The sequence below is a fragment of the Monodelphis domestica genome, chromosome 4, assembly GCF_027887165.1.
Source record: "Monodelphis domestica isolate mMonDom1 chromosome 4, mMonDom1.pri, whole genome shotgun sequence".
Taxonomy (NCBI): domain Eukaryota; kingdom Metazoa; phylum Chordata; class Mammalia; order Didelphimorphia; family Didelphidae; genus Monodelphis; species Monodelphis domestica.
Genome location: NC_077230.1, coordinates 321468533 through 321540621, shown reverse-complemented (window position 1 = coordinate 321540621; position 72089 = coordinate 321468533).

Genomic DNA, 72089 nt, shown 5'->3' with positions numbered 1-72089 from the left:
CTACAATAGGAGTTAGAGGGAGGTGGAAATGAGAGAAGATAGATTTTTGTTCATTGAAAAATAAAATAAAATTAAGATATGGGGCCAGAGAAAAGAAGATGCAATGGTACCAACCAACCTCTTCTGGAGTCTTATGTTCAAATCTACTAAGAAATGGGCATGAGAAAGATGACTAAGGAAAGATACCCCTTACTTGATATTAGTCTGGCAATAGCCTTCTCCCTTTATCCCCACCTCCCACCTCCCACTCAAATTGAGTTGTCAATAAATTTTCCAGAAACTCTCTAAAGAAGATAAGGGAAATGTGGCACTTTGGGGCATGTCACCCTAAAACACAGATGCCAGTGCTTTTAACAGCTTTTTAAAAGATCTACTTTAGCATGGTTTATAATTACTCTAATAATAATAATAGCATTGACATAGTACTTCACAATCATTATCTCATTTTATTATCCTCACAATAATTCTGTGAGGTCGGGACTATTATTACCCCCTTTTTACAGTTGAGGAAGATAATTCTCTTTGGGTCACAAAGCCAGTGTCTGAGGTCAGATTTGAAATCATATCTTCCTGAGTCCACACCCAACACTCTATCCATTGTATTATCTAGAAAAAGGTCAGGAAAAGAAGATTCACAAGAATAATGATAAATATAAAGCAAACATATCTTTGCTCTAAAACTCATTTTTCTTACCAGCTTTTCCTATATAGAAGAGAGGAGAGGAGAGAGAAAGGGGAGAAGGAAGAGGGAGAAGGAGGAAGAGACAGAGAGGAAGGGAGTACTTTCAAAAGTCATTGATAAATACCAGAAATTAAATCAGTTGCAAATTTTAAGGAAAAAAATTATTACTCCTGCCTACCTGACAGGAGTCCTGTCAAACCATCATCTCTATTTTTGCCTAAAAGAAATACAGTCCTATACAGTCATTATATATTTAGAGTAAAACACCTGCATCCAGAAAATGTTTGAACTAACTTATCTTGCATTTTCTGTCACTTTAGTTCTAAAACCAAAAGGAACTTTTAAGAACATCTAAGCCAACTCCATCCTTTTACAGGTGAACAAACTGAAGAGAGATTATATGGCTTGACTGTAATCCATACTAAGTAGTAGAAGATTTGGAATTTAAACTCAAATCATCTGTCTCAAACCCTAGGGCAGGGGCAGCTAGGTAGCACAATGGTTAGAGAGCCAGGTCTAGGGCTGGAAGACTCTGGGTTCAAATATGGCCTCAAATGCTTACTTCCTAGCTGTGTGATCCTGAGCAAATCACTTAATCCCCATTGCCTAGCTCTTACTACTCTTCTGTCTTGGAAACAATATTTAGGATTGATTCTAAGACAGAAAGAAGGGATTTTTTTTTAATAATAACTAGTGCTATTTCCACTACAGCATGCTGGTAGCCACACACAAGTCAAGTCAACAAGCATTTGTTAAATACCCATGGTGGACCAGGCACTATGCTCATTGCTAGGAATAAGAAAGGTTCACCTACCTTTGAGGATCTCACACTCTAATGCTGGAGGCAACATGGAAACAACTATGTGCAAACAAGATATATGCAGGATAGATTGTTTCATCTCAATGGAAAGACAGCCACAGACCAGGAGTGACTTCTTGCAGGTGAAATCTTAACTGAGACTTAAAGGATGCCAGACGCAGAGATGTACACATGTGCTCTCCTGTCTCATAAAACAATTTTCTACTATTCTCTCTCCAACTTTGCATAGTGCTTAGCACTGCTACTTCCTATCTTGAGAAGAAATGGGAAGGATGAAATTTGTTTTAGCTCATTTGGGGGAGTTTGGTCAACATCTACTCCAAAAGTTTAAACAATTCTGTCACCAGTTTGGTGATTTTATCAGTTCTGGGCTATTCATTTGTTCCCTGAGTGAATTGCTAAAAACAAACAGATTGACACAGATTGAAAATCTGGCCCAATGTGGTTATGGTCTTGTTTCCAAGATGTTTTTCATTTAATTGTTCAGAAATAACTACCGTATGGTTCTCCTTAAACAGAAAAAAAAAATATTCCCAGCTGAAACTTCTACATCTATTTTTTTAACAAGATTTTAGTTCTACTATAGTTAATTTAGACAATGTTTTGGCAAGAATACAAGCTTGGGTGAGCTCAAGATATAAAGTTCAAGCTAGATAAGACACAGGGACAGGGAGGGACAAAAAGGGGACAATAAATAAGGAAGGGAGTGATCACAAAAAAAAAACTTTTCTCTTTTGGAGGCTTCTCTTAATTCTTTATATCAACCTAAAAAAAAAATCAGAGAGCTACCAGAATAGTTATAATAACAGATCTGTAATTGGGGCAAGGGAACAAAGTCACTGGCCTGGGAGAATTATAGTCTCAGGAAAGACACAGCAATGTAATACTGGGGATATCTGCTGATCTACAAGAGTAGGGAGCTTTTATAATTTTTAGGGAGAAAAGGGGAAGGGCAAAAGACTGATTACATAAATTTACAAACTGAGGAAATAAAAGGTAGCCAAAGGCAAGGGTGACTGGGAGTTGCCTAGATGTAATAGCCAGAAGCTAAGATGGCTGGAGGGGTACTTTAGGTTTTATTGTCTTTAGCTAATCCTGGCTAAGGTAATTGGAGTTTATTTTTTAAGTGTTTATTGTCTTCTTTAAATTCTGTCCTTGGAAGTAGGCAAACACAATTCATAGTCAATTCAATCTTTGTCTATCTTTTGTTTTAATTTTCTAGGAATAATCTGGAAAATGAATCAATCTGAAGAATCCTTGGAACAATGTTGTCATTTACATGACAGTTCCTCAAGTCCTCAAGGTGGGACTGTAAACTGAAAATAACATTTTGCCTAGCCTAGAGACAGTTATTGACCAAGCATCCCCTATCATGGTTTGAGACCAAAGGGGCTCATGGAATAAAAGGTTAAAAGGCAGCTAGTTATTATTAATTACTATTATTAATTATTATTAGAAATAAGTTAAAATTTACATAATTCCTTAGGTTTGCAAAGCACTCTACAACAATTCTGTGAGGCAAGTGCTTTTTATTATTATGACCATTTTATAGTTGAAGATGCTAAGGCTAAGGGAGATAGTTATTTACCCAGGTTCACACAACTAGTGTATAAGGCAAGATTCAAACTCTTATCTTTCTGACTTCAAGACTAGTATTTTAAAATCACTCTAGGATATTTGCTTGTAATAAGATAGCATGTACTATTTAAGCTGTTTTTATTTCCTCTTTTTTAAAGCACATATGATTAAATTCAGTAAATTGAATGAGAGCATGCAGAAACTTAATTGCATTATACTCCAGGCTGTTGAGATATTTTTCCAAGTCTAACTGCTGTTGAGCCTCTTGTCCATCCCACCAGTCTCATAAAACTCAGATATTGGTAAAGCATACCATTTATGCCATCAGACTCCTCCTAAGATGCAATCTGTCAAGAATCACCATTCTTCTATATTATGCTATTAAAAACTAAGTTTTAAATAAAACTAAGTCCCATTCTCTTATACTGCTTCCCAATCTTTAAGGAAGGACCATGCAAAGGAGAAAGGGAAGGATCTATCCAACTGCAGAATTCCAGAAAATAGCTAGAAGAGACAAAAATGTTTTCTTCAATGAGCAATACAAATAAATAGAAGAAAATATTAGAATAGGAAAAATAAGAGATTTCTTCAAGAAAATTAGAAACATCAAAGGAATATTTCATGAAAAATGGGCATGCTAAAAGGCAAAATCAATAGAGACTCAATAGAAGATATCAAGAAGAGGAGGTAATAACATACAGAAGAATTACCTTTACAAGAAAGATCTTAATATCACCTATAAACATGGTAGTGTGGTTACTAATCTAGAGCCAGACATCCTGGAGAATGAAATCAAGTGGACCTTAGGAAGCATTGTTAATAATAAGGCTAGAAGAGGTGACAAAATCCCAGCTGAGCTAATTTAATGATGAGATGGATAGATACTGTCATGGAACGTGAACTTGGATAAACTTTGGAAGACAGTGGAGGATAGATGGGCCTGGTTTGTTATATTTCATGGATTACAAAGAGTCAAACACAACTGAACAACAATAAAATGTCTACCTTATCACATCTGAACTTCTAATGATGCATTAGATATAACTTAGATTTGTTGTAAAAGTAGCATGAAATAAGAAAATATCATGGAATGACCAATTTAAGACATGATAGAATCCAATCCAAACCAATAGACATCTACTAAGCACTTACCATGTGCCCAACACTATGTTAAGTCATAAAAGGAAAGACAGTGCCTGTCCTCAAGGAGTTTGTGATCAAATGGGAGAAAACAGCATACCAACGGATGCAAGAAAAGGGAGAAGACCAGAGCTGGAGGAGGGGGTCAGGGACACCAGGGAATGTCTTAATCAGTGGAATTGAGACCAGGCAGAGGAGCAGGTCCAAAGCTGAATGAGCAAAAAATGCAATTTCTGCCCTCTATAAAGGAAGGAATTGAGAAGAGTTTAGTGCTGTACCTTCCAAAGGGGAAGAAGAGACTGAGGGAGGTATGTCAATCAAAACTTAATCCAGCAGCACAGTGAATAGATTAGAGGTAATGAGGTTGTCCTGGTAGGGAAATCTTTGAAACCAGGCAGAGCAGGAGATGCAGAATGAAGCAAGTTTGTAGAATATAAATGCCTTGAGGGCAAGTACTATTTTGCTTTTTCTCTGAGTCCTATATGCCTATAAAGTGTCTTGCACTTGGTAAGAATGGAAACTGGGCTGTTATTTTACTGATATAAAGAACCTGCGGATTATGAAATACCTTCTACCGATGCAAGCTGGAGTCTTCTCTATAACTGATATGCTTAGCAAATTACTGAAAGCGGCATACCCACTTAAATAACTTGCCCAAGCTACCCACCATTATATATCAGAGGTAGGACTGGAACCCAAGTTTTCCTGGATATAAATCCAGTTCTCTATCAATTAGGATACAGGGTCTCTCAGCTCATAGTCAATGTTTAATAAATGCTTTTTGATCGATATGGGGCAGTTAGTTGGCAAAATGAATCAAGTGCTGGGCTTAAAGTCAAGAAAGTTGTTTAGTTACTTTTCAGTCATTCCCAACTCTTCATTGGGTTTTCTTATCAAAGAAGCTAGAGAAGTTTGCCATTTCTTTCTCCAGATCATTTTACAGATGAAGAACTAAGGCAAAAAAGGTTAAGTGACTTGCCCATGATCTCAAAGCTGGTAAGTGTTTGAAGCCAGATTTGAACTCAAGAAAATAAGTCTTCCTGACTCCACCATGCCACCTGGCCACCCCTAATTACTTATTGCCTCCTATTAAATTAGCTATTATACACCCATAGGTGGGGTCTCTACTGGAATAAGAAGTGAAGAATTGAGGTAATTATTCTAATAATACAGACCAAAATCCCTTTTGCTTTAATTGCTTGGTTAAGTGATAACAGGAATCTTGGCCTCTAGTCTGCTTTTCTTTAATGATCAGCAGCAGGTTTCCCTCAAGGACTCTTCTTCAATTAATCAACTACTTTAACCATCACATTTCTCTGAGCTACCCCTAGAAGTCATCTGTCCTTACTTCTTATGCTGAAGGTATAAGAGTTGCCAGACTCATTCTCCCTGTCTGAATTGGTCTCTGCTGGGCTCTAATTGAACAACACCAACTCCTTCATTAGGTCCAGAGTAAATGCTCTAGTCTTCTTAGGAAGAGAAAATTTTACCATCTCAGTGAAAGCACCAGTAATCCACAAACTCAAAAAGAAATATAAAGGTTACAGGGTCACTTCCAGACTCCATCTTTTTATCTCCATCACTTTTCAACCTATGAAACTCTTTTGAAAAACATTCAACTGGGGCAGATAAGTGACTCAGTGGAGAGAAAAGAGATCAAAGGTCCTGAATTCAAATATAGCCTCAGATACGGTCTAGCTGTATGACCCTGGGCAAGTCATTTACTCCTAATCGTCTCACCCTTACTGCTGCTCTTCTGCCTTGGAACTGATATTTAGCATGGATTCAAAGATAAAAGACAAGGGTTTAGGGGGGGAAATGAGTTTGAATCCTGCCTCTGCTATATACAAGATATGTTGCCTTGAGAAGTACTCTAAGTCTCAGTTGACTCATCTATAAAATAAGGAGATTAGACTAGATGACCTGAAAGTGTCTCCACACATTACTATAGCACTGAACTTCCAATCAAGAAGACCCTAGTTTAAATCCCAACTCAAACACCTACTTGTGGCATGATCCCAGAAAGGTCACCAAACTTCTTCAGTCTCAGTTTCCTTATCTGTAAAAGGGAGATAATAACACCTGCCTCCCAAGGTAATCCTGAGGATACTATGTGATAACAAAAGTGCCTTGGAAACCTTAAAGTGCTACATAAACATTAGCTATTAATTTTTTAATCACTATTGATTATTTTATCTGATCAATTGATCCAAAATCAACAAATTTTAAAATCTTCTCCAAAAGCAGCCCAGAAACATAATTTAATCAGGTCCTGTCTACCTGCCTCCTCATACCTCTAAATAATATCCACAATTAAACTGACTTCTAGAGTCGGTAGTAACTCTTTTATACAGACATGACAATGTTTCAAAAAATACAAACTCAGTTTTTCTGGAGCAATTCCAATTTGCCCTACCATAAACGTATCCTATTTTCTAACTTAAGAAATATGTTCTTTTAATTACAGAGCGAACGACTGTGAAAAGTCAAGCTTTGTCTATTTTTGTAAACTGAAATCTCCCAGGACACAAATTACCGGTACAGCCCCCGTGTGTTATGCTAACAATAGACCCAGACCTAGCAGTAAGGGAGGGAGCATCACTGAGCCACAAATTTAGAGCTAAGATGTAAGTGGTTACTAAGAAACAAAGCAAAATGCATCTGGCCTCCTTTTTCTTACAACTCCCACTACTTTGGAGTGATGAGACACACACATTTCTTTTCATTGTCCATTTAAAAGGTGTTGGTGACACATTAAGCACATTTGCCAGCACATCAGATGTATCCTGCTATAAATAGGACCTGGTTCCACTGTAGCCATTTTGCAATTTCTAAAAATAAGCACTTTTCTGCCACAGCATGGATTTTCCCAACATAACTTTTATACACTAAGGCAGTAAAGTTCCAGTAAAATATACAGAAGCACATGTTACTCTCCTGTTCAAAAAGCCCCCAGTGGTTTCCTATTACCTAAAGCTTAAAATATACAGCCTCCTCTTTCCAGTACTTAAAGACTTTCACAATCCAGCTCTAACCTGTCTTTCTAGACATATTTCCCATCCTTCTTCCTCATTCACTTTACTTTTCAGACAATTTGATCTTCCACGTAGCCCACATTCCATCCCCTACCTCTATGACAGCCTTGCCTAGAATTCTTTCTTTACTTTCATTATCTCATATGATTCTAACAACACCCATGAGGCAGGTGTTATTATCTCCCTTTTACAGATGAGGAGACTGAGACCAGGGTCATACAACCAGTCAGTAGCTGAGTTGGAATTTAAACTACACACTCCATCTTAAAATCCTTAGTCAAGTCCCAACTCAAGTGTTCTTCTATCTATATAAGGTCATTACTGATCCCCTCAACTGTTAGCACTTTCTCCTCCACATTTAGAATTTCTTTGTGTTTATGTGTATGAATATATCTATATATGCATATAAAATATTATGTTGGCTGATCTAGAAACATGCTATTCTCTCCAGTGGAATATAAATTCATTGAGGGCAGCAATTATTTACATTTTTGTCACTGAATTACCATATAGTCCCTGGTACATAATGGGTACTAAATAAATACCCACTGAAGTCCAATTTCTCTATGAATTTAATATATATCCATTGGAGTACTGAAGAACTGTAGAACCCATTAGAAAAGACATTGCATGACCAGACTTGAAGTCAGGAAGACCTGAGTTCAAGTCCTATTTCTAATATTTACTAGTTGTGAGGCCATACATAAGTCATTTAGCCCAGGCAACTCTTTGACACCATAACTTGCAAATAGGTTGCTGACTATATCAGTGGAGGGATTTTCAATGCCTGGACTATCCCCTATCGCTCAAAAAAAATTCTTAAGAGGGCATCCTCCTACCTTCCTGAGGTCCAATCCCATAAAGGGTTATTACACCAGAGAACTTGCGGAATTACTTTCCCTGTAGGTCTTTGAGAATGAGATAAATATCCTCTGTCAAAGGAGATGGAAAAATGACTAGATGAATCTGAGGACCCCTCAGGCTTCTAACAAATTGAATCATTCCCCAAATCCTCACATCTCTTTGGTAGACCTGAAACCTTTCTTTCTGCAATAAAGCTATAGTATTGATTTTGTTCAAATGAAAAGCAAAGGAACCAAAAAACCTCTGAGAGCCTGCAGGGACAAAGCATTAGAGAAAGCTGCCTCCCAGCTCAGAGAGCAAATAGGAAAGAGATTCCCACCCAGGGAAATGTGATGACAACAACTCAGCTCTGTGTTTGGATCTATTTCATATTTCAGGTGGTAGGTGATGACAAAGCAAGATCTTACAGGTGGCATACAGTTTCCCCCTATCTTATAATACTGTAATCTTGGTCAGGATCAGAACCTACAGGACCATCCAACCTAGGAAAATATCATTCAAATGGATGTCATCTTCACCCATTTCAACAAATGTCTGTCACTCTTAACTCTCAGCTCTAGAACTCCTAAAATGATCCCCATCCCACTCAATTCAATAAACATTTATTAAATGCCTACGTGGGGAATGGAGATGAGAAATAAGATTTATGTAGCACCTACTATGTGAAGAGACTGTGGTGAGCATTTTTTACAAATATTATCTCATTTGGGGTTGAGGGGATATGACTGGGGATGAAGACTCTAAATGAACATCCTAATGCAAACACCAACAACATGGAAATGGGTTCTGATCAAGAACACATGTAATGAAAGTGTGTGACGGATGTGGGAAGGGTGGGTGGAGGGGAGGGAGGGAAATAATGTGATTCTTGTAACCAAGGAATGATGTTCTAAATTGACTAAATAAATTAATTTTAAAAAAACAAATATTATCTCATTTGATCCTCACAACCCTGGAAGGTAGATGTTGTTATCTCCATTGTACATTTGAGGAAACGGAGGCGAACCGAGGGGAAGTAGTTTGCCCAGGATCAAACAGCTAATGTCTGAAGCAGGCTTTGCACTCAGGTTTTCCTGACTCTAGGTCCTTTGATACTCCTCTAGCTACTAAGCCTACTATATGCCAGGCACTGTGTGTGAAGCACTGGGAATAAAAATAAGGGCGGGGGGGGGGGGGGGAGACAGTTCCTGACCTCCAGGAGTTTTCTAATGAGGGAAGGCAACACATAAAAAGAAATATAAAAAGGAGAAGAGGAATGTGGGAAAGGGAGGGGAGATAGTACCCAGTACAAGGTGTTGGTAGAGTCAAAGGCAGAGAATGAGGCTGATGGATAATGGCTGGGTCTCTTTAAATGAAGACTTTGGGAAGAGTTTCAGGCTTCAACCTCTAGAGGGCTGAATCTGAGGTTATTGGTGATTGGTGAAGATCTAATTAATAGTAAGTTGTGGTCCATGATGTCTAGGCTAGGTCATGCCATGTTTCATTTTACTCCCCACCTATCATCTCATCAGTTTCCTTGCCAATGGGTGGGCACCCTCTGCCCCCTTCACCCTGCCCTCCATTTTTGAAGCATAATCCATCAATGCTATCATTGCTACCAGTATTGTGGCCAAGGTGTAACTGTCAATCTGCTCTGTAGGATTCCACTCACTATTCCAGGAACTTTCTAAGCCAAAACCCCCCTCCCCAGTCACAACACCCTTATAGCTGTTGTCTCCTCTCCTTGAAGGCAGAAAATGTCTTTGCTTTTGTATTTATATCTACTATGCACATAAGTACTTAATAGACATCTTTTTACTCATTCATTCCTGGTTTTGTGGTCACTAAAGTTCCAGATTAGAACTCAGAAAAAAATACTAGGTTAGCATGCCTGGTACAGACCTGCTAAAATGCCATTTTGGCTACACAAGCACAGCTGCAAATCTCTCAGATCAGTCCAGAATGAGACTACCAGAAGAGTGAAAGTTGGTAGTTAAATAAATATTTATTAGGGTTAGTTAGGTAGTTGAATAGTTCTAGTGCCAGGTCTGGAGTCAGGAGGACCTGGATTCAAATCTAACCTCAGACACTTCCTAGCTGTGGGACCCTGGGCAAGTCACTTAACCCCCCCTCACCTAGCCCTTACTACTCTTCTACCTTGGGACTCATATTTGTATCAATTCTAAGATAGAAAGTTAAGAGTTTAAAAAAATAAGCATTTAGGAGCTAGGTGGGTGGCTTGCTGGATAGAGAACCAAGCCTAGAGAATGGGAGGTCCTAGGTTCAAATATGGCCTCAGACACTTCCTAGATGTGTGACCCTGGGCAAGTCACTTGACCCCCACTGCCTAGCCCTTACCACTCTTCTGCCTTGGAACCAATACACAGTACTGATTCCAAGATGGAAGGTAAGGGTTTTTTTTTTTAATAAGCATTTATTAAGCACCTACTATGAGCCAGGCACTGTGATAAACTTTCAAAAGTGATATAAAACCATGTCCTATGAGCATCTCTTTGATGAATTGGGGCTGATTTGCCTAGAGAAGAGAAAACTTGGGGAGACCCAATAATGTCTCCAACAATTTAGGGAACAAACAGATTTTATGAGGTACCAAGGGGAAAAAATTAGTACCAGATGATAGAAAATAAATAGTGGCAGGTTTTAGCTCATCCTAACATGTATCCAATATTGGAATATATTTCTTTGTGAAGTAATAAGTCCTTCTTATAAAGATAATATTAGAAATTAAATCTTGTTACATTAATTTAGAGGTAAAAAGAGAAGCTGGCTTGAGAAAGAATTGGAATTTGAAATAGATCTGAGACAGTGTCCATTTCAAATGTTGACAGTGTGTGGGGGAAGTGTAACAGTTTTTCTGTGGCAGTAACTCTCTCTGGGTGTGTCTGTTTCTCTGAGGTAGTTGGCAGTTGGGCTCTCTCAGAGTGCTGAAAGCATTTTCTCTCTCCTCACTGTCTGAAGTATAAGGAAAGGGGAGAAAACCTGAAGGACCTAAGTGCTTTCCTTTCCCACTTGGGAAACACTAGTGACTATGTATTGCTATTTCATAAATGGTTTTATCTATAAGAAGAACCGAAGAAAGACCTGGTCTTTGGTTTGGACTCCAAGTCTACTAAGTCTCAGAATCCTAATTTGGTTCTTGCTGAGGTTCAGACAGCTGGCCTTTGCTATTTTTAAAACTTTGAGACAAAGTTAAGAATCATATACTTTGTATAAGGATAATAGTGTTAGTTTATTGTATAATAGGGAAAATTTGGGTTAGTCGGATGTGATATGGAAATCACTTTAAAAGACTGATATATATTAATTTAAGGTCGCCAAGGAATTCAGCTATGTAATTTCTAAATGAAAACTCAAGTCAGCTGTCAACCTTTTTTGTGGTGTTTTAATTACAAACAGGAGGAAGAAAAGTATTAGAGGGAGAGAGAGAGAGAGAGGAAAAAGGGAGAGAAGGAGAATAAGGCTTAAATACCCACTCTGCTTAAGCTGAGCCAAAGGCCCAAGGCCCTGGATAGCCGAGGCAAAGAAAAGAGATCAGTCCCGATCACTCATGTGACCAAAATGGAGAAACAGTCTCAGTGCTCCTCCACACCAAGCACCAGGCTCCAACCACCACCTCTCCTCCACACAGGAAGTCCCCAGAACTCCTCAGCTGTCCTCTACCTCACTTCCTGTGTCTCACCTGTGCCAATGGTGGCTCTAGCTTCACCCAGGACCACCCAGAGGTCTGTCCCCTTTGCACATGTCTGTTGAAGGCCATATTCTCAAATAATTAAATCTTGAGTTTTGCTCCAGCCCTTCCTAAATCTTGTTACCCTGAGTAGGGTGGAGATTGTAGTTTCCAAGACCTGATTCTGTTATTCCAAGTATCTCTATTGTTATTGATCAGGAAATAGCTAAATCCCATCTTCTAAAGAATGGTCTGAATAGGGTTGAGTAGTTTTGAAATTCACATGGATCAGGAAGGATCAGTGTAGCCTGTGGAAACAGGAGAAGCAGTTCCTTATAGAACCAGGGAGTTTTATTTGGGTGGAGTTAGAGTACCTTAGAGTTAGGAATCTTTATATCCTTTTATATCCTTATATTCTCAATAAATAGTTTATTTTTGCATAACAGGAGTCTCCTTTGCATCCTTTCACCTGACCCTGAAGAGAAGTTCACTTATGAGCTTCACTTAGATAAGCTGAATATACTTTGTAAGCAGAGTATCTAATCAGTTTATATACATAATCAATTCATTCTCCTACTGGAAGTATTTGGAGAAAAATGGCCACTTATTGAAGATATCATAAAGAAGATTGATACTTTGGTTTGAAATCAGACTAAATGGCCTCTGAGATTCCTAAAAAATAGAAAAATCCTTGGGAAATATCTTGTCTGAGATAAGGATGGAAGATGAAATATCTGGGGAGCTAATATGGAAGAGGCTAATATAACGATCCTGAGTATATAAGTGGCAAAGATAAGAGGAGAGCAAAATTATAGTAGGACAAGTGTGGGAGACTGAAAGAAATAGAAGGCACTTCAGAGAGATAAAGGAGAAATCCTGAAAGAGCTATGACAGGAGTAAACTTTTGCCTGTCTCTTCATCTTCTATATCAGCAGACAACCCCCAGAATTGTTAACATTCGGTTAATTTACCTGTCACTATGTTAGAGGCTAAAATTAGTATTTTCACTCCTGTTAGCAAAAGGCTAATATTCTGTGTTTCTGTGACTGGCAAGATTTGGATAAGTAGGTTAATTGGGCTAATTCAGAATCTTGAAATAAATAAGATTAATAATTAGCTTCAGTAATACTACATTGTAAGAACCATTTTAAATGTGATTGTTGACCAAAGTGTTAGGGTCCAAAGTGCTGTCCTTTCTTCTGATCTCCATGGACATTCATCTCTTCCTTCATCCTTCCAAAGTCTTTATTGCTTCTATGAATGCTCATTCCTTCATGTTTCATTGACCTCATCATTCACTCTATCTTCAGTCCTTCTGATGAGGCCATAAGATTTCCAAATGAGTAACCCTACTTGGAGGCACCAGATTCCTTTCCCCAATCCAACTCCTAGTTAACCACATCATAATTCCATAAGCTAAATGACATCAATATAAATTTATGTTTCTAATTTAGTGACCCCTAATTCCAAGGATGTAGACCATTCCCTCTTGCATGGTGTTTTGTTCCAATCTCATTGCTTATAATTTTATCATATGCTATATTTTAAAATAATATTGGTAGAAATATCAGACATCTCAAAAGGCAAATTCTCTCAAAGCAAGAACAGCACTGTGTTTTTCAACTTTATATCTCACACGGGCCTAAAATCAGTAGGAATTAAATAAATGAACAAAAAAATTAAAATTGCTTAGTAAAATTTTAAAAGGAATATATAAATGATAAAAGGGCAAAATAACAAGAATTTGAGGGGATGTAGAAAAATGGGAATACTAATACATTATTAGGAGAACCATGAACTGATCTAACCATTTTGGAGAACATTCTTGAATTATACTCAAAGAATTATAAAGTTGTGTATATTTTCTGATCCTATGATATCACTATTAGGTTTATTTCCTAAGGTGTTCAAGGAAAAAGAAAAAGAAACTATAGGTTCTAAAATATTTTTTAACAGTTCTTTTTGTGGTCCACAAGGAACTGGAAACTAAAGGGATGCCCATCAATTGGGAAATGACTGAACAAATTATGATATGTGATTGTAATGGAATATCTCTGGGCCATAAGAAATAACAAACAAAATGATCACCAAAAAAAACCTGGAAAAACTTATATGAAGTAATGTCTTAAGTAAAGTAAGCAGAAGCAGAAGAATGTTGTACGCAATATCAATAATATATGATGATCAGCTGTGAATGGCTTAACTATTATCAGCAGTGAGAGGATCAGGACAACTCTGAGGGATTAATGACAAAAAAAGAATATCTACAGCCATAGAAGAAACAGATGAAATACAAACATAAATTGAAACATAACATTCTTGAATTTATTTACTCTGAATTTTTCTCTAGTGAAGGCAATATGTCTTATTTCACAACAAGAAAATAACTATTATATAATAATATACGTACTATCTATATCATATTACCTGTTCTCTTGGGGAGAGAGGAAAGAGGAGAAGGGGGAGGGAGGAAAGAATGAAACAGATTTACTAACTAGATATTCCTAAAGTTTAGACCTGACTATGTTACTCCTCTGCATAATAAACTCCAGTGGCTCCCTATTTCTTATAGAATAAAATACAAATTCTTTGGTTTGGCAATCTGTCTTTCCCAGTCTGGATCTGGTGACCTTTCCAGCATTATTTATTGTCCCATTCATTATTGCACTTTACACATTCTATATTCCAGCCAAACTGGCCTGTTTGTTATTTTTCAATCATAACATTCCCTCTGCTGTCCCCATCCTTTGCAAAGACTGTCCCTCATGCCTGGAATGGACTCTGAAACTGAGTCCTCTGCTACATTAGGACCATTGAGAATTTTAAAATAAGGAGGAAGTGATTGGTTTTTCTTACCCATTTCAATTCTTTCATTTGGAGTCAAATGCCTTTCCAAACAAATAATCACCTGGTCATGCAAGAACTAGAAAGAGAAAAAGGAAGCCCATGCATGAAATTTATACATTCAAAAGAGATTTGTTGAAAGATATTCTTTACAGTTGCCTGAGGGACAGGAAGAAGATTTCAGGACCTCCAAATCAGGATCCAGATCAGGGCAATGATTTGGCAGTTCCCCATATTGGTGTGGTGTGACAACTCCAGCAGTAGTCTCCTAGCATTCCTTTTTTTCTATAAGCAAAGTCCCATCTCTGATTTGTGTAAAATATGTTCCCTCTTTTGGGAAGATTCCATGATAGTGGTTGGTAGGGAAGGAAGTGATATCTGCTATCTCTATTTTCATATCTACACTTGTGGAATCTTTGAGGAGGAATGAGGATATAAAAGTGGAACGTTACCTGATTTTCTCAAGGTTAGCTAACAAAGAGAAGGGGAACATTCCTACCTATGATGCCAGGTGCTATGGTTCTATCAAGATCCAGATGGAGACTTTATCTATAAGGTGTGACAGAGGCTGGCACTAGAGAAAAGTGTCAGGCTGAAGAGTATGTGAAATTGATCACTTCAATGGGGGAGGGGCCCCAGGATTGGAATCCAGAGGAGGAGAAAACTCTGGAGAGGAGAGCAGTGAGGCTCTTGGTCTTGAGAGTTCAAAGAGAGAGGTTGGGGAAAAGACTTTCTCCTAAGGGTTACCCACTTTTCCTGCTGGTGATTGGAAATCTTTCCCCCCAACACTTCCCAATTGAAGGGACTTTCTGAAGAGAAACCTGAGCAGACTTGACCTCAGCTCCTGTTGCCCAGGGGTGAGTCAACCTGATTTTCTCTCAGGGGACTCAGGCTGCCAAGGCCTGAGTTCCCCCCAAACTTGAGGAGGGAGGGGAAAGGGTTTAGATAGAGACAGGGACCTCCTTTTCCCACTTTCCTTTTCTCATTCTTCCCTGTCCATTATTCCTTTTGTATTGCCTGGTTGAGTTGACATTAAAAGTTATCTGTTCCCCAAGCTGAGTGAATAGTGAATGAATAGATTCCCCAAGTGAGTGAATAGATCAGGGGGAGATTCTTTGGTCTTGAGTAATGAAGGGAGGACAAGAGGGACAAGAGGGACTCTGGGAGAGCGGCTTTAGCTAAGGAGAGAAGGCAGAAGAGGGGAAATCTTCAAATCCCCTCTCCTCTCTCTGAGCCAACTTGCTACATTTTCTGTCTCCCCTGAACCCCGCTTTGAGAAGGGGGTTCTCCTCTCCATACGGAAAGTCCAAGATTTCATGGGGTACAAAACTTCCCTATTTTATCTTTTTAATACAAAGGTTATTATTTAAAAAAAAACATGAAAGACCTTCTTGCTTGTTTTTAGGTGAAAAAGCAAAAAGGGGGGGATTAACACCTATAAAATGCATGCCAATTGATCCAGGAAGAACTCCCAGGGAATTCTTTCTCTTAAATTATCTAGCAAGTGCCAGGTTTTGGATTAGTCTGTCCAGTGAAGAATCAAAGACCCTGTACTAAAGTGTTTATATGTTTTTCCTAACCTTGGGATTCTATATGTGAAATGCTAACCCATATTCTATTGGTGAGGAAACATAAATTTCCAATACATTAAGATCCTAACAACGTCTTTACTTATTAAAATAACTGCTATAAATGTGAATGCCACAAACTCTATACCAGAGGTTCTAAACCTGTGGTCTTTCTCTTAAATATTTTGGTAGCTATACTTCAATATAACTCATTTCTTTGGTAATTCTATATAACTTTTATGCCTTTAAAATATTATTCTGAGAAGAACCCCAAAGGTTTCATCAGGCTGCCAGATAGGTTCATGACACAAAAAATGTTAAGGACCTCTGGATGCAAGCAATTTTGATTCATTTATATTCCCCAAAGTATAACATAGCTGCAAAATTCTAAAAACTAAAGCCATTTCCATATATACTCAATAAGAAAGAGGCAAAAAGTACATTTAGGAATGCACTGCTGCTGCAGCAATTAAGGTTTTGTTGGCTCCAAAACTCTGTCCTTTCCTCTGGTAGAATTTCTAACTTCCTTCAAAGTTCAACTCAAATTCTACTTCCTATTCAAGGCACTGCCCAGTTACTAGTGACTTCTGACACCTTCCACTGGATTATTTTGTATGAATTTTGTATATAATTTTGCATATGCTATTTCCCTCATGAAGAGAATGTAAGTTCATTGAGGGCAGGGACTTTTGATTTTTGTTTTTGTTTCTCCAGTGCCTAGCATAATATCCATCATTTACAAGTTACTTAATAAATGTTTATTGAATAAATGGATAATGCAAAATAAACAGGAACCCAAGTTGACCAAGGATGCAAGGGAAAGCAAAAGCTCTTTTTCTGCTAATCCTTTCTACCAATGGGAACTAGAACAATGAGAATTCAGTTTCCCTACACTGGTCTTTAAAACTCTATACAATTACAGGTGAACAATGTTGCTGAGGTCAGAGAAATGAAATTAGAACTACTAGGTGGCCTTGGCACCAAAGTCACCCTACCAAAGTAAACAGAGGAAAGTTCACTATGATGGAAAAGGAAGTAATTTCAGGAATCAAGGCTCACTTGAGCTCTAGTATGAGTAAACTGGCCAGCCAAGTAATTTAACATCCTGACCCCGGGGTGGGGGGGGGGGGGGGGGGACACAACTTTCCATTCAGTGTTTCACTTGAGTACTCTAGGACTGAAAAACCTTGGGTTTTCCAAGGCATTAGTACAATAGAGATAATCCAGGGTTGATTCAAGTTCTTAGTGATTTCCAGGACAATGAACTTAGGAAGGTCTTTATTTTTCTCTTTTCCTTTTTAATATGATTAGACCATGTTTTATTGAAAATAGGATTTGGGGAAGGACAAGACTAGTCATATAAGTATAATAAAAAGAACACTCTGAATTAAAGAAATAAGTAGTTATTGTGTTGCTGAGTTCATTCATTTACTTATTCTCTAAGTCATTAGTTAATAAATAAATAAAGTCATAAGTTAAATGCTATATGTCATCAACAGGAATCTCCAGGCAAGGGACTCCCTTTATCAAAGTGAGTTGGTACATGCTCTGAAACTGATATTTTTTGAAAACTGCCTGAGGTTAAAGAGATGAAGTTATAAAGATAATATGTGTCAAAGATGGGACTTGAACCTAGGCTTTGATTATAAGGATTGTAAAGATAATTTTAGTGTTGTGACTTGAAAAATCTAAATTAATTTGGTCGCAGCTCTCTATATGCTACACCAGTTTGCCTCCCACCATACATGAAAAGGAGGGCAAAACTGTGGTTTGGAGAGGCCAAAGAAAGTTCATGATGGGGAAGAACACTGAACTGAGCTTTGCAGAATAAATAGGAAATTTGGACATATTCTCCCCATCCCCACCTCAAAAATGATGAAAACAATAAAAAAGGATATTACTCTAATTGTGACCTAAGTCAATACTTGGACATAGATACAATTGCCATTACATCCTTATGCTTTGCCTCTTCCCTATGTCATGAACTAGGAGGTACTTTCTTTTTTCTGAGATTTCTTCCAATGGGTTTTCTCCAAAACATTTAGTTCTGGCAGCTAGGTAATGCAGTGGATAGAATACTGAGTCTGGTGTCAAGAAGACTCATCTTCCTGGGTTCAAATCGAGCCTCAGACACTTGCTAGATGGTGGCCCTAGAGAAATCACTTAATCTCTGTCTGCCTCGGTTTCCTCATCTGTAAAATGAACTGGAGAAGGAAATGGCAAACAACTTCATTATCTTTGCTGAGGAAACCCCCAAAATGGAGTCACAAGGAGTCACAAACAACAGAAAAATGACTGAACAGCAATGACAGCTCAACAGGATAGTCCCTCGTCCCTTACACATACTCTCCTCTGAATCCTTTGATTTGCACCATCCAGTTACCTCTTGAAGTCTAAAAAAACATTATTTTGTGTTCTTTTCCTAAGGAGGAATTTTCTCTTCTCTGCTCCCACTCATCCTCTTCCAAGTAGTTGATAGCTTGGTTACCCTCCAAACTCTCTCTCTCCTTTCCACAAATGATTCTGTGTTGTTGTTTTTTTTTAAGACAATTTCCAGAAACAAAAAAAATAGCCTGGAATTTTCATCCTAGAGGATTAGACATTGCACAGAGATATTTTAAACTTCAGATAGCCCCTCTAACTGTTGTAGCTGTATCTTATTAGTCAATCCCAATACTTGGGGCAGGGGGTGTCATGGGAACAGAAACCAGATCCATTTTACAAGCAGTTTTTTAAAACTCATGCAAATATGCCTTTCCCCAAGCAAATGACATTATATTTAGTCAGAAATATTTATTTGGTATCAACCTACATTTGCCAGCATTACATCTTTCTCCATAGATGACACAGCAGACAAAGCACTTAAAATAAAGTCAGAAAGACCTTCTTTCCTGTCCTACCTCAGATGCTTTGTATCTGAATGACAATAGGCAAGTCAATGTTCAGCCTCAGTTTCCACCGCTGTAAAATGTGAAGGCAGTGAAAAACAAAGATTTAAGGTAGATTCAAGGTCAATCACTGACATGAACAGGCAAGTCTGAACCTCAATTACTTCATCTGTAAAATGAGGTGGTTGGACTAGTTCAGGGTCTCTTTCCAGTTCTAAATCTATGCTCTATGTTTTATTTATGCTCTCAGTGCCCTAGGAAACCCTCTGTGACTATGTTGCATAGGAGGTATTCACCTTACTTCAAAGAATCATATGAGATCATGTATTTAAAACACTTTACAAGGGGAAGCTGGAGCACCAAACTTGGAGTTGGGGGGGGGGGGTGTCCTGGGTTCAAATTTGGCCTCAGATACTTTCTAGCTATGTGATCCCCAGGCAAGTCCCTTAACCCCAAATGACTTGCCTTTATCACTCTTCTGTCTTAGAACGGATAATAAGCCAGAACTCAATGAGGGGATGCCCTTCAATTGGGGAATGGCTGAACAAATTGTGGTATATGTTGGTGATGGAATACTATTGTGCTCAAAGGAATAATAAAGTGGAGGAATTCCATGGAGACTGGAACAACCTCCAGGAAGTGATGCAGAGTGAAAGGAGCAGAACCAGGAAAACATTGTACACAGAGACTGATACATTGTGGTACAATCGAATGTAATGGACTCCTCCGTTAGTGGCAATGTAGTGTCCCTGAACAATCTGCAGGGATCTAAAAAATACTATCCAGAAGCAGAGGATAAACTGTGGGAGTAAAAACACCGAGGAAAAGCAACTGCTTGACTACATGGGTAGAGGGGATATGACTGAGGAGAGACTCTAAATGAACACTCTAATGCAAATACCAACATGGAAATGGGTTTGAATGAAGAACACATGTGATACCCAGTGGAATCCCGCGTGGGCTATGGGAGAGGTGGTGGGAGGGTGGGGAGGGAAGAAAAGAAAATTATCTTTGTTTCCAATGAATAATGTTTGGAAATGACCAAATAAAAATTAAAAAATAAAAAATAAAAAAAGACAGAACTCAACAGTTTAAGAAAATACACTTTGCAAATTTTAGTGCTTTACAAAATCTTTTTTTTTTAAACCAGATCTGGGATTTCATTAAGAGATATTGTGGTGAAGAATTCTTCTAGATGGTGCCGTGGATAGAGCCAAGACTTAGAATAAGGAAGACCTGCGTTCAAATTTATTTGTGTACTATTTGATGCCATTTAATCTGTCTCCCTTAGTTTCCTCCTCCTTGAAATGGGAATACCAATAAAACCTACCTCCCAGGATTGTTGTGAGGATAAAATGAGATGTTTGTATGAAATTTTATTTAGCAAAAATTGTGGTGCCGTATAAATGTTATTATATATGCATATATAATATATGTAACTATTATATGTTATATATAAATGTTATATATATTACATATTTGCATTATATCATATTATATATTATATATTACACATTATATTTTATATTACATTATATAATGTATATCATGTTATATATATTTTATATATTATATAATATATTTTAATTTATAATGCTATTATGATTATTATTGGGCACCTACTCTGCAAATAATTGCCTTAGTTCCCTGGGACACTGAGTAGTTAAGCCACGGGCTAGTTAACCATTCTGTATCAGATCTGTCATTAGAATGGGGGTTTTCTTCATTCTTAAACTAGATCATCAGTAGCTATACGGGGTTGCCTTGTGAGTATTTTTTTCTAATATTAATGATGGCACAAATTTTAAAGAAAACAAACCCCTGATGATACTTGATGCTGATCACTCAGACAGTTTTCAGTTTCTGGTCCTTAGAGGAAATTTGGGGAGATTTTGGGTTGGATTTGGGGGTTATTTTTGTTAAATGTGTTTATTCATTTATGTTTGCTTGTTACTTAAAATCTTCAGGTATTTCTCTCCTTCCCTCTACTCTCAGCCCTAGAGAAGACATCATTTGATCAGAAATAAACCATATATATTATATTTATATATCTTTATATATGTATATATAAAACTATGACTTACTTGTTTCTATTCATCAGTTCTTTTTCTGGAGGCAAACTTACACAAATCATTCTTTGAACAATATTTCTGTTGTTGTACATAATATTCTCATGGTTCTGCTCATTTCACTCTTCAAAATTTCACATAGATCTTTCCAGGTTTGTTTTTTTAATTAACCCACTCATCATTTCTTACAGCAAAGTAGTCTTCAATCACAGTCACAAGTCACAACATGTTGAGCCATTCCCCTCAGTTTCTACTTCTTTGCCACCCCAAAGAAGGCTGCTAGAAATCTTTTAGAACCTAACAGTTCTTTTCCTCCCACTACCACCACCCACATTGCCTTAGGAATCAAACCTAAGAGTAGCCAGGCTGGGTCAAAGATTATTCACGGTTTTATAACTCTTCCCAAGGGAAAAATGGCAAAAACCTCCCTATAACGCCATTGTGTTTACACACACACACACACACACACACACACACACACACACATACACACTTACCTGCACACCCCATTCATCCCCAAAATGGTTTTCGCCATTGTCCCTGAGGCAGGGCAGCAGAAGGAAGAACCCTGTCTTCCCCAGACCTTTTCTGGAACAGAATTGGATGGATGGAGCCTCTCTGCAGCTAGGGATGGGACTAAACAGCTCTTAGTCAGAAGCTTAGTAAGTAGATCATCATAATTCAGTGCCCAGGCTGTATCCTATTAGTTTTCATTTACCTGTGAAAAATGCCTCCACTTTGGAATCCCAGGGAGCAGAGACATTCACCCGCTCGCACAAGATCTCTTGGTTCCATTGGGGGGGGGGGCCCTTCGGTGTCCTAGGCAGCCATATTTTCTCCATGGCCATCACAGACAAAGTCAATAGGAAAGAAAAGCTGATGGCCGTGAAGAAAGTCCTGTGTATGGATAACTCCTTGCTATTTAACACTAAACACACACACAGAGCACACAAAGAACAGGTTAGTTTCTTTGGGCCCAGATGCTATTGTGTTAGGCTAATTTTAGGGCCTGCAGGTGATGAGTGAGTCACCTCTTCATCCTACCAGACAAAAAAGGAAGTCTCAGATAGGCATGAAGGCGTAGCTTTGCCCAGAGGACCAAAGGAGCCCTCAGTCCCAGAATAATGCTTAGGCATCCTAGGAGGCAAACCATAAAAATTAAAATTTAATATGAGCAATTAGTACCTAAGTCATTAAAGCATAATGAGAAGAGCAGAGGAATTTGAAACATATCTCAAATTATTCAAGAGGAACCTACGGGAAACTTTAATCCTCTGCTAATGTGAGCCCCTTATTAAATGGGTTGGGGAGCATTTAAAAAAAAACTATTAGGACAGAATGAAAAAGTTAATTTCCAAAAAAAAAAACTTACATTGCTTCTCAGAATCCCACAAAGTGTGAAGTGCCAATCCAATGTTCCATGCTTTAGGACCTATGGAACAAAGACCTAATATTATATATCATTATCTGCTAAGTGTGTGACCAAGGGCAGATCAAATATGCCCTCTGAAAAGCAGGCCAAAAAAAAAAGTCAAATAGAGTTAAGTGATTTGCCCAGGGTGCCCAGAAAGTGTCTAAGATCAGATTTGAACCCAGGTCTTCCCAACCTTTTTATTATCCACTAAAATGAGATTTATGATATTGTTTACATTGTTATCATGTTATTATATGTTATATATAGTTGTGATATTGTAATAAGTTATATTATAATCATAGTAAATTATAATAGAATTATAATAGAGGGTCTTCTTCATGGGGTTGCTGTTTAATTCAAGTGAAATAAAACATGTGAAGCTCCATACAAAAGTCCACAATCATTTTTATTTTGCAATATCTTTCTTCACCTGGCTTAGTAACACTTCTTTACCCTTTCCACACTCTGAACACAGAGATTGTTTTTTAGGTTGTTTCCGTTTTGTGAAGGTAACCTAATACAATACAAAATGGGATTATATTTGAAATCATGAGATGAGTTCAAATCCTGACTTTGCCACTCATTCGTAGATCTTTGAGTAAATGACTTAACTTCTCTAAGCTTCAGCTTCCTCGTCTGTAAAATGGAGAGGTTAGACTAGACGACCTACATTTTTCTCCAGCTCTAAGTCTATAATGATGTTCTTAAAAAAAAAAAATTTACTTTCAATCTTAGTAACAACTCTAAGACAGAAAGGAGAGGGCTAAGCAAATAGGATTAAGTGACTTACCCAGGGTCACATAGACAGGAAATGTCTATGGTCAGATTTGAATCCATGTCCTCCCAGCCCCAGGTCTGATGCTTTCTCCATTCTGTTCATTGATGCATATCCCATATGATGCATTCTTGACATCTTATGTGGTTTTATCTTTGTAGAGCCAACATCTAGAACATGTGCCAATACCCCAAGGACCTGGGATTTCTTCAGCATGAGAACTCCCTCATGGTCCGTCCAGACCTCCTAATCTGTGTCTGTGTTGCACGAGGCCCAGAGAGGCTAAGTGATTAGACTGTGATCATAAAGCTAGTAAATGTCAGAGTTGGGAGTTTGGACCCAGGTCTTCCTGGCTCCAAATCCAGCATTCTATCCCACCACGCCACAGTGTCTTCCAAAGAGTAGTAAAAATAAGCATAAATGCTAGCCCCTTCTGTGTGCCAGGCACTGTGCTAAGCAACTTAATAGATATTCTCTCATCTGGTCATCAATACAACTCTTGCCTCAGTTTCTTCATCTGTAAAATGAGCTAGAAAAGGAAATACCAGAACAAATCACTCTAGTACCTTAGCCAAGAAATACCCAATGAGGGTCACAAAGAGTTGGACACAACTAAAATGAACAACAATAATAACAGCCACAGTAGCAACCTTGGGAGTAGGCATTGTCCCCATTTTATTATTATCCCTATTTTATAGTGGAAGAAAGAGGCAGCCAGAGGTTAAGGTGGCTTGTCCATGTTCATATACCCAGTAAGTGTCAAAGGCTGGCTTCAGACTCGAGTCTTTCTGTCTTTAAAACTAGTACCATTTCAGTATTTTAAAATTTTCCCTCAAATCTGACTTCAGATACTTCCTTGTTTTTCTTCTGTTTAGAATTGATACTAAGAGAAATGATCAGCAAGATAACTTCAGAAAAATCTGAAAAGAGCAGCAGGATCTGATGCAAAGCACAAGAAGCAGAGCTGAGAGAACATTGTACCCAATAACAGCAATATCATATGATGATACTCTGAAAATTTGGCTACTCTCAACAATGCACTGATCTGGGACAATCCTGGAAGACTTATGACAGGGGCTGCTATCCACCTCCAGGGAAAGAACTGTTGAAGTCATCTTTCACATCCATGTATTTATGGGTTTGGGGGGGAGTGAGGTGGGTTGTATGAGTTTGCACTTACAAGAATGACCAATATGGAAGTGTGTTTTGCATGATAATAAAAGAAAAAATTTTTTAAATGTTTATACTAAGACAGAAAGTGTTTGGGCAAGGAGAGGGTGTGTGTGTTTGGGGTTGGGTTTTATATGGGTATTCTCTTACAATAATCTATATGAAAGTATGTTTTCCATATGTAACCCAGATCAAATTGCTTACCATCTCTAGAAGGGAGAGGGAAGGGAGGGAGGGAGACCATTTGGATCTTATGATTTCAGAAAAAGTATGTTGAAAATTGATATTACATGTATTTGGGGAAATAAAATATCTTTGAATTTAAAAAAATTAAAATCCCTAAGAAAAGATATGATTAAGAGAAACTTTTGATACTCTTCACAAGTAGGAAAAATAAAAACAATCTTCTGAAAAAATATATATATAAGTATATATATTTCTCTAAATCAAAACTGGAAGTCCTTAGAAAAGAAAAATACACAACTTAGAGTAATGATAGTATAGGAAAGGAAAACTAATACATAAAGACTTTTTGCCAGGAGAAAAACTAAGATACTGAGCTTGTGAGCTAGACAGTCTTTTGCTTTATGAGCTTTGATCAAATAATTTAGTTTGGAACTGTGATGCTATTGGTAAGATGACTAAATTGCTCCTGAATATTAAAAATAGAAGATGGTAGAGTGTGCATAACATCGAACATTTTTTGTTTTGACATCTTCTTGATTCTTATTTCCTTTCTGATTTACATTGCTGCCCATTTTCCTATTTCTTCATCCACAAATTATGTCATATTTCAAAGTAAATTGTATAAACAATAGCAATACCATTTATCTCATTATGGAAAGTATCATATGAATATCAAAAGACAGGTTACATTATGTGATTGAATCTCATCAATAGTGGTTGGCCCTTGTTTTGTTTTCATTTTTTTAAATCAAGGCATATGTATATATTCAGATACATATTTATTTATTAATGTGGATGGAGGAGCAAAGAGAGATTGTGTGTGCAAAGGTTCCTAATCAGATTCTGCCAGCAAGAGTCTGGTCTTGTGCAGAGATGCTGAGATAACAAAAATCTGTATCTGAAATGTCTCAACTGTGGGAAATAAAAAGATCATTTTGCTGCAATTCTACCAGGCCTGACTTCATTTGAAAGAATATCTGAAATTCAGCACCTAGAAAAAAATGGGGTCATTAACCCCGAGGTTTAAAATACTATCATGGGAACCCTCAAAAAAATGGAACTGGGAGAGATTCCTAAGAATATGTGGTCCATACCAGGAATTTTCAAAATATGGTAGCTGAGGTTTAGAGATATAAAGAAATTTGCCCAGATAATGAGTTCCAGAGAGATTTGAACTCAGGTCTTCTTACTCAAATTCCAAAATACATTTACCATACCATTGGCTCTCAAAGTATAGTCTGTAAACCAAAGAGACACTCTGAGATGTTTTAGGAGATCTACAAGGTCAGAACTCTTTTCATAAGTATAGGAAATTATCTGCCCATTAAAATGCACTTCCCTTCTTCAACTATGTGTCAAAGTAACTGGATTTTCTTCATATACTTCAATGAAAACAATAAATTGCAATTGATTAAACACAGAAGCAGATATGAGAATCCAGCTGCCTTATGTTGAGACACACATTACAGAGATTTACACACACAAAAAGTAAATTAATTACACCCTTTTCACTAACTTTTGTTTTAAAAAATAGAGTTCATTTTAATGGTACTTATACTAACATTTATTCTTTTGAATGAATTAATAAATAGTTTTTAATTTATCAGTTTTCATTTCTAATATGATAAGTATTGGTAGATATAACCCACAGAAACAAAAGCTCTTGGATTGGTCTTCAATAATTTTTCAGAGCGTAAAAAGGTTTCAAAACCAAAAAGCTTAAGAATCACTGCCATATTCATCCATCAAATCCATCCTGGAGGTAGCGATGAAGTGACTTGGCAAATCACAGCTTAGATTATATTACAACAGTCTCCTGATTTCTAATGTAAAATTCTAATCCAAATATGAGATCAGAATCTCTTAACTTAAGCTTATAGGGAAGCCTTTGAAGCACTCCATCAGTCATCTCTATTAACAGAGAGGGAACTCCATCCTTCCAACTACAAATTCACAGATGAAATCTTGGTAGGAATAATAAATCAATTTCTATTGAGTTTCTTAATAATTGTTACTAGGTTTCTAGGAACACTGAGCCTTGAATATATCAACAAATATGAGATCTCATTGATTTGGATGCTCTCTCCAACATTATAGATTGAGACCCATCCATGTACTTTCATCCAATATGACCTTTGTCCATGTCCTACAAATTCTTCCTAAAAGGTTGACTAAGCAACTAAGGTTGCTCCCTAAGACCTTTTGATTTTTCATGGATATGAATGGAGCACAATGACCATCTATTAGCCCTTCTTCTTGCTACTGGACAACCCCAATTTCCTGTCTTTGATGATATCCTTGATGTTGCTTCTATTTCCCAATTCTTCACTGGTTATGTGTTGGCAGCTTACATGTGCTTGACATGGGCTGCTCTCCACGATCCCTTTGATAACTATCAACTTTAAATTTCGTATAGATGATCTATGCCAAAAGTCATAAAACACTGTATAATTTCCCTTTGGGGAATGGCCATTCAATCTGTTCTCCTTTGCCTCTTTAACTCCAAGACCATATTGAATATATGTGGGAGAGAACAAAATAAAATATATGCATAATTTATATACTAGAATGTGTTTATATATACTGGTGTAATATGTACACACATGTTAAATTTAATAAATATTCATTAAATGCTTTCCATGTAGCTAGGTGCTAAAGAAAAATACAATTAAAAAAATGCAACAATCATTGACCTCAAAAAGTTCTTATTCTGCTTCAGGCTATGACTTGTACACAAATGAGTAGAGAGAGAATGCTAATAACCAGGGAGATCAAGCCTGTCTTCATAGAAGGTGGCTCTTGAACTGTGCTTTCAAAACCAAACTCCTTAAAAATTCAGCCATGGAGCAGTTAGGTGGCTCAAGGGATAGAGGCCAGGAGATGAGAGATCCTGGGTTCAAATCTGACCTCAGAATCTTTCTGGCTGTGTGACTCTGGGCAAGGCACTTAATTCCAATTGCCTAATCCTTATCACTCTGCTACTTTGGAATCAATACTTAATATTGATTTTTTCTTTTTTTTTTTTAACAAACCCTTATATTTTGTCTTAGATTCAATATTAAGTATCTATTCCAAGATAGAAGAATGATAAGGGCTAGACATTTGGAGTTAAGTGACTTACCCAGGGTCACTCAGCTAAGAAGCTTAGTATTGATTCTAAGACAGAAAAAGATTTTAAAAACTTAAAATAAAATTCAGACTACATCCATTGCTTCAACTTTTTCTTGCAACTGAAAAATCCTATATGTCATCTCTCACCTATTGAATGTGAATTTCTTGAGAGCAGAAACTATTTTACTTTCTATTTGCATCTCCCACACTTAGCATCATGCTTGATCCATAGTAGGTATTTAATAAATGCATTTTTATTCATTCATCCTCTAAGGTCACTAAAGACTTCAATGGCCTTTTCTCAATTCTCTTCCTTCTTGAATTTTCTACAGCATTTAACACTATTGACTATCCCTCTCCTACTGGAAACTCTGTCCTCCTAATCTTAGTTTTTCTTGTTACATATCTGACCAATCCTTCTCTGTCTCCTTTGCTAGAATTACCACCAATACCCCATCCCCATGCCTGACTCTATTCCAGAGTCCTAGAAACATTTTTTCCTAGAAAAATTCTCCCTTACACTTCCTATGATCTCATCAACTCCCATTAGTTCAACTATCATCTCTATGAAGTTGTCTGCCAAATCTATTCATCTATTCTCATCTTCTCCTAATCACCAAACTGGCATCTCCAATGACCTATTAGACATTTCCAAGTGGATATCTGCTGGCATCATAAACTCAACATATTCAAAACAGACCTCATCATTTTTCCTCCTAAATTCTTCACTTCTCCTTTTCTATCCAGGGTTCTTCTATCCACCATTCTTTCAGGAGTCAGGTTCATAACTGTCAGCCATTCTTTCACCAAAAAATCTCTAACATTCATCTCTTTTCTCTGTTTACAACACAATCAACCTAGTTCAGATCCTCAAGAATATTGCCTAAATTATTTTTAAAGTTTTTTATTTCCTTTTTATTATTATGAACTTGAAAAATATTAAACATAATCACTTCTAAATTTTAAAAAAGAACAGAAAAATATGATCTATGAAGTTGTACATCTCCATTATTTACAGCTTTCTTCTTTTTTTATATTCCAAATTTTAAGTGGAAATTTCAACACTTCACTATTGCTTCAACACTTCATTCATTTTATTTCTGAACTAATTCTTGTCTCTTCTGTGTCTCTTTTTTTAAACCCCCAATTTCTGTCTTAGAATCAGTATTAAGAACCAATTCTATGGCAAGAAGAGTGGTAAGGGCTAGGTAATTGGGGTTAAGTGACTTGCCTAGGGTCATACAAATAGGAAGGATATGAGGTCAGATCTGAAAGCAGGTCCTCCTAACTCTAGGTGCTTTATCTACTGTGATATTTGGCTGCCTCTCCTCTGTTTATTAATAATTTACCAATGTTCTTTTCTTTCTTTTCTCCCTTGTTAGTATCATTATTATTTACCCTAGGCTAGTTCCTAGCAATGAATCAAAATTTTTTCTCTTATAACAAATAAGTATCATTATGCAAAATAAAATGTATACATCACCAGAGTCTGAAAATATATGTCTCATTCTACATTTCTACCAGCTACAGAAAATAGCTAGTGGGTTAGTCTGACCAGAAATTAGAAAGAAGAAAGGGTAATAATCTAAAAAGAGACAAAGTAAGTGGCAGTGGATTAGAGAAGAGAAAGACTAGATGAAGGGAAATTAATTCAATAATCCAGATTAAGATGATGCTAATAGCCATATGAAACATTTTGCATGGATACAAAATATGTTGTGAAGATACAATAATGAGATTTGGCCACTATTTGCATATTTGGGGTAGAGAGGGAAGAGATGAGTCTGGACATGAATAATTAATGATCAAGGTATTCAGAAAACATTCTTCCTTGGGCTAATCTAATGGTTTACTCAAGATCAGAATGAGGGATTCTGATTTCTTCTTTATTCTGGAAGAAAGAATTAAGAAATAGGAGATAGGCATATGGAAGAACCTAGGTCAAATTAGACCCACTGAGGAAAGCAGCCATAAAAGACATGCTTGTGAGTTTGCCTGGGACTCTGTGGCAGGGCCAGATGTCAAAATTGCAACTCAAAAGTATTGTCTAGATAAAGACATCTCCTGAAAGCTGCCTTCATAATAATCCTTGAGTTGTTCATTATTTTGATGACCAAAGAAGCTTTTATAATGTCATGGCCAAATGACCCAGACTCTCTTTTCCCCCCTGATTCCTGTATACCCCCAAGTTATTGTCAATATTCCTCAATTTCTTGGGTTTGTAGAATAGCCTTAGAAATGTTTTGGGTAAAGTTTTTTCACAAACAATATTCTGTGGGAAAGTTATGTCTCTTATATGATATAATGCTTAATATTCACATTCTATGAAAATCTTGCTCTTTGTCATAATAAATAGAGGACCTAACTGTAATCTGTGTGCTTTTACCTACTCAGCTTTATCTCTCTCAGGTGCTTGCTTTTTATCTTTCTATCTACCTTTTCTTTCTTTCACTATCTTTCACTTGCAAGAAGCTGGCCTCCTGTAAAGCTGACTCTCTCTCTCTCTCTCTCTCTCTCTCTCTCTCTCTCTCTCTCTCTCTCTCTCTCTCTCTCTCTCTCTCTCTCTCTCTCTCTCTCTTTCATTATCTCTCTCACTCTCTCTCCTTCACTCTCTGTGGCTATAATGGTGGGCTTAACCCCAGACCTGGTCCTCACATCCAGTCATTCATCACCTATCACCTATCCTTGGCCTTCTGCCTTGGAACCAATACCAAGGCAGAAGAGCAGCAAGGGCTAGGCAATTTAGGTTAAGTGGCTTGCCCAGGGTCAGAAAGCTAGGAAGTGTCTGAGGCCAGATTTGAACCTAGGACCTCCCATCTCTAGACCTGACTTCCAATCCACTGAGCCACCTAGTTCCCCACTACAGGCATAGTTTCAAGTTCAAATTCTACTTGTGGAAGACTCAGGACACAAGATGAGCGAGGGAGTCTATGCTGCTGTTGCAGTAAAAGCAATGAGGTTGTCAGACTCCTCTTAAGTTTCCAGTTTCCACAAACTTTAACAACAAAGAATAACTAATATTGTAAACTAAAAGAGTAGTAGCATAATTCATGAATAAGAGCTGACATGGCTCAAGGTCTCTGTTAGGAGAAAACAGTCATAAGGTTCAACTCACCAGACCTCTCACCACTAAGACAACTGTGCATCAGCACCAAGAGCTTTTGAAGAGAGATAAAGGCTTCCCTTGGAGCCAGGAACTCTTCCAAGACATCCATTATCTCTTGCAAACAGATAAGCAACTGTTTTCAGAAGCTTCTGGCAGTTGCTAAATTAAAAGGAACTATATATTGCCTGATCTATAACACAGATGATGCCACATGCCATTAATTAGAGAGATGGAAAAATCAGTCAGTCAATAAGCATTTATTAAGCCCTACTATGCTCAGGTTTCTTTGCTAAGCAGGCATTGGAGAAACAAAGAAAAATAACCCCTGCTCACAGTCAAATGAGGAAGACAATACACAACTATCATAAATGGGCTATATGTAGGATAAGTTGGAAATAATCACTTGAATTAAAGGGGATTACAAAAGCTTTCCTATAAAAGGTAAGATTTTGATGCTCAAAACCTTCTCAATTCATCCCCAATTGCCTCTTCTCTCTGAGTAGAAAACTGGAGAAGGGAGCACTAAACTCCTTGCAAAACCTTTCTTTAAAGAGGGTCCAAAATTTCATTTTCAATTAGCAACTCTGTTTGACTTCACCTCCACCCTCAAAGGTTTCCCCCTCAAAATTATTCATCCCCTTTTCATCTTTCTTTTATGTGTTGTCTTCCCCCATTACATGTCAATTCCTTAAGGGCAGGGACTATCTCTTTTTCTTATTTGTATCTTTAGTCCTTAGTATAGTGTCAGTCACTTAGTAAATGTTTGTTGAATTGAATCCAAGGAGAGAGAACATTCAAAGTATGAGGAGCAGCCCATAAAAATGACCAGAAAATCAGGAGTGGGGTGGCTTGTTTGAAGAACAAGGAGACCATGTCTCTGGATGATAGTTATGTAGGAAGGGGAGAAGTATAAGGTATGAGGAAATGGAAAGGTAACAATGAGCATCCCATCCACTATTCCATCTCCCTACTATCTTTCTACTATCATAATTATATTGGGGAAAAGATTATAAACAGTTTTCAGGAATTCCTGGCCCCAAAGCTAATATGAAAGTGATCTCAGAAGTAAAAGAGATTGCTACCTTCTCAAATTTAGTCAATTGCTTGCCTAGTCCTTTATTTTATACCTTTTATCATAATTGTTTATGCAAAGGTTATCTCCTGTCTTGATAGACTGTGAAGGACCTAGAGGCCATGAACTATATAATTATTCATTTTTAAACCCTATTTTCTGTACAAGACCTCATACAGAATGCTAAGTTAGTTTAAATTAGGCTCAAATAGATGATGTCTATCAGTGTCCCAAAATTTAACTACACAATGTGTGATCTCTCTTTATCCATAAAAAATGTATGAAGTGTTTATTCTAAATATTATAGGACCATAGATCTAAAGGTGGTAGGAGTCTTATAAGTCATCTAGTCTAACTCCCTTATTTCGCAGTGAAGGAGAGACATAATTACAGAGACGGAGACAGAGATAGAGAGGCAGAGAGACAGAAAGAAATAATAAAGTAAAATAAAAAAGGAAACCAAGTCCCATATTAAGTCACACAAATAGTAAGTGGAAGAGTCAGGATTTAGACTTGAGGCATAAGATCATAGGAACTGGAAGGGGCCTATGAGGATATCTGCTCACAGAATATCTATTTAAGAAGTATGCCCAGGCTAGACATCTATTTACCACCCAAATTTACTTTCTGGATGTCATCATGCCCCCCAAGAACCTTATCATCCTACAAGATCACATTAGTCCTGGAACTAACTGATCAGTACCCCCTGCTTTCCTGTGTGATTAGAAATCATGGAAGATAGAAAGTGGGGAGCTTCTTCCAGATACTCTTTAAGAAGGGTGCCCAAGTCAGTTATCATCTCATTTTCTACCCAGCTCACTCCTCTGAACTTCATCCTGTCCTCCCACTCTCCACACTGGTCACCTTCCCCTTCCTTTACAATTTCTTTTGTTTTCTTCCCCCATTAAAATGTAGGTTCCTTAAAGATAGGGAGGTCTTTTCCCTTTCTTAGTACCCCTAGTGTGTATCACAGTGCATGGCATGTGGCAGGGTCTTTGTAAATGTCACTTGATTGCCTGTCTATTTGGTGGCCAGGGGATAGGCAAATGATAGACCAGAAACTTCAAGAAGTCTTCCTCAAAAGAACCAGGAGAAGTCTTTACATATTATCCCAGTAACATAAAAGAAAATAGTATCAAAAAACCAAAACTCTGGTCATTGCAAGAACCAATCACTACTTTAGAGGACTACCAGGAAAGTATACATCCCTCCTTTCAACAAAAAGGTGATGGACTGGGTAAATGGGGCATACATCATCCATATTGAGCAATGTGTGGATTTGTTTTGCTTGACTGTACTTAATCACAAGAGAAGATTCTGTAGGGGAGGAGTGTCCCAGAGAAATGATAGTGCTATTTAAAAGAAAAAAACAGAATTAGAAAAAAATAAAAATGAAACACTTCATCTCATCAATTTATTTAGTGTGCCATTATTAGTTACCCTGTCCACAACAACCTCTCCAAATACAAAGGACAACATATATACATGTATATAGATATTCCAATTAAAAATAATTTATTGCTTATAACTTCAAGTAGAAATTTAACATTATGGTCTCATGGAACCATTACTCTGGGTGGAAAGCCATGTCTCATCCTCAGATTGACTTATCGTCAAGTCATTCTCTGAAGATCTAAAGAAGCAGGGAGCACCCACAGGGATTTTCATTGGGAAATCCAAAATTCTACAAGCCTTTAAACACAGCCATGTACCAGGGGGAAAAATCCAATAGCAATTATAAAGTTAATTTGTTTATTTAATCTTGCTGCCCTGCTCTCCTCTCCAAGCTGTTGAGCCTCAGGCTCCTCTACCAAAGTGCTCAATAATCCTTCTTCTTAGTCATGGTTCAAGGTTCCAATCATTTTCTCTCCATCCCCAGGAGACAGCTGTTCTTAACTGATTCCTCTCATTTCTTAAGATTCAAGATGTTCACATTAAATTTCTATGACTGGAATTCCTGACCTTATTAAGAGTTTTTATAGCATAAAGCAACAGCCTTTTTTGAAATTATCTCATTGATGCTAAATTATATGGTAGTATTAAAAGGAGCAAAGTCTACAGGGACCCAACTGTGTCAGTAGGTGGAAGCTACTCTCTCAAAGGTAACTAAGGGCCTCCTGATCACTAACTCCAAAGGACTTTTGTCAGGATTCACCTTTTTTTGACCCTTCTAAAGCTGCTGACATTATCTATCACATGCTGTTAATAAATCTCTTTCCTAATTTGGTTTCAAAGAGGCCAAACACATTTGGTTCTCCTGCCTTTATGATTGTTCCTTCTGTCTCCTTCAATTCAGTTCAACACAAGGAAAACTGGTACGGAGGAAAGAGACAGAATCTGGATCCTGACTCTGTTATTTTCTACCTGTGTGACCTAGTACAAGTCACTTAACCTTTTTCATGGTTCTTCATCTATATGATGAGAGGGTTGGACTACATGAGTCAGGTCTCTTCCAGCTCTAAATCTAATTAAGCATCTAATATGCATATAATACCAAAGTAGGTGCTACTGTTTTGTTTTGTTTAGTTTGTAGTCATTTTTCAGCTGTGTCCAACTCATCTTGAGAGAAACCCTTTTGGGGTTTCCTTGACAGAGATACTAAGATGGTTTGTCATTTCCTTCTCCAGCTCATTTTTCAGATGAGGAAACTGAGGTAGCTAGCGACTCTTCCTGATCCTATTTGGAGTTTTCTTGGCAGATAGTGGAGTGGTTTGTCATTTCCTTCTCCAGTTCATTTTACAGACGAGGAAGTTGAGGCAAATATGTTAAGTGACTTGTCCAGAATCACACAGCTAGTAAGTATCTCAGGCCAGATTTCAACTCAGGAAGATGTCTTCCTCATTCACAGTCCAGCACTCCATCCACTATAATATCTACTTGTTTTCCAGATCTATAGCTTCAAGCCCAATCTCTTTTCCATATTATAAATAGACCCATATCTCTTAAATCCCTATGGAGCTCTACCTGAGCCTCAAAATCAAGGTGCTCAAAACAAAGCTTGTCTTCTCTCCCTCGAAACCTGTTTCTCCTTCTGGTATTATTCTCTGACACAATCACTCACTCAGTCTCCCATGTTCAAATCTTGGATATTATTTGGTTGTATCTCTCTTTTTTCAGTCAGTTTCCAAGTTCTTTCAGCACTGCCTCTAGAACATCTCTTGCATTTTTTTCCTATCCTCTCTGTCCCTGCTACCTCCATCCTAGTGCCAGAAAGAAAGAAAGAAAGAAAGAAAGAAAGAAAGAAAGAAAGAAAGAAAGAAAGAAAGAAAGAAAGAAAGAAAGAAAGAAAGAAAGAAAGAAAGAAAGAAAGAAAGAAAGAAAGAAAGAAAGAAAGAAAGAAAGAAAGAAAGAAAGAAAGAAAGAAAGAAAGAAAGAAAGAAAGAAAGAAAGAAAGAAAGAAAGAAAGAAAGAAAGAAAGAAAGAAAGAAAGAAAGAAAGAAAGACCCCCAGATGGAGCTACATGGAGCTTAGAGTTTAATAGAGGATAAAAGCTGGAGAAATGATCAAAAAATCAAGATTGAGCCTTTCTTTGCAGAAGTAGTATACTCCTCAAAGTCTGTTAGTGTTTGTCTTGCCTTGGCTAACTGTGGTCATTGTAGCCAAGAAAACCAGTGATGAGTATCAGAGTTTCCATGAGATTGTAAACTCCCTGAGGGAGCTTTTGCCTTTTGCCTGGGGATTGCTGGCTTCATGGTCTTTTGGCCCTACACATAGCAAAGAACTGTCTTTCCCTATCAATCTGGATTTCTTTTCTGACTGCTGACTGCCAATGCTAAAGTTTATCTGACTCCTTCCATCTACTCTGTATGAATCCTTGGTGCACCTAATTATTTGTATGTTGTCTCCTCCACTGGAATGAATGTTCTTTGAAAGAAGGGCTTGTTTTTTGCCATTCTTTCTATCTCCAGGGCTTAGCACATTGCCTGGCTTAAATAACTTGTTGACTGACTGAAGCATGGCATATCAGAGACCTGGTGTTTTTCTCCTTGAGGGTAAGTCTGTTGTCCTGGAAAGATCCCTAACTTATATTTATATCTATCTGACTTAAGATATCTGATCTCAGTGCTATCCGCAGGAGCAGTATCTTCCTCAAAATTAATCATGACTTTCAATTTCTCTACATACATGCCTCTTCTCTTCTCATGAAGGCTCCCGCTTTGTTAAGCAGACTCTCCTCTTTAGTATGGGATCTCATTCCCATTTACTATTTCCTACATCAGTAGGTGATCAAATGTCTGAATGATCAAATGGATCTGGAAATTCATAGATGATTAAGATTAAACAAAAGAAACAGAAAAGTGAATGGGATGATATTATTTCCTGACGTCATAAACAAAACCTGAGCTAGGGACCATATCAAACTCAATGCCTTCACAAAATAACCAAGCCCAAGAGAAGATTAAAATGGCCTTTCAAAAGTAATAAAAATATGAGTTCTAATTGGACATATTTTCAAAAATTAATTCCCAAGAATGAGCCCCAAGCTGTAAAGAGTATAAAGGGAAGATTGCTTCCACATGAGTTTTAATGATAAGAAGGGTGTCTCCATCAGATAATACCAATTACATGGAATCCTCTTTCTTCTGATCTTTGTCTACTTTCAGTCAGTCAAAAAGCATTTATTAAACACTTGCTTTGTGCCAGGCACTGTGTTAAGCACTGGCAACACAAAAAGAAAGAAACACAATTCTTGCTCTCAGAGATTTCACATTCTAATTGGATAAACAAGATCAGCATAGCTAGTAACAAATAAGATGGATACCAAAGAAGTGAAAGGTAATCTCATAAGAGAAAGCACTGTCAGTCAGGGAGGTAATGAAAGACATGACTCAGAAAGTGAAATTTGAGCTGAGCCTGGAGAGAAGCTAGGAAACTAAGAGATGGATGTGAGGGACAGAGAATTCCAGGCAGGGAAGATAATCAGTACAAAGGCATGGTGATGAGAGATGGGGTGAGAATCAGCAAATTGGCCAATGTCATTGCATTAAAGGTTGCATGGAGAAGAGTCAAATGTAAGAATACTGGAAATATAATAAGGGACCAGATAATGAAGAGCTTTAAATGCCAAGGAGAGAATTTTCTATTTGATCCCAGGGAAAATAGGGAATCACTGGAGTTGTTTAGTAGGAGATATACATTATTTTGGAAGCCAGATGGCTAATGAAGTGAGAAAGACTTGAAACGGAAAGACCAGTTAGAAGGATATGGGAATATTCCAGGCAAGAGAGGATGAGTGTCTGAATGCTCATTGTATGGGCAATGTAAGCAGAGAGGAGACACAGTAGAAATAATGAAAGTAGAGAAGAGAAGATCTGGTAGTTGGTAGAATTTGTGGAGTGAGGGTGAGGAGCCAAGAAGACATCAAGGTTATAAGCTTGGAAAGTAGAAGAAAATTGATGCCTTCAAGAGAAATGGGAAAGTTTCAAAGAAGGGGATGGTTTGAAGAGAAAGAAAATGAGTTCTATTTTGAATGTTTTTAATTGAAGATACCTATAGTACATCTAGTTCAAGATGTCTAAGAGGCAGTTGATGTTGTGGATTGTAGCTCAGGAGAGTAAGGCTGGAAATATGGCTGAGGAAAAATCTGTATTAGAAATAAAAATTTTGCCTATGTAAGCTGATTAGATCACCAAGGGTTTGTCTTACTAAGCCTAGAAGTCAATTTATATGCATGTTATTAATTTCTCTCTGGTTATAGACTTTGCTATGTCTGGGACTTGTGCTGGCTTAACGGTACTATCTCAATTTGCCTTCATTTTGGTTGGGACTTCCAAATGGAGTCATGGTCTACTGCTATCCCTTCCCTGCGGTTATATTTCTTTCATTCAGTACTCTGATCCAAGCCTTTTCCCACATCTCTACCCATGCCAGCATTAATCACACAGACAAGGTTTAGCAGCTGCTGGATTTTTCTTTTTATGTGAATAATGAGGAGGGAAATAATAGCCAGGAAAGGACAAGGAGCAATGAGAGGGTTGTAACAGTTCATCTGAATAGGAAGCAGTCAGTTAATGGCCCTGCTGACTACAGAGACAGAGTCAGCTTCTCCTGAGCTCCACCTTCTCCAAAGAGGGAAAAGGAATCATTTACCACCTTATTGGCAAATCAAACATTGATTCAATTTTCCTCATTAATAGCCCAATGAAGGGATATCTGGTCTCTTCTCTCTGCTCTACAGTCTCACCAGTATCTACTCATCAATTTTCAAGAGGTAAAAAGTAACTTTGGTTCTTTGGCATCAGATGATCATTGTTTTCCCACTGAATCCAGAGTAAAGTGGGGCAGTGATGGTACCTAGATGTCAGGTACCCCATTTGGCTTTCCTGTCTCCTCTACATTATGATTAATAAGAGGAATGACTGCTTGTCACAGTTTCTGACTTGTTCTTCCCAGAAGCCTTCCAGAAAATTCAGTCTCTAAAATGCAAGCTTAATATATATCATCAATCTCTATGGAGGTATTATGGCAACTCTCACCATGGAAATGCTACACTAGCAAAAAATCTACATTGATTAGTATAAATTCAGTACATTTAAGGGTAATTTTGTAGCGGAAGACAAGTGGAAAGTTACAGGAATAACAAAAGCAAAATGTCCTACCACCTGAGGTTCTAGAGGTAATTCTGTGGGTAAATACTACCAACAGTGTAGCTCATGAACTCCCACCAGTGTGCTTCCATTAATAATCAACCTGTAGACTTATTAGCTTTTGAAAAAAATAAAAGATGTTTATTCAAAAGGCATTGTAATACCAGTAGTTGCAAAGCATTTCCCCAAAAAACCTAGAGTGTATTTTCCTACAAAGACAGATTCCAAGCAAGAGGGGAATAGGCACAGACTTTACAGTTGTGGAGAGGCCTATATATGGAGAACCCATGTGGCCAAAACAACTTAAAGCTCTAAATGGAAGGACCTCCATATCCTTTCTCTTTCCGAAAAGTCCTCTTAAAGTTTTATGTTTTAGCTAGATAAGTTGGGCTTGGCAAGTCATTCATCTGCTAGACTAACTTTATAGCATATAGTATAGTAAATTTATCATCTGTAATAAGACTAGGAAGATAGTTTGGGGGCTAAGTTGTAAAGAATTTTAAATGTCAAACAGAGGAGTTCATATTGATCTTAGAGGCAATAAGAAGTCCCTGGAGTTTATTGAGTAAAAGGCTAATAAGGATACTTAAGGGAAATCATTTTGGCAACTATGAGGAGGACCGTTGGAGGAGTATGTGACAAATAAAAGATGAAATAGCTGAGGAAACAAAGGTTTGAGCTTCCAAGCATATTGATTTATTAAGCTATGCATGCCAATTGCATAATAAATCAGGACTAGACCTCCCCAGCTTGGCACTGAACCCTGAATGTAGGGGTTGACAGATTTTTATGCATTAAAAGAAAACTACTAATAGGATAGAAACTAGGATTCAAGATTAGGCAATCTGATTTATAATGGAAGAAATATTAAAGACTTTCCAAATTGGGAAAGGAAAGCAAACAAGTACAATTTCCAGAAATCAGAAAAAAAAGATGTTTCACTCCTTTTCCAAGTGCCTATATTTAATCAAAAATGAGACAGTAATGGATTGACCAATATGGGACCAGTTACTAGAGAAAATATATGCTTTACTTGAGATGTATTAATTAACATTGTTTCCCTGTGTCCTAGTAACCCTCTCAAAATATCACATTTTTTTCTCAAATTCCAAATGTCCCACATAGTCATATGGTCTCTGGAAATCTCTTGGACATTATGGAATAGGATCCCATCTCACTCCCTCTCTGAAGGAAGCCTTACTTCTCTGTTTCCAAGTTCCTAGGTAATTCTACTAAAACTCTGCTAGTAAAAAATACAATTTAGTACAATCTCTTAAATTTGGCTCTCCAAACCTGAAACTTCAAAGAATTTCGGTTTTTATGTGCTACTTGCTATTTTCAACTTTACTTAAATTCTATAACTGATATAAAGATCTTTAAAAAAATTCATGAGGAACCCTTCTACCTTTTAAATCATTAATACTTAAAAATGGGAAAATAATTTCACTTTCTTTATAATTATCAATTCAATTTTATATGTAAAATCCTTAGACCAATTTTGAGAATTTATCACAGCATAATCAAAACCCAAATTTCCATACTAGATTCATTTGGAAGTCAATCATAGACATGTCTATAGTTCTTAGAAAAGACAGTCTAATTTTATTGCTTTCTCAAATTCACTCTTCTACTTAATTAGAAAACTTTTACATGATATCTTATCTTAAATATTGTAAAGTTTTTCATACTTGCATCCTAATTTGCTAACTCAGAGATGTTGTAGTATCAACTTATTAATTAATAACTTTAGTATCTATCATACTTATAAAACTTCTACTGCTCATCTGTTCTACTTTTAATTTTTTAAGAAAGGAAAAAAAGAGGAACATAGTTATAACAATGTCAAGATTCATTCTCTCAAGGGCACAGATTAACCTGACATATACCCTAAGAGAAGAAAAACACCCTTTGCTCTAACTGATTCTAAGAACAGATCACATCTGACAGCAAATCATGGAATAAAGCTCCACATTATTCACAAGGTTAACACCAGGCAGGCTCAGGATTAAACAGGTGGGAACATTTCTTCTCCAAAAAAGAAAAGAGCACAATGGGGAAATTGAATCAAGAGAAACCTACCTTGGGCCACACCAACATCTTTCCCTCAACTTTTCCCAAGGACAGGTGTCCATCTGAAATTCTCAGACTGTAGCATATGCTATTTTCTACTTCTGGCTTCATGACAACTCAGACAACTATTCCTATAATCAAAAACCAAAACAAAATTATAATCCCAATAAATTTTTCCATAAATAGCAAAATTTCACTAATCCCAATTTAGGGCTTAAATATTATTAATTTTTTCATGTTTCCTTAACATTTACATATCATTTACCTTTACTAATAAATTAAAGCTAACCATATTCTGGGATTTGGAGCATATGATATATACTTGATAGTTGACTCATATTTCAGGTATTGAAGTTATATCTTTAAACCACTCTACATTTTAGTAAATTTATTTCACAACATACTGTGGTATTGGACATGGTTGCAGCAAGTCTGAAAGGACAGAGAAAGTATCTTGCAGGATATTTTTTAACCTAATCCCCCACCAAAAGTCTAAAGTGGGAATTGGTCCTGCTTATTGGGAAAGAGAGGTTGGCATCACTGTTTCAGTTATGAAACTATGAATCTTCATTAATCTTCCCCAGCATGCTAAACTCTTTGACTACAGCTTTTTAGCAATCTTTCTGGTTAGCTGCATTTTCCCCTTAGAAATCTTTCAAAAAGAAAAATCTACAAACACTAAACATGACATAAAACAAAGATTTTTTTCTGTGCATCAACAAAGAGAAAAACACAGACAAGATAAGACAGAAAAAGTTAGTGTACACAATTTTACAAGATATGTGGTAATTGAAAGTTGCTTCTTTGAGCCAATTTTGGGGCTCATTTGGATTTTTATAGATTTTAGTATAATTTGAGACCTCTATCTTTTATTCACCCCCTTCACTATGAATGGGAAGCTAAGCCTATTTCCAGGTCAATAAGAATTTTGCTAAGGGGTATCAGTTTAACAACTCACACTTCCCCTGGCCTCAAACCAATTTTTCCAACAGGGAATCCTTCAGTGTTTTAATATTATTGGAATTCATGGTTTCTTTAATGGGAATATCTCTTCCCCAGCAGAGTGGGGGTAAACCATCCCAGCAATGTAAGTTTTTATCAATTGACATTGCATTTTTGTTATCTATAAGGCAAAAAAATGAAGGTAGTAGGATGAAAATTTTTTCTAAGAAAAATTGTCTTCTTATAATTATTTACATTTAGCATACATGAACAAATAGAAGAAATTACAGTAAATTAGAGTATAATTATTATTTTTCTTAATTTGAAATGATTTATGGACTTCTAGCATTAATTAGTAAAAATAAAATTTAAAACTTGCAAGGGCAGTTGCCAGACTCCATCTCCACAGGTGTAGTTTTTTCTCTTATAAACCCTTACTTTTGTCTTAAAATTAATACTACATATTGGATCCAAAGCAGAAGAGCAGCAAGGGCTAAACCATTGGGGTTAAATGACTTGACCAGGGTCGCACAGCTATGAAGTGTCTGAGGCCAGATTTGAACTGAGGATTTCCCATCAACTGAGTCACCTAGCTGCCTCCACAGGTATAGTTTTTTCAAGTCAGTGAGAAGTTAATTGAGGGCAGGGATGGAGGTGAAAGGTAAAATAAAGGATGCTTATCTATACAAAAGGAACTTGAAGCCATTTGCCTATATACCTAATGGAGGACCTGATAAGAGGGTATGATCCTGCAGTTCTGACCATGAGCTCTGAATGGATGGAGGGAAGAAAAATGGGGGAAAAGAAGGGAGGAGGGAGTTAAAGGGAACTTGCTCTAGCACAGGTCCTAGGCTGTTTCAATGTAGTCAATCAAATGTTATGAAGCTATATGACACTGATCAAATCACCTAACCAATTTGTACCTCACTTTCTTTTCTTATCTTTAAAATAAAGAGGATTAATTAGAATAGATAACTTCTAAAATTCTGTGATCCCCTTCACTTCTTCCATGAGGTAGAAGTGATGTGAGAATTTGTTTTGCTTAATTATTCATATTTGTTACGAGGGTTTTGTTTTTCTTTTCTCTCCTTTTTTCCAGTGAGTAATAGAGAGATTAGAAGATGAGAAAATAAATTTTTGAAGGAACAGAATTTAAAAATATATCAAAGATCAAGCTTTATCAATTTTTAATTGACCTTGTGTGACTCCATTTTTTCTTCTATAAGCCAAAAACAGACAGTAGGGTGAAAAAATATTTTTTTCTAAGTAGAATTAATATATGCTTGGAAATATTTGTATTTAATGTATTTGTACAGATAGGAGAAATTATAGTAAATTATGGTAAAATTTATTTTTTTTAATTTGCAACAATTGACATACCCAGTCCTTCTAATGTTATTCAGAAAAATAAAATTTAAAACAAAAAAAGGTCAAAAATATATTTCAAAGTCTCTTTATATTTAATCAAGACTCTGCAACTTTGTCCCCAGGAACCTCATCATTAGGAAACCTCATCACATCTGCTTTGGCCCTCATCCCCTTTTGTACTTCTTATTGGTAAGAAGAGTGATAAACTCCAAAACCCCCATTTAAGGAAGAGACTCCAGGCAGCCATCTTTTCATTTCCCTCCCAGCTGCACTCTCTTGATTTTTCCATCATGCCCCTACATGATACCTTATCACCTCATCCCACCTTGAGGGAAGAGATTCCTTTCTTTTGTTATTTTTATCCCCAGTGTTTAGCACAGTACCTGGCACATAGTAAGTGCTTAATAAATATTTATTAACTGACTAACTTCCCTCTCATGATAGTAAAATTGATTTTTTTTATTATCTATGACAAGTGTGAGGGAGAGGGAAGAGAAAGGCAAGGAGGGCATGGATAATAAGAATCCAAGAATAATTCAGAAATTTCATTTTAGTCAATAACTATGATCTTTTCTTTTCTTGTTATCATATCTGTTAAGTATCAATTAGGAGCTTAAGTTACATTAGTAATATAACCAGGAATGAAGAAGGCAAAAACCCTTTTCTACTTTGTCCTGGTCAGCCCACATCTATTGCAATTCTGGGTGTATTTAAGGAGTGACATTGACAAGCTAGAGCTCATCTGTGAAAGAGTGACACAAGGGTGAGAAGGGGATTCTGAACAATGCCATATGAATAATATTTGAAGAAACTAGGGGGGTTTAGCCTGGAGAAAAGCCTCTAAGTAAGAAAAGATCAGTATCTTCGTATATTGGAAAGACTATGTCAAGTAGAAGAGACAATATTAGACTGAGTCTATGTTTCTTTGAAGCTCTGGAGGACAGATCTAACTGGCAGACGCAATAGAGAGTTTTTAGTTCAATGTAAGGGGAAACTTCTTAACACTTAGAGCTGTCCAGCAGTAGAATAGGCTGCCAAAGGAGACAGGAAACTCTTTTTTGGAGATAGGTAGGTGGTACAATGGCTACACATGGGATAAAAAGGTCCTAAATTCAAATCTCATTTTAGTAGCTAGGATACTTTGTCAAATCATTTAACATTTCTGCCTCAGTTTCCTCATTTGTAAAGTGAGAATAATAATAGCACCTACTTCACAGGGTTGTTGGGAGCATCAAATGAAGTAATATACTTAAGGTATTTTGCTAACCTTAATATGGCTATTATTATTTGCCACTCAAGACAACTAAGCAGAGAATGGAGGTCACTTTGTCAAAGATGTGGCAGTGGGAATTCATGTTTTATTTAGATAAGCGTGGACAGATGACAACTGAGGTCACTCCCCACAAAGGGAGCAATTTTTGTTGACTGCCTATCATCTCAGAGGTGCTAATCAGGAAAAAGAAACGGAATAAACATTTATATCATGCCTACTATGTGGTAGGAATTTTTTTTAGTATCAGTTCTTTTATTTTATTTTTAAATTTGGACATTTTTATGTAATTAATTAATTTTGAATATTTTTCCATGGTTACAAGGTTCATGTTCTTTCCCATCCTTCCCCCAACCCCTCCTGTAGCTGATACGCAATTCCACTGGGTTTTACATGTGTCATTGATCAAGATCTATTTCCATATTATTAATATTTGCACTAGGGTGATCATTTAGAGTCTACATCACCAATCATATCCTCATCAACCCATGTGATCAAGTAGTTGTTTTTCTTTTGTGTTTCTATTCCCAGTTCTTTCTCTGAATGTGGATAGCACTCTTTCTCATAAATCCCTCAGAATTGTCCTGGATCATTGCATTGCTGCTAGTAGAGAAGTCCATTACATTCGACTGTACCACCGTGTATGCATCTCTGTGTACAATGTTCTCCTGGTTCTGCTCCTCTCACTCTGTATCACTTCCTGGAGGTTGTTCCAGTTCACATGGAATTACTCCAGTTCATTATTCCTTTGATGTGCTAGGAATTTTTTTAAAATGTCTTCTTTGAGTCTCACAACAATCCTAGGAGGTATGTACTTTTAATTACCCCCATTTTAAACTGAGGAAACTGAGGCATACAAAAGTTAAATGACTTGCCCAGGGTCACACCACTAGCAAGTATCTGATATTGGTCTTCCCAGCCCTAACCCCAAGCCCAGAGTTCTATCCACTGTTCCAATAGTTGCCTTAACTATGAAAATAGCCAGTGGGTAAGCATAGAAGGGGAGAAAAAGAAAAGGAAAATAATTTCTTAATAGTAGTAAAATCTAAAATTACTCCCTATGGTGATTACTCTAAATACAAACCTGCTTTTGCAGATATTAATACATGGTGATGAGATATCCCTTAGCAACAATATGGAGGTGGGCGAACCTCACAGGGTTTACTCCATTCTTTATTGGAAATGTATCTCCTCTCTCCCATTTTCAACAAACTAAGATAGCCAAGTAAGAATGTGGTGAGTTTTCCAGACCATTTTATTGGGTCTCCCAGTGTAATCAACATCAACTATGTTGATAATTCAGGGTCCAAGAACCTGAACATCTTCTCTATGAAAGGGATGAAGAGTCAACTAGTCAAGTTTCTGGTTGCTGGTGTGGATGGCATTGCTATGGCCAGAGTGAAGAAGGGGAAAATAGAACTCTAAAAGGTTTGTCCTACAGTGATAATCCAGCAACAGAAGGCATACTAGAGAAAAGGGGATACATTCATATTTTAAAGATGTAATAGTAACTCTCCTGGCCCCAGTGCCTGAAAACCATATATGTGACATTTCATTCTACCCAAGTGGTTCTCCTCTACCATTAAGAAGGATTGGGGATTATCGGTATGTAGGCTCTTTGCCAATCATCAATGGTGTTTCCCCCATGGATCAAGGATTGATCTCCTGTACCCCAGTTCTATCAAATTAGCTTTTTCAAAGAAACATTTACTTCAAAAGTCCAATTCCTATAGAACACAATCCCAATTTTAAACCCAAAACCTACGCCAAGCTCAAGTTCCAGGTACCATGACTTCTCAGGGTTTCCATGCTAGATTGAATGATGGCCATCCTGCTTATAATCCTAGCTCCAAGGCTACCATGTCTTGTATCTCTGGTTCAATGAGGGTCCTCACTTGTACTTGAAACTGAGGACAAATGAAACAAAAGAGAAACAAACACCCCCAGCCCTGTTTCTCAGATCCAGAGTAGAAGAACAGAGAGATGGAAGGCATCCCCTCTTCTGTTTCAGTTTGGGACACCTGAGCTATAAGTGAATTGTGATCCTCAACCTCTGGACATAATAAGAAAGAGAATGACAATCTCCAACCAGTCAGTTTTAAAGATGCATCCAGTTCTGGCTAGACAGCCCACCAAAGGAGGCCACTCCCAGCCATGTGGTGGGGGGAATATAGGAGAGGAGGGTGCCTCCATGTTGGGCAGTCTCAGGGTCATAGTGAACAATAAAGGAAAGACATAGGACTTGAAGTTATGTATACCTGCCTGACACACTTACTGCCCTTAACCTTCCTCAGTCTTGGTTTTCTTATCTGTAAAATAGGGATAATAGTGCTACCTATAGCACAGGGTTCTTGGAAGGATCAAAAGAGATAACATGTATGAAGGGCTTTGCCACCTTAAATCACTATATAACTGTTAGCTTATTGTATTTATTATTTTTCTATTATTTTTGTGGTCCAGGTTTGCATCTAATTCTGGTAGCATCACCTGATTCTCCTATTGCCCATTTATAAAAATACCTCATTAAAATATCTGCCTGTTTAAAAAACAGCATCAACTAGAAAAACATCTTTCAGACAATAATCCCAACCAGCCCTTCCTGAACAAAGTACAGTTAAATATATGTGAAAGAGTATTTCTAGATGACCAGCAGGATAGAGAGGAGGGAGCAAGGTGTCAAGAGAGAGATGGGGTCACCCTTTTGATGCCTTTTTTTTAGAATATGATAAGACAGAGGGTGAAAAGGGAACTAGGAAATGGTGGAAGAAGAAGGAAATTTGGCACTTTTTTCTTCCATTAATCCCCATCCAGATAGATGTCTTTTAGGAGTCATCCCTTTATCACAAATCCATAATTTGTCAGCATCATTAAAAATGGAAGGAAAAAAGGGACCAAAGGGTCCATCTCAAAAGCTGTCAGAAAAAAATTCCTCAATCCCAGCTGAAATTCTTCTAGCACAATATCCTGCAGCATTAACCCTATCAGGTAGACCATAATAGTAACCCTCAGCTGTGCCCAAAGTTTAAGCATTTACAGTTGTGACCTGGTTTCTTAACTTATTTAAAAAAGAGAGAGAGAAAGATTTCATTCCCAGAGTACTGATCCTGCCAGTGAGCAAAAAAAGAAGAAGAAAACTTATCTGGGCTTTTTCCTTTCTCTTTCTCTCTTCCTTTATCTGGCTCCCTAACAGCCAGCTACTATTTTCTGCCCAGAAAAAAAGAGAAAGAGCTCCCTCCTGTGTCCACTTTCCTCCTTTTCCTTCTTGAAAGACCATCCGTCTTGCAAAGTTGTTCTGTATTTATGATTGTCCATAGTCCCATAGCACCAGTCCTACCTAACAGTTGTCTCAAGTAAATGTTGCTTTTTTTTTTAACCACAGACCACTTGCATTGTCTACCCAGTTAAGCATCCTTGGTCACCATTGCCATCTACCAGAAAGATGTTTCTAACTGGCTCCCAGCTGTCTACCACATCATCTACAAAGGTTTGTCTCCTTTATCAGGAAACCTTCATCTGACCCACCCTAAAATAGACTCTGACATTGGGGAGGAGGAGTACTCTGGGACTCTTCCTAGAGAAGAATTAACTCCCAAAGGCAAAGAAGTGGGGAAACTGAGGCTTGTGTAAATGGAGAACTAGTGTTTAGATGTAAAAGAAACCATAGGAAGGGGAAGTGATGGACAAAGAAAAAAAAATATATATATATATATATGAAATCCATGCTCTTCCATTAACTCTTTAGCTTTGGGTAAATTCACTTCATGCTTCTGGCCTTCAGGTTCCTACTCCATAAAATAATGGATTGGAATAAATGATCTATCTCTAGAGCCCCTTCCAACTTTAAAATGTTTATGATTCAGATTATGAGTATAAATTGTTCCAGGATAAGAGCATTTAAGGACTGGCTTGGTGCCCATCTCTCTGGATAAGTCAAGTGCAATCTTGCCCAAAGGAAAGGGATGGATAAAATCACCTCTTAGGATCATTTATATCCCATGTTTCTCTAGTCATGACACAGGGAGAAATGGAGACTGGGGACAAGATAATTCAGGTCAGAGAGGTAATAACAGGGTTTGGTACAAAGGAATACAGAACTGAGAATCAGAGAATTTGGGATTGAAATGCACCGGTACTCTGGTACCGACTACCTGGGTGACCTGGAAAAGTCTCTCCCCCCTTCCTATTTCAATGTCTTTACCTGGCAAATGAAGGACTAGACTAAATGACCTCTTCAAATTTGAAACCTATGCCTCTCTGACAAGTTCAAAATTACCTGATAGATTTTAGTCAGCCTAATTTATGAAAGCAAAAGCCCACTTTAAAACCCTCCAATGATTAGAAACTCTAAAACCCCTTAACAGGCAAATATTTGACAAATCAGAACATTTGGGGAAGGACATATGTGCAGTGAAAAAGGTTTTTCAATCTTTTTTTTTTAAGTAGAAAAACTAGGAATCAGAAACAACTTTCCAGTTTCATACTTGGCAAAGATGTCATTACCAGCATTGCAGTGATATTTTGAAAAAAGAAAAAAGGTGCTAAAGTAAAGCCTGGGGATTAGACTGGAATCATGTGACTTCAGTTCAAGGAGGTTCTTAATTCAACTTCTGAAGTCCCAAAAGAGGGTGAGAGTCCACTCAGATCATCTGAACAGCACTCTGCTGATCTCAGAGACAAGTCAGCTGTTACAGGATTTACTGCTCAAGTGAAATACAGGCAAGGAATATTTTTCCAGGATCATACTAGGATATTTGGATGCTTGAGTAGCCATTACCCTGGGTTTTAAATGAAGCAATCTATTCTCTTTTCTAAACTCTGGTTTGGATTTTTTGTGTGACCTTGAACAAAGTAAAAACTCTGGATCTTGTTCTTCCTACTAAATGGAGTTGCCTACCTCCATGGAGCATAGGCAATTCCTGCCAGACTCACAAAGAAATCACATATCTAAATGAGCACTAGCCCCCCTTTTTTCATCCACTTGATCCCTAATTGCAAGTTTCCTTGATTCCAGATTTAGTATTTTAAAATAGATGGAAGGGGCCCCCCTGGAGACCACCAACTACTCCCATTCCCTAGGCAGAACTACCAGTGCTTAAAATATTCAATTATTTTGTGACTTCAACTTCTTCCCTACCAGACTCAGGGCTCTGGACTCAGGTAGGTAAGAAGAAAGGAATTACAGGAACTCAAGAATGGTTAGGACTCACAGATGCTAATGATTGTTTTAGTTGGGAGAAAACTGTGACCTCCACATGTTTAGATAAGAGGAGCAACATCTATTTTTAAAAGATCCCTCCACTCCTTCACCCCAAACCTAACCCCCAGAAAAGTAAAAGCAAAAGTTATCTTTCAAGGAAATTAAGCTATGTTTCAAATGTTTGGTTATTGCAATTAATTTACATCTATGATAATAATTCACTTTTATCTAAAAGGTGTACAAAGTACTTTCCTCACAACAACCCTGGAAGAGAAATAGGGCAAGTATTATAATCTCTAAATTACAGATAAGGAAACTGAGGGTCAGTGAGGTCATTAGTAATTTGCCCAAGGTCACACCATGAGAGAGAGCTATCTTCTGGGTCTGCAAGATTTTTCTTCAAATAAAAAGGGAAATTGATCATTCAACTTGTTCTGTTTCAAACATTTAATAACCAATGCCTCTCCAAATAAGCAGTGTTGTGGCAAATCAGCATCTGCACTGGGAAAGGAAAATGAGCATGTGCTTGAAACTCATATCCAATGAGCTTGATGGAAGGAGAGTCCTTATAGGTAGCCTAAGCCTCAGAAGGACTGGAGTCAGGAGATAAGTCTTTAAATCTTTTACAGAGGTCTGTTGAGGGTCTTCAAATGTTTGGGCAACAGCCTTCAGTGTCAGATCATCTTATGGGCAATGAGAGTTAGCAACAATCATGTCAACCCAACTTTCTCTGTATATCGAAATGGCGCCATCTCCAACATGTATTGGTGAAGTTTCCTCTTCCCAGCGATTTTTGCATAATGATTGTTGGAAAAGCAAAGTATTCATTGTTCCCCCTACTTCCAGATCAACATTTTGGGTCTTCGCTTATTGTGATCTCAAAGTCCAGCTTCTTAATCCCCTGCCACCAGCTGCCATTAACCAAAAAGGGACATTGTAGCAAACTAAGAACAAAAGCACCATTAAATTGGCTCATGGTCTGGATTTTTTATTTAACACTTACTTCATCTGAACTGGTTTCCTGCCTCTAAAACAAGCTATCAATTAAACAAGTCAAAATTCATTCAAGGTTTTCTCCTCCTCCCCAATATAGTCCATCTATCGAATAGATCAGTAGGCACTCCTGAGGTGAGACCAAGTTCTAACACACAGGTTGGAAGTATTGTAACTGCAGGTCTAGGTCTCTTCCCATTATTCTCTGATGCCCTTCTATACAAATCAACTCAATTTAGCAGTATATTGGATACCTACTATGTACCAAGCACTGATAAGGATGTAAAACCAGATAAATAGTCCTTGCCTTCAAGGAACTTACATGCTCCTAGAGGAGAAAGATGTGTAGAGGTGTGTGTCCCAAAAGCCTTAGTGCTATTTTAAGATTTTTTTACTTATTTTATTCATTAAATATATTAAGCATATATTTAAACATTGGGACACCCTGTACAGAGAAACTGTGGCAGGGAATCAGGAAAAGCTTCTAGTAGGAGGCAGCACCAGACCTTTTCTTTTGAAGGAAGATAAAGATTCTCATAATACAAATATCAACCACCTCATGAATCAAAAGTTGATTTTGAAACTCAGAATCATTTTCCTAATAGAAAAGATCCTACCAGTTAACAGTCAAAACAGTTAGTATTTCACTAACTTGGCTCATTTTTTTAATGTTCTGATTTTTCAAAGGAAGGTCCAGTGGTTAACATGCTCCCAGTATTTGAATCAATCTCTCAAACTGCTGACCAAGGTGAGTTCAGTCCTTAGGAGAAAAAGATTTGTTGAACAGCAGGTCATGAGGGGTGAAAATTTCTTAGTTTCTAAAGGAACCCTAAAACTGCCAAATAGTTCATATACTCCCCAGGGTAGATGATTCAGTTCTTCTTTTCTTTTAACTTCTTACTGATGGTATCAATGACAATTTCTTATTTTTTTACCTCCTCTCCTCTGATTCTCTTCTAAACTCTAGGCTCCTCTTCTGTTTTCCCTTTTTGGTCCACATCTATGATTTGATTAGTTCCAAGAATTTCCACGGTAGAGACTCCTTCCTCTGGTTCAAATTATCAACTGTGACATAGACATAGAATTGTCTCAGTCACTGCAGGGTTAAGGGATTGATTGTCTAGGATCACAAAGCTAGTATGATTCAGGCAGGCTTGAACCTGGGATTTCTCTGATTCAAAGACCAGCCACCCACTCACTGTGCCAAACTGCCCATAATAACAATTTCTTATGCTAGGAACTTCTGAGCTCTACAGCACATTTTTCTGGGATTTGGTTTGCATCTAGAAGGAACTAATTTTCAACAAATCTACATCAAGTTGGCATTTTTAGAAGGTAATAAATGGTTCATTTATTATTAGAAGGTAATAAATGGATCATCATAATGGTTTAGGATGCAACCTGGCAAAGATCTGGGAACGTGCCCTATGAAGAGACTAGGTTTGTCTATCAATATTTATCAGTTTGCACATCTTAACTGAGGATTCCCTGAACATTCACTTGTGCAGTCAATGATTTGCTTCTGTCCTATTAAGTGGTCCACTAGGAATCACTTGTCATTCTCCTTCTCTTTGGATAACTGAAAGAAAAAGAAAGTGCTCTGTTTACAAGGCTTGCTACAATTACTGCATGCCTGTCAGCAGGATTCAGATCTAGGGTGGCATTTATGTTTAGAACCAATGTCTAGAGACATCAGCTGCTGTCTAACCATTTGTTCATGTTTTTAAAAATTGCTTGTCAGAGAGAATACAAATTGTGGAACCTAAAAGTTTTAGCTAAACTCTTTCAAGTGAGAAGACATCAAAGCTTATGTTGTATGTTTTACAGTTGAGGAAACTGAGGCGGGGAGTTGTTAAGAGATTTGCCCAATATCACACAACGAATAAATGTCTGAGGCAGGACTCAAGGTCCAATGCTCTATCTACTACACCTTCTAACTTCCTAAAATTCATCCTTTAGTCCCATTTCTTCCTTCTGTAGAGACACAAAACAAGTCATACTCCTGTTAAATGTCAGAATTAATTCTAAGACAGAAAGTAAGGATTTTAATAAATAAATGAACCAGCCTTAGAAATATTTGAAGACATAGATTTGTAACAGGAAAAAAAAAAACCTCATAGGCCTTTCAGTCCAAACCTCTCATTTTGTAAATGATGAAACAGAGACTCAGGAGTTTAAGTGACTTATCAAAGGCTTCACAAGCAACAAGACTCAGATCAGAGATGAGATATTAACCAAGATCTCCTGACTCTAAAGTCAGAGCTTTTCTCCCCTCTCACATGCATAGATCTTTGTCATATCTCTCCTTAGTCTCTTCTCCAGATATTCCCTCACCCGTCATGATCTTATAGGTCTCCAGACTCCTTTATCATCCTGGTCACATTCCTCTGGATATACTCTAGTTTTTCAATGTCCCTCTTAAAATGAAATACCCAGAACTAAGCATGATGCTCCAGACACAAACTGATCAAGACAAGAGTACAGAGAAACTATGGCTTCCCATGATCTGGACACTTTATGGTAGAAGTCTAGAGCTATTTTAATCTGCATTATTAACTTTTTCTCCATCACTTTCTTAAATCTAGACAACAAAACAATAAATCAAGTCCTCATATGGAGCATTTGCTGATTTCTGAAGTAAAAATGCTCACACTGAAAAATGGCTCTCTTTCCAGCCAAGTCAGCTTCAGTACACCACAGTACTAAAATATATGGAAATTCTCTCATTGCCAATGACAATATTCCCCATCAGTGGAGCAGTGTTTACTAAGCACCTGTCTAACAGGCTAGACACTTCTGCAAATAAGCAACCCAGCTGTAATTTAGTGGCTTAAGAGTTGCCCAAAAACTCTGAGTGGTTAAATAATTTGCTTGAAGTTACAAGGTTGGTATGTGGCAAAGAAAGGAATTGAGCCTAAGTCTTCCTAACTCCATAGCCAGCCTTTTATCCTCTCCACTACACTACCTCTCAATCTGGGCACCATAATCCCATTAATGTAATCCAAAATTATCAAGCATCTACTATTACCTGGGAATACAAGGACAAAAATGAGCCAGTTCCTGCCTTCAAGGAGCTCACAGTCTAGAGGGCATTTAAAAGAGTGTTTGTTTTTAACAACTAACACATCTTCCTCTAGGAGGTATATTTCTAAATATATGGAGGGTAATTATATGTTTTAAAAAAGGATATTTCCATTGCTTTAGAGTATTTCTCTAGTGTTAAAAATAAACTTTTGTTTTCTTTGTAAATCCCTTAACTTAATTAAATAGTCATGGGCACACATCAATGTTGACTGGGTCTTAAAGGTAAAAAATTTGATCCTGATGCTGGTCAGGGAAACTTTTCTACTGGCAAAGTAGAGGTTAATAGATGGCTTTTACAGAAGGAAAAATCTAAAGAGTAATTATCTTTCAATTTGGAGTTTTCTTTGAGACACAGAACAAGAAATGACACAAGCAGCAATTTCCTACAACAGTGGCAAAAAAAAATAATGAATCATGAAAGGGGACAAAATTACATGAAATTACATTTTAATTGTGTGACATGCTGTGCACAAGAGTAATGGCAAAATCACAAAAAAGAAAGTGGGAAGAATCATTTCTAATGCTAACCTCTTGATTAAACATTTAGATAGGCCAGTCGCTCACTCTCTTGGGGAAAAAATTCTTTGTCAAGGAGAGATGTAGCCAAAGGACTTGTTGCCCAATCAGTCTTTGAACATGTTAGAGGATATGGCCCAGCTGAGTGTGACAGATTTGTATTGTGGAGCATATTTGGAACTAGAACAAATGTTTCACCCAAGACCCAAAAAATTCTTCCTTTGTACATTTGTTTTCCCTTAAAAACTTTTCAACTATGAAGAGTAAAAGTGTAGTTACAAGGGCACAGACTGGGATTCTCCAAATCTAGTCTATGAACTCATAAAATATTTGAATGCCCTTATGTGTATAATAGGAGATTAGCAAATGTTATTTGAAATCATATTGTCTGGTCAGGGATTTTGAGCTAAGTGATGCAGTGGCTGAGTAAGGAAGACTCTAGTTTGGATCTGTCCTTATCCACTTACTAGCTATATGACTCTGGGCTAGTCAATTAGTCTACATTTGTCTCAGTTTCTTCATCTGTAAAATGGAAATGATAATAGCACCTACTTGCCAGGGCTACTAGGAGGATCAAATGAGATAGTATTTATAAAGTGCTTAGCAACAATGACCAACACATGGTAGGTGCTTAATAAATACTTTTTCTCTTCTCTTTCTGAGTGCAGGAGTTCTTTATCTTCAACTTTATTTAAGAATTTTGATAACTGTCTTTTAATATATTTGATTTCCTTTTAATGCTACATATTTTATTTTGTGTATTTAATAACATCATTCTAAGAAAGGATCCAGAGGCTTCACCAGATTGTTAAGGGGGTCTTTGACAAAAGAGAAAGAAAGAAAGAAAGAAAAAAAAAAAAACAGGTTAAGAACCCATACACTGATGGATGAGATCCAATGAATATACCTTGGAAATAAACAAGGTTAACTTTTTAGTCCCTAGAAATATTAAACTAAGGAACAGTCAAGATAATGGATAGAATCCTGAGCCTAAAATCCGCTTATATTCCCATCTCTAAAACAGACTATGCTAGATGACCATGAATAAGTCATTTTATCTATATGAACCTCAGGCAAGGAAGGTAGTGAGCTCCCCATCAGAAGAAGTCTCTTCCAGCAGGCATTGGAATACCTCTCACTGGGAATGTTATACATATTTCACAGGATTTAGAGTTAGAAGGGACCTTCAAGATCATCTAGTCCAAAAAGCAGCTGGGTAGCATAGTGAATAAAGCATCATTCCTGAGTTCAAAAGGACCTAGATTCCTAACTGTGTGACCTTGGGCAAGTCACTTAACCTCCATTGTCTAACCCTTCCTGCTCTTCTGTCTTAGAACTGAAACTAAAACAGAATGTAAGGGGTTTTTTAAAAATCATGTAGTCCAAACCTCTTGTTTCACAGAGAGGGAAACTAAGATCTGGCAAGGTCACAAGTCCTCAGATTCGAAACATCAGTGACTCTATGATTTCATTGATAGGAATTTTCCCCCACTAATTCTGATCACAGCCTACATCTGCCATGTGTCTTTTAAGCCTACTTGGGGCTTTTCATCTATGGCCTCTCATTCTCATTACATAACTATCACATGTGTCTTTTTTCCCAGCTATCCATTTCTTAGTTAGTTTTAAGCCCTTTCGTGCCCGTAAAGCATAATTATATACAAGGTGTTCAGAGTTCAAATCCAGCCTCAGACAGGCTGTGTGACTTAACCCTGTTTGTCTCAGTTTCTTCATCTATGAGAATGAGGCTGGAGAAGCAAATGGCAAAGCATTCCAGGATCTTTGTCAAGGAAACCCTGTGGGGTCACAAAGAGTCAGACATGACTGAAATGACTGAACAAAAATAGCATATGCTCCTCTATCACATGGAGATGTAGCATGGCAGAGGAGATGGAGAACTGGAATCAAAGCCAAGATCTGGGTTCAAGTCCACCTCTGATACATAATTCCTATGACCCCAGGCAAATCTCTTCACCTCTCCTATCTTTAGGCCATTGGTACCAACTCAAATAGAAAGAAGGGGTCACCAAACCATCAGGAAAACACAAATTTACATTATCTATATTGTATTTTCATTTATTTTGTTAAACATTTCTCAATTATATTTTAATCTGGTTTGGGCTGCACTGGAGTTTTGTTACCGCTTGTGACCTACCAGTCATAAATTTGACACCTCTGCTCCAGGCAACTTGGACTACAACTTTCAGAGGTGCTAATCTTTGTTAGTAGAGGGATTTTTCTCCTGGGAGTTCCCTAAATCATAGGCTTAGTCCCTTTCCATGTCTCCATCCATCATGCACCTGGCATGTATACATATATAATAAACCATAAATAATGATTTCCTTAACATGAAATAAATTATAAAAGGCAACAGATTCATTCAAGCAGTCGAGAGACTTGAACATTTATAAATTTGTAACTGTCCCAACCATTTTGGAAAGCAATTTGGAATTACTCTTTGAAAAGTGATTAAAATGTCCATATTGTTAACACACACATTCCAATGCTAGACATTTACTTTAGGGACCTTAAAGACAGAAAAACCAATAAAATAAAGTGTAAGTGATTTTTAAATGAAACACATAGAATCAAAAGTCTTCATCAACTTACTTTAGAAAAAAAAATAAAACCAAATATTGTTATTTCATTTCCAGTTTTAATAGACATCCTTATGATGTGCTAAAGGCTTAAAATAGCCACCAAAGTACATGAAAGACATAAATATATTCCATTGCGAACAGGTCCATAAAGAAATAAAGAATAACTTTAATAATTGGAAGAATATTCAGTACTTATAGCGAGGTCATGCCAATTTAATTAAAAATTACTATTTCCAACATTAACTTACATGTTTAATATTATATTTATCAAATTATCAAGGGAATACTTTATGGAGCTTGATAAAATAATATCAAAATTCATTTGGAAAAATAATCAAGAATATTAAGAAAAATTATAAAAAGAAATATGGTGCTACTAGGTCTGTATCCCAAAAAGATAAGAAAAATGGGAAAAGATCTACTTGAACAAAAATATTTATAGCTGCTCATTTGGGGGTAACAAAAAATTGGAAATTGAAGGGATGTCCATCAACTGGGGAATGGCTAAAGAAATTATAGAATATGATGGTTATGAAATATTATTGTGCTCTAAGGAATGATGAACAGGATGATTTCAGAAAGAGCTGAAAAGTCCTACATGAACTGATGCAAATAAAATAAGCAGAACCAGGAAAACATTATACAGAGTAACAGCAATATTGTGGAATGATCAACTGTGATAGACTTCAATACTATCAACAATCCAGGACAATTCTGAGGGATTTATGACAAAGTGTAAAAGGGAGGTCTGTGAGATTAAAATAAAGGCCCTATCCACTGTCTCAGGTAGTATTTCAGTGGAATTCACAAGGAGTTTCTGAATAAGGATCTGAATGTGGGAGAGAGTAGGAGTTTGAATGACCCAGCACCTACTCTCCTTTCACATCTCCTGAAAGCAGCTGTCAGCAGTTGCAGCACAGGTATATTGAGATTCCCTGAAGAGAAAAGATGGTGGAGAGTTGAAGACAGGTCTCTCCTACCAAATAAACCCAAAGGTAACCTCTGAATCCCCAGCACAGAGAAGAACTGGAGACAAGCCTCAATGGAGGCTTTTCCTCAGCAGGGGATGGTCTAGATGGCTCTCTGTTGATCTTAATTCAGATACCTCCTTAAATGTAAGCTAAGGAGCTTGACAAATCTGACTGCTGTTTATAAGTTTTAATAACAAAATCAAAGGCAAATTGGGAAATGGAAAGTGGGACTCAGTATCCCTAATACGGTCTTTCACCTAGGCAGCTTGACTTAGCATACCTAGGTTTCTCCGTCCCAAACCCCAACAAAATAATTCACACTATTTAATATATATCTAGCCTAAAGAATCTAAAAATAGATAAGTGCAAGAGGGCTGGAGGGGAAAGAGAGTCAGGCTCTCTCCTCAGTGAGTCCATAGCCTCCTTTCAGGGTTGAAGGATCTTTTCCTCAGTGGAGATATTGTTGGAGAGATTAGACAGATGATAGCTCTGCAGAAGAACTTGAATATTAACACAGGATATTCTATTATGGCTCTTGTTGAGACCCTCAGCTAGGAAACACATCCTGCTTGGTCCAGGTTTCAACTCCAAAAGCCAAGAATTCCATATAGATCTCTCTCAGGTCAGTTTCCTTTCCAAGCATGCCTCACTCTCCAACGGACATTTTCTGCCACTCACCCCTGATGCAAAGATTCCAAAATCCTCTCATGCACTCATCATTACATTGCTCACCTTTGAATCCTGCCATGTTAGTTCTAGATCTACCCATGGAAGGAGAGCCACTGCACAATTGCCAAGAAACCATTGATCTAGTACAGAAAACCAGAGAGGATCTAAAGGAAACACCCTTATCCAATCCAGACATTGAGGTTTTCACTAATGGCTTCTCATTCATGCAGGTTGGAAGGAGGTTCACAGGAGCATCTGTGGTAACACAGTCAGACACATTGTGGCATGTATCTCTACCAAGCCATGTTACCACACAGATGGAGGAGTTAAAAGCACTGACCATGTCACTCTTAATTGGCAAGGTCAAGAGGATAAATGTATCCACTAATTCCAAGTATGCTTTCACCATTGTGCATGCAACCAGACAAATATGGAAGCACAGAGGTTTCATCACCTCATCCGGGAGGCAGATTTCTTATGAGAACCTGATATTATAGCTTCTAGAAGCAGTTCAACAACCCAAAGTGGCAGTGATCCACTGCCATGGCCACACATTTGGGAAAGATAAAATATCCCAAGGAGACAACAGAGCAGATGTCACAGCAAGATATGCTGCCCAGTTTGGACCTATAAATGTTCTGAGTTTCTCCTTAGTTGAGGAATATGAAATAACACAAGCCTACAACAAAAGGGAAATTCAGTCATGGAAAGAAAATATTGGTGCCAAACTAAAATAAGAGGGATATGGTTCTCAGAATATGAAAAAATCATTTTTCCCAGAGCATTATATTATCATCTGTGTAATGCTATAAATGCCAAAGGGCATTTTGGAATCCAAGCCATTTTAGACAGTGTCCGATGATTTTGAGGGGCTTATGACAAAGAAAGCTATCCTCCTCCAGAGAAAGAATTGTTGGAGTCAGAATGTGGTTCAAAGCATACCATTTTCACTTGTTTATTTGGGTTTATGTTTTGAGATTTTGGTTTTATATGATTATTCACTTACAAGAATGAACAGTCTCCATTAGTGGCAATGCAGTGACCCTGAACAACTAGAGGGATCTATGAGAAAGAAAACTATCCACATTCAGAGGAAAAACTGTGGGAGTAGAAACACCAAAGAAAAACAATTGCTTGAATACATGGGTCGAAAGGATACGGTTGGGGATATAGGCTCTAAATGAACATCCTAGTGCAAGCATCAACAACATGGAAATAGATTCTGATCAAGGACACAAGTAATATCCAATGAAATTGTGCATTGGCTGTGGGAAGAGTGGGGGGAGGGGAGGGAGGGAAATAATGTGATTATTGTAACCAAGGAATAATGTTCTAAATTGACTAAATAAACCAATTCAAATGAAAAAAAATGAACAATCTGGAAATATGTTTTGCACAATAACACATGTATCAGATCAAATTGCTTGCCATCTCCAAGATGGGAAAGGGAAGGAAGGGAGGGAGACAATTTGAATAATAGAACTTCAGAAAACATGTGGCAATGTATTACATATAATTGGTTTAAACATTTTTTAGAAAGAAAAAAAGAAATATGGTAGGGGAGAGGGTTAGCTAGGTAGCTCAGTGAATTGAAAGCCAGACCTAGAGAATGGAAGTCCATGGTTCAAATATGACACTAGACACTTCCTAGCTCAGTGACCTTAGTTAAATTACTTAACCCCAATTGTCTAGCCCTTTCTGCTCTTCTACCTTGGTATATAGTATTATTTCTAAGTGAAGGGAAAGAAAGAAAGAAAGAAAGAAAGAAAGAAAGAAAGAAAGAAAGAAAGAAAGAAAGAAAGAAAGAAAGAAAGAAAGAAAGAAAGAAAGAAAGAAAGAAAGAAAGAAAGAAAGAAAGAAAGAAAGAAAGAAAGAAAGAAAGAAAGAAAGAAAGAAAGAAAGAAAGAAAGAAAGAAAGAAAGAAAGAAAGAAAGAAAGGAAGAAAGAAAGAAAGGAAGGAAGGAAGGAAGGAAGGAAGGAAGGAAGGAAGGAAGGAAGGAAGGAAGGAAGGAAGGAAGGAAGGAAGGAAGGAAGGAAGGAAGGAAGGAAGGAAGGAAGGAAGGAAGGAAGGAAGGAAGGAAGGAAGGAAGGAAGGAAGGAAGGAAGGGAGAAAGAAAGGAAGGAAGGAAGGAAGGAAGGAAGGAAGGGAGAAAGAGAGAAAGAGAGAAAGAGAGAAGGAGAGAGAAAGAGAGAAAGAGAGAAGGAGAGAGAGGGAGAGAGGGAGAGAGGGAGGGAGGGAGGAAGGGAGGAAGGGAGGAAGGAAGGAAGGAAGGAAGGAAGGAAGGAAGGAAGGAAGGAAGGAAGGAAGGAAGGAAGGAAGGAAGGAAGGAAGGAAGGAAGGAAGGAAGGAAGGAAGGAAGGGAAAAGCATATATTAAGAGAAGAAAGAAAGAAGAGTATATGTGAAGGGAGAATAGCACTTTCAAACCTCAAACTATAGATAATATATATCCACAGTCATCGAAACCATTCAGTATTGGTTAAAAAATAGAGACAGATCAATGCAACAGACTAGACAAGGGAGAATCAGAAGCAATGAAACTCAATAACCCAGTATTTGGTCACATGGGAAAAATAAATTATCTAAGAAAAAACACTGTATTTAATAACAACTTCTGGGAAAAATAAAAAGCAGCCACAGAAAATAGGTTTAGACCAACACTTTGTACCATGTCCCACAATACATTCTAAGTGAATATACAAGTTTAATAATAGAGATCACACTATTAAGAAATTAAAAGAGAAACAGATCACATGAATTTCACAGATATGGGCAAATATTCTTAACCAAACAAGAGATAGAGGTTATTACAGAAAATAGAATAGATCATTTTGATTACATGAAACTGAAAAGCACCGGTAGAGAGAACATTAATGCATATAGGATAAGATGGGAAGAAGTTGAATGGGAAAAAAATCTTTGTATGAAATATATCTGATAAGCATTTGGTATCCAAGATGTATAAATAATTGATAGCTATACATAAGATTAGTAGTCATGCTCCAACAATTTAAATGATCAAAAGATATGAACAAACAGTTCTCAAAAGAAGACTTGCAAACCATTCACAGTAACATGAAAGAATACTCCAAGTCGCTAATAATAAAATGAATTGAAATAATTCTGAGGTTTCACCTCACACTTTGCAGATTTACAAAGATGACAAAAAATGGCAACAGTCAGTGAAAAGGGATAGGCACACTAATACATTATTGAAGGAGCTGTGAAATTGTATGGCCATTCTGGAAAGAAATTTGGAATTATACAAACAATTATTTGCATAATCATCTATAAGAGAATTCAATTATCTATCAGTGATATCAATTATTAATTATCTATCAGGGAATTCCCTCACATATGTCATGTATTAAAAGGAAAGTTACAATTAGATGTGTGCACCTGATAGAGAGCAAGATGAGAATTGCAGATAAGTAGAAATGCAACCACCTGGAAGGGGAACCAGTGCCAAGTGACACCTTAATTGCTCAATTTGTGTCACTTACTAAAAAAGATCCCACAGTGATCCAAGTACATCAATTCTGTCAACAGAAATTTGATCCACCAGAGTGAAAAGTCCTTGGTAAAAAGCCAATGCTTTCATGCCCAGCCAGGAGGGATTACAAGCAAACGGCTAAGTTTTTGTACTGGCTGCCACATCAAGATTTGATATCATTCAGTCAGTAAGCATTTATTAATTACCTACTATGTGCCAGGTTCTGTGCTAAATATTGGGGATACAGAGAAAGGACAGTCCCTGCCCTCAAAGAACGATCGAATAGGATCTGGATGGGTTGCAAGGTAGATCTGCACACATTTTACTGGGATTTGATATTAATATGTTGTTATTATTTTAAACTTTGATTTAAATGACTAATGTAATAACTTTGATAAAGGTATCTCAGAGACTGAAAGGCTAGAAATAGCAACAGGTGGTGGCATAAAAGTCAAGAGATTTAATTAGATGATATTAACTTACCTTCTACTATAAAACCCTCCTTATGCTCCAAATTTATCCAGCCCATTACCACATTACTTCTACAAGTGGTGGATAGATCACTCAAATTTCTGTGTGTGTGTGTGTGTGTGTGTGTGTGTGTGTGTGTGTGTGTGTGAGAGAGAGAGAGAGAGAGAGAGAGAGAGGAAGAGAGAGAGAGATAATATATTGTTATAAATACATATTATAGAGAATTATATGTTTATATTATGTATACTATGTGTGTATTATGTGTATAAATATTATATTTATGTTGTATAAATATACATATTTATTTCCATCCTAGAAAAACCTCTGCCCTAAAGCTCACAGCCACTCCTTTGATTGTTGGGTCTCTAGCTCTGATAAAGAGCAGCTGAGTGGCACAGTGCATAGAGTGCCAGACCTAGAGTCAGGATGACCCATCATCCTGAGTTCTAATCCAGCCTCAGACACTTGTAAGCTGTGTGACCCTGGCTAAGAGGTCAATTAACCCTGTTTGCTTCAGCTTGTCCATCTGAAAAATGAGTTGTGGAAGGTGTAAACCTTAAAATTTCTTAGACTTATAAATGTTGGAAATTTCATCATTGGGAAATTTCATACTTGAAAAATTTCCTATTGATAGTGGGTCTTGGCTATTGGAATGTGAACCCCATTGGCATGGGAGGTTCCTCCTCCTCACTTCTTAAGATTACTTTAGGACAGAAACCTTTTGCTGAACAATGGAAAGGGCTTTGACCTATGCTTAAGCATAGAACAGGAATTTCTTTGAGTCATGATTGATTTTAGAATTGATATAATAGAGATACTTGGAATGACAGAACCAGGTCTTGGAAATTACAATCTCCACCCTACTCAGTCCTAACAGGATTTAGGAAGGGCTGCAGCATAGATCAAAATTTAATTATTCCAATCTCTACCCTACTCAGGGTAACAGGATTTAGGAAGGGCTGTAGCATAGATCAAGATTTAATTATTTAAGAATATGACCTTCAACAGACATGTGCAAAGCCACAGACCTCTGGGCGGTCCTGGGTTAAGCGAGAGCCACCATTGGCACAGGGAAGACACGGACAGTGATTGGTAGATGTGAGAACTGAGGGGAGGGAACTTGGATGGTTTCCTTAAAGATAGAGGGGTCTGAGGACTGAGGGGGGGTGGTTGGAGAGTTTTGGCTCTGGTTGGTTGGAGAGTTTTGGCTCTGAGTGGTTGGAGAGGTGCTCTGAGAGGCTTGCTCTGAAGGAAGCTGGAGGTGGAGGCCCCTGAGACTGTTTCTCCATTTTGGTCACGTGAGTAATAGGGACTGATCTCCTTTCTTTGCCCCAGCTATCTAAGGGCTTGGGCCTTTTGGCCCAGCCTAAACAGAAGGGGTATTTAAGCCCTATTCCCTTCTCTCTCTCCCTCCCTCCCTCCCTCTCTCTTTCTCTCCCTCTCTCTCTCTCTCTCTCTCTCTCTCTCTCTCTCTCTCTCTCTCTCTCTCTAATACCTTTCTTCCTCCTGTTTGTAATTAAACTCCATAAAAAGTTGACTACTGACTTGAGTTTTCATTTAGGAATTACATAGCTGAATTCCTTGGCGACCTTAAATTAATATATATCAGTCTTTTAAAGTGATTTCCTTGTCACAAAGGAAATGACAAGCTACTCCAGAATCTTTGCCAAGAAAACTCCCAAATGAGGACATGACAAGTCAAACATTGCTGAGAAATGACTGAACATGAACAAAAAACCTGATAGCTATTTCATGAGGGTTCCCAACCCTGTTCAAACACAATTCACTTTTGAGATTTCTTCCTGAGCCCTTTCCCTACCTCATTTTCCATTTTTCCTTTATATATGTAAGTATACGTGTATATATAGTATATTTTGCATATATGTGTATTATGTATATGCATGTAGCATATATTGTATATGTATTCTGTGTGTATATTATATTATGTACATATGTATTATATGTTTCTCTGTTGGATTGTAAAGTCCTGTGAGGTTAAGGATTGTCTCATTGGCTATTTGTATTCCTCGAACTTGATACTGCCTAGCACATAGTAGTATTTAACAAATGTTTTCTCTATTACAGAAATTTGATACAAAACTAATGTGCTAGTTGTAATAAACATTTCAAGAACAATACTTCTGTTATTGCCTGAGAACTTAAAAAAGCACCTGGAGACTCAAGAGGCCCGAGCCTACTTAATAAATGTCATCCAAGGAAGTCTGAGTCTGTGCTAGATTTTTCTCTCAATAAATTTCCTTTTAACAAGCTACACATTGAAGAACCTGATATCACCAATAAAGGGGCCTGAGTCAAGGAGTGAGAGAGATGCTCTGAGAGCCTGAAAATGGCACAGGGGACTCAGTGAATATACCAGACCACTTTCAAGCATTGGGTGGTACACATAATGCAAGAACAACTGGACCCAATCAGTCTATTCAGCCACAGTCTATTCAGCTAGGAAAACAAGTTGGGTGAGGGGAATTTATAGCAAGTATCTCAGACAAAGGACTCATTTTTCAAATATGTAGAGAACTGAGTCAAATTACAAGAACAATAAAACAGTTGATAAATGGTCAAAGGATATAAACAGGAAGTCCTCAGATGAAAATTTATAGTTATATGAAAAAATACTCCAAATCACTATTGATTAGAGTCATACATGTTAAAACAACTCTGAGATACCACTCTGTACCTATCAGATTGGCTAATATGACCAAAAAGGGAAATGATAAATTTAAAGGGAATATGGGACAATTGGGACACTAATACACTGTTGGTAGAACCGTGAACTGATACAGCCATTCTGGAGAGCAGTTTGGAATCATGCTCAAAGGGCAATAGAATTATGTGATACCTTTTGACTCAGTAATACCACTACTGGGTCTATATCCCAAAGAGATCAGAAATGTGCAGGGGGGAGGGGGGAGAAGGACCTACTTGTACAAAAAAACATTTTAACAGTTCTTTATATAGTGGCAAAGAAGTGGAAACTGAGGGGATATCCATCCATTGGAGAATGGCTGAACAAGTCATGAATTATGGTTGTAATGGAATATTATTATGCCATAAGAAATGACGAATATCAGGATGAGTTCAGAAAAACCCGGCAAGACTTCTATGAAATAATGCAAAGTGAAGTGAGGAGAACTAGGAGAACAGCATATAGAGTTACAGAAATACTATATGATGATCAGCCATGAAGGACTAAAGTAAAGGAAGGTTACAAGGTAACCCCAAGGGATTCATGATGAAAAATGCTATCCACAGTCAAAGAAGGAACCATTGGAGTCTGATTGAAGATCAAAGCTTGCCATCTTCCACTCTATTTTATGTGCAAGTTGTTGTTTTATTGCATGTGTGATATGAGTCTTTCAGGCCATGAAGAATATGGAAATATGCATGCATGACAGCATTGATATAACCTATAACAGACTATTATTCAACCTCAAGGATGGGGGAGAGGGTCTGAATGCAAAATAACAGATAGCAATTTTCAAATTTTTTTCTACATGTAATTAGAAAAAAAAATATTTTAATGCTTAGTATATACCTGCGCAACCATCAAAGAGTGGTACCTTCAAACACTTCAGGCTGTTGAAGCCTTCTCAAAAAAAAAAATTACTAAAAGAAAAGTGCCCTTTTTTAACCCTGGAATTCAAGTCTAAGAAATCTCTAACAGGAGCCCTCTTGCCAAATATTAGTTGTCATGAAAGAACGGTTTGAAAGGGACTTCTCATCTATAACCGAACTTCCTAGTGTGCTTCATGGAAATGAATATTCTTGGTTCAGTCAAGTGATTGAAGATGTTGAAAGAGAAGCAGTGGAGGGATGAGTGCTTAATTATAGCATTGTCATACTCGACAACTGTAGTACCAACTATGGAACTACAATGACCTCTAAATGTCAGTGTTTATTAACAGTAATCATATCTTAAGCATTAATCATGTTCCCATGAATAATAGTTTAATATCCAGACATGTATAATTTGCTGATTAAAGAGACAACAGCAGTGAACTTAGTGAGTAACTTGCAGTCAGAGACAGATGACAGGCTTCATAACCTCAAAAATTGAGGGATGATGTGTTCATTTGATTTAGCTACCCCCTGGGAGCTCATTTCCCATTCTCTCTTATGAGGCTCTGCATTGGTTCCCTGCTGTTTTGTAGCTTTTTGAAGATGAAGATAAAAATGCCAACCTATGATTAGATAGCTGTATCTTCCCTCTACGCTAAAATTTCAGCCTCCCAAAGACTAGCTTTCCTTTTAAGAGATGAGATATTGTGCTTGACAAGTGATACATAGCACTTCGTGACAGTTTTCCTCATTTCCTCTTGATGAGGACTTTAAATATTGTTGACACACTTTTCTCCATCTTCATTTTCATTTTGAAAGAGTGACTTCAGGAAATTGAGTTCTGCAGCTATCGTGATAGATGTTCACCACATTCAGGAAGCATGAGAGACTCCCCAAGCATACAGAAGACTTTGGCTGAGGAATAAGCAAGTCCAAATCACTCTTACCTTAGAATTGCTACCATGGAGATATTGGGCCAGAGGTATCTACCCACAGGTCAGCATGCATTACTTAGATTTCTACAAGCTCCTTCAGCTTTTGGGTTCAAAGGACTTCCATGGGAAAGCAAAAGCTATGGGGGAAAGAGACCAGAAGGTTGTGGGTAAAGTGAGATGGACTAGAACTGAAGCAAAGAGTTAAGAGTAAATATGGCAGGAGTGGGGTCGATGAAATGTACTTTATAGTTTCCAGTGACATCCTTCCTCCTCTTTATCTGAAGTAGAGGTTCCACATCCTCTTTTCCTATCCACTACGCACTTCCCATTTCCCTTGCCAACCACTTGAAAAGAGAGGTAATGACAGGAAGACCCTCTAAGCTGTAACTACAGCAAATAGTCTGAGACAGTTCAGCTTCAATGTATCATACAGCAAAACTAGAACCTACCTCTAAATCACATGGCTTTCAGGGTAATTTTCTTATGTTTTGTGCTCTCTCTCTCTCTCTCTCTCTCTCTCTCAAGAAAGGATCCTTTGATCCAGTAATGCCACTACTGGGTCTGTATCCCAAAGAGATAATAAAAAGGGGGGAAGAACCTACTCATACAAAAATATTTATAGCTTCTCTTTTGTGGTGGCAAAAAATTAGAAATTGGGGAGATGTATATCAATTAGGGCATGGCTGACCAAATTGTGATACATGTTGGTAATGGAATACTTTTGTGCTATAAGAAATGATAAGCAAGATGATTTCAGAAAAAGCTGGAAAGATATGTGGGAACTGATTCATAGTGAAATAAGCAGAACTGGGAGAACATTATACACAATAACAGTAATATTAGACAATGATTATCTATGAAAACTTGGATGCTCTCAGCAATGCAATGATTTGGAATGATCCTGAAAGACACGATGGGGAATGCTATCCACCTCCAGAGGAAAAAAAACTGTAGGAATCATATTTCACATCAGTGTATTTATGATTTTATTTTGGGGTTTTGTTTATGTATGAATGTTCTCTTATAATGACCAATATGGAAGTGTACTTTGCATGAAAATAAAAAATGAAAAAAAAAAGAAAAGTAAGGATATAGTACATGAACTCAGCATGTCTTTGTTCTGGAAGATTCATATTAATCTGTCTCTTTAATTGGTTCCACTTCATTACCCTCCCCCTTCTCCATTCTCCCACCTCCAGCATGGTTTAAAAAAAAAAGGTTTTCTCCTTATTGATTTGGGCTTTCCCTCTTTCAGTCTCACTCCATTCATTCATAATCAAACAAACTTAGATTAAATAAACCAGTTGATAAATATTAATTCATTAATTACTATTATGCAAGGCACTGTACTAAATACTGATAATAAAGAAACAAAAAAAAAGAGTTCTTGTCTTCAAGGAGCTTGCCATCTAATGGGGCAAGGCAATACAAAAAAAAAAAGGAACTTCAAGGGGTTATTACAGAGAAGTCAAAAGGAGTACAGCAGGTGAAAAATGGAGAGATAGCTGGCCTATGTTAGATTTTTCAATAATTACTTCAAATAACAGAAACAAAAGCAAAAATTAAAGAAATAGCAATTCCATATTCTGATTGCTTTCATTGTAGCCAAGAAGATGAAAATGAGTTTTTCTCCATCACATCCTTCATCTCATTGGGAGTGGTGAACAGGTAAACAGAAAGCCTACTCAAGGGACAGAGAAGGGAGGAATGAAGGTGTGATAGATCTAGTATGGCATATAATTTCTATCTCAACTTTTGTCTTTTCTGTGTTTAGGGATCAAAAGCATATTTGCCTCATAGAAGATATAGTCAATAGCCTAACTATTTTTGTTACCATATTTTCATTTTTTATATATAAGAATACTATGAAACATATGATTTGTTATTGATATATAAGAAATCAAAATAAACATGCTTATCCAAGAGGAAAAAAAATCTCACATTGTGTCCAAAAATCTATTCTCAAATTTTTTTCCCTATCCCACCCACCTCTTCCCCTTCCTCATGAAGGCAGGTAATATGATAAAGATCATACATATATTCCTGTCTGTCATGCTGTGAAATGACACATTTTGCTCACACTAGAGAAAAATTCATGGAAAAAATAAAGTGAAGAATGGTATGTTTCAAACTGCATTTAGGCTCTCTTTGTTCTATGGTGGTAGATATTCTTTTTTGTCATGAGTCCTGTGTGTTTTTAAAATTTGTACCCCGGGGATTTCATTTACCAGCATTTTTTCAACTTCCCGGGGTTCCCTTTTCTTGTATTCCTGTGTTGCATCCTGATGTGGGTTTCTCTATAAATTGGCTGAAACCCATGCTGTGGAGGTACTGGGGGCTTGGGCTCCAGCACAGCAGATTGCTTGAGCTTCTTTTTTGGCCTCTACTCACTCAGCTGAAGGAACCCCTTTCTCTCTTACTTTGTTACCCTTACAGTTCCAAAGAATTGTCCTGGATCCTTCCCTGATGAAAATAGTTAAATCATTCAAAGTTGATGATCATACTTTATTGCCGTTACAATGTACATTGTTCTCCTGATTCTACTCACTTCACTTTGTATCACTTCATATAAGTCTTTCCAGGGTTTTTTTATCATCTTATTCTCCATTTATTTTATGGCATTCCATTAGATTCATAGGCCACAACTTGTTCATCTATCCCCCATTTAATGGACTTCCTTTTGGTTTCCAGTTCTTTGTCACTATAAAAGAAGCTGCTAGAATATGTAGTTGCTTTTCCTTTTTCTCTGATCTCTGATCACCTTAGGAAATAAACCTAATAGTGATATTATAGAATAAAAAGTTATACAATTTCACAACTCTGAGTACAATTCCAAATTGCCCTCCAAAATGGTTGATCAGTTCACAGTTCCATCAACAATGTACTAGTGTTCCTATTTTTCCAAATCCCCTCCAGCATTTGTCATTTTGTCCTTTTATCATTTTAGCCAGTCTGATAGGTGTAAGATATCTCAGAGTTGTTTTGATTTCCATTTCCCTAATCAGTAATGATTTAGAGCATCTTTTCATATAATCATATAGAGCCTTGATTTCTTTCATCAAAAAGGTACCTGTTCATATCTTTTGTCTATTTATCAATTAAGGAATGATTCATATTCTTATATATTTAACAAAGTTCTCTATAGACTTTAGATATGAGACCTCTCTCCAAGAAACACTCTATAAAAATGTTTCCCCAACCTATTACTTTCGTTCTTATCTTGGCTACATTAGTTTTATTGTACAAAAAACATTTCAACGTAATACATTCAAAATTATCCATTTTATATTTCACAATGCTTTCTACCTTGTTTATTCATAAATTCTCTCCTATCCATGAATCTGATATGTTCCCTGTTTTTCTAACTTGTTATAGTATCTCCCTTTATATACAAGTTATGAATTATTTTGATTTTATCTTGGTAAATGGTGTAATATATCTATATCTATATCTAGTTTCTGCTGAACTGCTTTCCAATTTTCCCAACATATTTTACCAAATACTGAATTTTTTAAACTCTTGGGATTTTTCATATTTCCTGAATTCCAATGTAGCATTCAAGCTCTTCATCTGTTATCACTCACTTATGCCATTTGACAAGTTCATAGCCTTGGAAAAAAATCTCTTCAGTGATATACCTAAGACCACCTTTTATGAACAAGTTCTCCTTTTGAGATTGGTCTATTTAGGCCATCTTCTTTATTGTTTTCAAATTTTATAAATGATCATCAATTTCTTTTCAGTTCTTACATTAACAAAATGGATGTGGCAATCTCTCATAATTTCCATAACTTTTTATCATTTTGTGAACTATATTTTTCATTGTGGTGATATGGGTATATACTTTATTTTTATTATATATTCCTTTTTATCTTATTCATTTTCAAAACAGGTCTTGGAAGTATCATTTCAATTCATTTTATTTCAATTGTGTTGATCTCTCATTTAATCTTTTTCATCTTAGAATCAATACTGTATATTGGTTCTAAAGTAGAAGAGCAGTAAAGGCTAGGCAGTGGGAGTTAAAAGACTTGCCCAGGGTCACATAGCTAGGAAGTGTCTGAGGCCAGTAGGCCTGGCTCTCAATCCATTGAGTCACCTAGATATATGCCCTCTCATTTGATCTTGATTTTTACTTATGATGTATTGGGTTTTTTCTTCTTATCTATAGATTCAATTAATCAAATTTCTTTCTCATTGATATTCAATGGCATAAATCATCCTGATTATTTCCTTAGTTGTTATCCAATCAATTTTATATGTAATATCTATATGCTATTGCTTTCTAACTTCTTCCTTCACTTAAATAACCTGGGAGTTATTTAATAAATTATTTTTAGTTTCTACATGCCTACTTACTTCAAACTTTACTGCATTATGATCCAGAAATGTAGTGAATAAAATCGCTACTTATAATATCTGCCCATGTCTTTGTGAACTAGCATATGATGGCAGGATCATGGGCAGAATGGCAAGGAGGCAGTCATACTTTTCTCATTCAGCTCTCTAATAATTGTTAGATCATTTAATTACATTGTCTAATACTCTATGAGCTCTTTCTTGTTGATCTATTTGCTGGATTTATCATATTCTGACAGTAGAATATAAAGATTTCCCATTATTTTTTACTTTTAAACTATATTTTCTTTGAACTATTCCTTTGCATTCCTTATTACAGAAATATGAGATTCATCTTTGTGTTTGCAAGAACAAGAGTTGTTTTTTTTTTAATGTATGTCTTCCTAAATTGATAAGTGATCAAAGGATTTGAATAGATAGTTTTCAGAGGAAGAAATCAAAGCTCTCAATAAACTTATGAAAATGTCTGTAAATTACTAATGATTAGAAAAACACATCTTAAAACAATCAGCTCATACCTATCAGATTGGCCAAGTTAACAAAAAAAGGAAGATGACAAAAACTGGAAGGGTTGTGGGAGAACAGGGCCTTTAATGTACTCCTAGTGGAGACTCAAATGGTGAGAGTATTCTAAGCTTTATTATAATATCATAATACTACCAAATGATACTTATTTCCATTTTCTAAAATTTATTGAGTTCTATTTTTCACTCCTTCCATATTCCTTTTTTTTTATTAGGGAATTCAAACTATTTACCCTTGTGTCCATCTTTTGTTTATCAGGACACAATGGAAAAAGTGCTGGCTCAAATTCTGTTTCTATTTCCTACTATGTGTGACCTTAGGCAAGTCACTAAACTTCTTTAAGTCCCTATTCATTATCTATACAATTAAGAGTTATATGAGATAGCCTCCAAAATTCCTGCTTTGATAATATATATAGAACCCAGATCAAATTGCTCACTAGCTCCAGGATGGGGGAGGGAGGGAGGGAGACAA